Here is a 72089-nt window from a genome sequence, read left to right on the forward strand (position 1 = left end):
TTATTTTTACTTTCTTTCACACACATGGTATATATATATATATATATATATATATATATATATATATATATATATATATATATATATCCTTTTTCCACACATGCCCTAGTTAGATGTATATTCTCATGTACATAGTATACAAAAATATTTACACAACACACACACACACGCACACACACACACACACTCACACACCAAATTACTTACACTGTGATCGAAGTGTCATAATATTAGTCTGCAGACACTCTCTCTCTGTCTCATTCTCTCTCCCTCTCACTTAATCAGAATCCCCCACCCCCTCTCTTGCTACAAGTGAGTAGTGTGAGTATAGGTGAGTTTCAGTACCGCCATCACAACTGACCCTTTTATCGTCATGAGGCGACAGGCCGATTTTAGTATGGAGCACAGTGTTCACCTCGTGCCCTCTCTATCGAATACTGGTCTGCCATACCATGTGCAGCGGCTGCAGTGTAGCACTGCAAACACCGCCATACAGGCACTGCAAATAGTCTTCGATAGGCAGAGCTCTCAATGCCATATGGTGCACACCCTTAGCCTGCCTCTGGCTGGCACCTTCGAAAGTGCGATATACATACTTATTTGAACGTAGACCTACAAACTCCACAGTTGGCAATATATTCGATTTGTCCTTGATAAGACCAATAACCTTCTAGTTCTGTGAAATTATAAAATGTTCAGATGTGTGTGAAATCATATGGGACTTAACTGCTAAGGTCATCAGTCCCTAAGCTTACAGACTACTTCACCTAAATTATCCTAATGACAAACACATGCACCCATGCCCGAGGGAGGACTCGAACCTCCGCCAGGACCTGCCGCAGAGTCCATGACTGCAGTGCCTTAGACCACTCGGCTAATCTCGTGCAGCGTGGAATTATATCACAAGTATTATCGGCCATGTATGACGATGTGTCGAAGTTACTACTGTGGTACCTCATTACTTCATATGGATCGAAGTTCTTCACCCAATATATGAAGCTATCTGTATCCATATAACGTAATTTAGGATCTGAGAAATGAGTTTTCGCAAACTCATAATGAACCCAATACATGTGAAGTTTGGATAGGTCTAGTATACACATCCCCACATAAATAGGTTTCGTAACTCTACTGCAGTCTTCGCCATCTCCACAGCAAAAAAGTTCTTATTGAATATAGTGACCTGCTTAAAATTGGGTCTGGCAATGCATTTTATTACGCCATAATGCCGATACCATTCAGTTCTAATCAAAATTTCACGTTGTTCCCCCAAATTCTCCATTGTTTTACCAAAAATTGAATTATTGATTAATTTTTAAAAATCTTTCTCAAAGTCACACATCGTGGAATCTCTCTGTCTCGTCTTCAGGTCAATATAGCCCCTCAACTAGGGGGAGTGCTTGAAGGAGATAGCTCAGGTGATTCTAACCAGCTCCATACCCAAACTGAGATACTGCTGGAGACCATGATAATGAATAATGTATCTTCGATTATCCCCCAGCGTTATTATCGGTTTTGGTGTGGAGTCACCTCACAGAACTAGTTGCTCTGGACACAGCGGCAAATTTCCGTGCGCACCATGCACACTAATGGGGTATGTGAGTTCTGCCTCCACCACATACCATACATCATATTCAGCTGACATATCCCTCATGATTTTTCCACCAAATCCCTTGAATTCGTTTTTGGCCACCCATCGAAACTCACCCATCGGCAGTGATTGCTGCATGGCATGCCCGTATACGTTATTTACGTCCAGGTACATTATGTAACTCGAATCAAGGGGTGCGTTGAACCTGTCCCGCATCCATGGGTGATTTGCCTTCACATGCCTATGGACACATTAGAAAAGTCCCCCATAGGTCCCTTGCTCAAAGAAAGGAAGCATGTCAACATCGGTCAGTAATCAATGCTGCATTTCGTTTTCTTGAGCACTGCATCCGAAGACAACCCAGTAGCCGTGTAATAAAAGGCAGGTTCTAGAGAATATGTGGCCATAGACTCCAGAATTTCTCTAAAACTTCCACAACAAAGTGCACGTCTGTGTCCATGTAGAGCTGTGCATACTCTCCTAAAGTGGACATGTTGAATTCCCACCAGACAATCATGGCATGCTCATACTCTGCATCCATTATGGCATTGCCTGTAATGTTGCAGGAGAACGGGTAGCCTGGTTTCTTTGAGTTTCACCATACTATCAACATACGCATATGGGAAAAATCCCCTTCCTAGTCACGAGATGAAGCTTTTCTTCATAAGGAAATGCAGCTCGAGTGATATGCATATCCTCCTAATGTAGAGTTTCAACGAGTTTCTTGAGTGTCGCCTAAATAAAACAATGCGTATCAAGGAAGAGGAGCGTAATTCTTGGCGTCATTCATTTGGAGAATGAAATGTATTTCTCTATGTTCTCAAGTAGGACACTGAGCTGATCTTTCACCGACCTGAAATGAGCCAAGTGCTCAACTAGAAAGTGAGTATCATACCCGCTTAAATTATGAAAGAAAACAGGTATTTGCCTTTGTAGGTGGTACTTCAAATTGCACGCATTGTAAGCTGCACCACGAACTTCCCCGTAAGATGACAGTGGTCCCTACGAGGAGTTTCCACTTTTCTGTCTAACGGCAGCCCACATATAGGACAGTCAATGGCATTATTGTACAGATCTTGATTCTCCTTCGATTTGGTCATGGGAACGTAATGGCTGTAAAGGTTATCAACCTCCTGTGAAAATTTTTCGAGCTCAGTGAGCAGCAAAACTGCAGGATTATGCCCGACATAAGATTTGTAGCAGTCAAGACTGGAACTGCTGCATGGTGCATATGTTTAACTGTAAAGGTGCTGTGTGAGGCTGTGGGTCACCTTCACAGTGGGTCACAGAAACGAGAAGGCATTCAAAGTCGGCGTAAACTACAAACGGGCATTGCTCCTGGTAGTGAACATTCTTAAACTTTATTAATTTGCTTTCCTCAGTAGGCACAATAACGTGTACCAGGTCCTTGGAAGCGCAATATACTTGATGCACCACTAATAACTTGTCTGAGGACAAAAAATTAAGGCACCTTAAGCAAATATGCTGCTTATTTTCATGTTTATTAATCTAGGCAGGAAGGAGTTGTGGCATGTCTTTGATCCAAACATAGACAACGCACCCACACATTGAGCTAACGTTACGCAACAGTTTCTTCGTGATAACAACTTTGAAGTGATTCCTCATGCTCCCTACTCACCTGACCTGGCTCCTCGTGACTTTTGGCTTTTTCCAACAATGAAAGACACTCTCCGTGGCCGCACATTCACCAGCCGTGCTGCTATTGCCTCAGCGATTTTCCAGTGGTCAAAACAGACTCCTAAAGAAGCCTTCGCCGCTGCCATGGAATCATGGCGTCAGCGTTGTGAAAAATGTGTGCGTCTGAAGGGCGATTACGTCGAGAAGTAGCGCCAGTTTCATCGATTTCGGGTGAGTAGTTAATTAGAAAAAAAATCGGAGGCCTTAGAACTTGAATGCACCTCGTATTCTCCGTTAAAAAGAAAATACGTGGAAGTCAAGACATGCCTAAAAAGTTCAGTGGTCTTCTCGTCAAACTTCTGACTAATCAATTCCAGTGACTCTCGCAGGGGTACCCTCGTAAACAAGGAAACGTCGCCAAAACTCACCATGATATCTGGCTCATCCAGCCTGAAGCTATCAAGGCGTTTAACAAAATCAACGGAATTACGGATATGATGAGGGCATTTACCCACATAAGGACTTAATATTCCCGTCAGGCATTTGGCCAACAAATATGTAGGTGCCCTGATGTTGCTGACAATGGGGCGTAATGGTACCCCCTCTTTGTGAACCTTCGGGAGTCCATATAGTCTAGGCGGTACCGGACTTTGGGGTAACAATTTCTTAGCGTCACCCTCCGGTAAATCTGCGTCCTTGAGAAGCGACCTCGTCTTGCTCTCCACCTTCTTTGTAGGGTCAACGCTAATCTTCTGGCAGGAATCGTCATTTAGCAGGCTCTGCATCTTATCAGTGTTGTCCTTTTGGGAGACAACAACTGTAGCATTGCCTTTGTCAGCCGGGTTGTCTCCCATAAGGACCTCGGTTTGAGGAAGGCCGGCGTGTACCAGATTCCGTGTCAATGTGGCAAGTCGTATATTGGTCAGACGATGCGTACCGTCGAGGATCGATGCCGTGAACACCAGAGGCACTGATGTATCCGAGCAAGTCGGCGGTCGCTGAACATTGTTTGTCGGAAAATCACGCTATGGAGTATGAACGCATGATGATTCTGGTACAGACGTCGAGATACTGGGACAGCGTTGTTAGAGAGGCCATCGAAATTCGCACCAATGACGACCTCATAAACCGTGACTGTGACTATAATCTTAGCAAAGCTTGGGAACCAGCGATTGGGTTAATCAAGAGTAAATCGAGCAAACGTATAGTTGTGACGACCACGGCGGACAGAGTCATCACACCGACGTCATCTCAGACGCCGTCGCAATCTGTCCCACAGCGCGACCGTGGCGCGGGGCGCGGACGGCGGAGGGAGTGCGCCGCGGGCGGAGGGTATTTAAGTCGGCCGCCGCCGCGACCGAACCCAGTTCCCCCTGAGCAGCCATAGCGTACGGATCTCCGTGCCGGCACGTTCACAGGAGCTCAGTCCGTCAGTTCACCTGATGATGGCGACATGTATGATCGCCGAAATATTGTGCCCGTTGGACACTGTAGACCGGCAGTACACCCGTGGATATTTTGATTATCAAATACGCCGGGAGAAACTCAAGAATCACATATCCTACATAGTTTGTTTTGGGACGCTCAGGATGATCTCTGTCATTGTAATTTCTTTAGCAATCCAGGAATGACCAAGCAAAACAAGTGTGATCGTTTCTATTTTCGACATTAATGCATGCCCTCTTGTTAGCTATATCTTTACGGAGCTTGATATAGCTTGACCCTCCATTTACCAGATCGTAGACATGTGAATGATGTTCAGGTATCATATTTGGTTGAATGCTTTAGCTGACCCTCTGACCTCATCTAGGAAAACTGGGCCAGCATAGCACTCAAGCTAGATTTACAAAACCAATCGGCGATTGACATGGTCCATGTCATCATGCCATTTTACCCCGAAAGATAGTGAGGAGTTGTTTCTTCAGCATCAACTCTGGGGGGGGGGGGGGCGCGATAATTCGATGCAGAGCTCCTACATTTAATGCATGTAATGGGAGGATACTGTGGATCATTGACTGCTTTGAGAAGCTCAATTTACACGACAGGAGGCATGTCCTTAGAAAACCAACAGAGTTGCGGTACCCTCCTGCCGGTTTCTTGATCGTCATGAACGAGAATCGCTCCTCAAAGGCGTCTGAAGTCACCGAATATTCTAACTGGAGTATGGTATCACTGACCTGATGTCCTTCACTGAAAGTACGGGAGAGAGAATTGTCACTAGCCACAGGATCATCTCTGTTACTGTTAAAGCTATTCTGAGTCCACCCTGTTGATTAGGGTGTTGGGGAGGGTGAAGTCAGTATGCATCAAGGCATACATACCTTGCGTTTACACTGATTATATCAAGGCTGATGACGATGATGGATGAGGATACTGTGGAGCTACCCTGTTAGACCAATGGGAACAGCCAGGCTGCAGTGCTAGTTCCCGATGCTGTTGTTGCTGCTGCTGCAGACCTGACACAGTAACTTGAGAGGTGGTGGTTCGTTGCTCGGTCCACAGACGCCAGACCAGTGGTGATGGGGCGGCGGTGGTGGCGGCTTCCCGCGCAAAACTAGTGGCGCCCTTATAGGCAATGCGTGCCTTGCCAGGAGCTGCTTTGGGGAGGAAGAAGGTTTAACTCAAATGATTCAAATGGCTCTGAGCACTATGGGACTTAACATCAAGTCATCATTCCCCTAGAAACTACTTAAACCTAACTAACCTAAGGACATCACATACATCCATGCCCGAGGCAGGATTCGAACCTGCGACCGGAGAGGTCGCGCAGTTCCAGACTGAAGTGCCTAGGACCGCTCGGCCACACCGGCCGGCGAAGGTTTAGCCGCCACCAGTATGTGGCCACACTGTGATGCAGCTGTGGAGACGCGACCGCTGTAGAGGAAGAGATAAAAAAGTAGTAGTTAAGTACATTGTTTGCCACCGCTGGCGTGGCGAAAGAAAGGATTCTGACGATCATAAGGTTATAAGCAGAATGAGTAATTACCTTTTGCCCTGGCTCCAAGGCGTTAACACCTCATTGGGCGACTCCACCACACCCTCAAAGAAGTCATCATCATTATCATCAACATCTAATAGCGCCAGATCACAGCGCCTTTCCTCCTCTAGTTCAGTAGCCCTTTGTCTGACCCATTCAAGCATGTCATCGTCACCATCAGAATCGACATCTGACAATTGGTCTGTCTTGCCTACAACAATAACAGAAAACAAATCATATAAACCGAAAAACAAGTATGAAATAAGAAAGTTTTAAATCGCTACAGTACAAGAACAAATTACAATGAAAATTATAATCACATGCCAATCCTGATTTTGAACCCACCACAGGAGGCTTGACTTTGAGAGTCTGTCACGGTCCAGTACTCTCCTATCTCTCCTCACACTCCAAGTTAAAATCCTGGAGTTGTATTATAACAATGCGACAGAATTAACAAGGCGAATTTAACTTACACACGAAAATTTACACTCAAAATATAAATTATTTACTTACTTCGTAATCCTGTTTCCAGAACTCTACACTTCTTGCCACTGCACTGCTACTGCTACTGCTACCTCTCTTCGTCTTGGGGAGAAAAAAACACATACATGGAGAGATGACAGCATGCACAACAAGGCTGACAGCAGTGGACTGAGGACAATGGAGGTTGGCTGTTGGCTTATATATAGACCGAGGTGACCAATGAGAAAGCTTCATTTGAATTAAAAACCAATGAGAACCTTTTATGGAAAGTCACTATTTCTGGGAGGGCTTGATGCGACCATCGTCTCTCTCTCTCCAAATAACAAGAATGCTTTTATGATTGACAGTGTTTTTGCAAGTGTGCACATACAAATGGTTCAAATAGCTCTGAGCACTATGGGACTTAACAGCTGAGGTCATCAGTCCCCTAGAACTTAGAACTACTTAAACCTAACTAACTTAAGGACATCACACACATCCATGCCCGAGGCAGGATTCGAACCTGGGACCGTAGCTGTCGCGGGGTTCCAGACTGAAGCGCCTAGAACCGCTCAGCCACACCGGCCGGCGTGCACATACATGATGAAGGCTTTTAGTGGTGAGAAGTTTACCGTTTCTGTGATGTACGTTGAAAGCAGGACATTACGATTTCTGGGAAGGATAACACGTGATGACTCGTTAGGACCATCAGGGAGAATGGAATCGGTGTTATTCTGGGCTATTTTCGCGAACAGGACATGAATTTCCATACATACAAGTTGAAACACCATGCAAGCTCCTACAGGAGTGACGGTTAACTATTTCTGTGACACTATACCAATTCTGAGAAGGGACTGATAAGTAATGGACGGGCTGTCCCGTTAGGATTGTGAGGAAGAATGCAGTCAGTGTTATTCTGAGCTATTTTCGTGAACAGGTCTTCTTAGGACCAGAATTTCCATGCAGACAAGCTGAGACATCACGAAAGCTCCTAGAAAAGCGATCATTAACTATTTCTGTGACACTTTACTCTTTCCGAGAGGGAGACTTGGTTCTTATTTACATAGACAAGTGCTGCCAGTTTAAGACTGAGAACCTTTGAGCTGCACCTGCACTATGCAAACATCTGGAAGCATTGCAATAGATTTTTATACCACCTCTAGAGAGAGACTTGGCTGCTATTTAAATAGACATGTGATGTCAGTACAAGACTGAGAACCTGTTAGCTGTGTCTGTGAGGGTGAGCCGCTATGTAAACATCTCTCTCGGCGCTAGACCCACAGCTATGCCTCAACCATTGTGGTTAGGTGAACACGTGCGTGTCCAGAGGGAGACTTGGCTCTTATTTGCATAGACATGTGACACTAATATAACACTCTAAGAATTGTATGCATGAAAACAGACGCAACTTTCGCCTGCTGGCTGCAGGTGGCAGTGGCCTGAGAGCAATGGCTTGCACCCCTGCATTCGTCTCTCCAGCGGTGGCTCGCGTCTGGAGTCGGTGGCGTCGGCCCATGCGCGAGCTGGAACCTTTGTATGAAGCAATTCGCAGATATGTCGCGTTCGAATTTCTTAACGATAGTTCGAAAGCGTTTTTTATGTGCACTGAGTGTTTGTGCACTGCATTATTTTCGGCTGTTTAAGCTTTGTAAGTGTGTTGGCAGACCATTAAATATGCATTATTTTTTGACAGTTTCACGAGTAGTGGACTTGTCTGCTCCATTATTTTCTGAATGCATTATTTCGACAGTTTATAATTAGTAAGCGTGTTTGCATGGAGTTTGACAAGCGTTATTTTGACAATTTACGACTTGTTTGCCTGTCTGTACATCAGTGCACTGCATTATTTCGATAATTTACGAATAGCTTGCAGGTCTGTAGGCTGAGTGTTGTGACCCCAAGCACATCAAAGTGGGTGTTTTGTATCATTGTAATAAATAAACTACCTGAAATCCTTCCCTAAATAAATTGTTCCAAAATAAATAAAGTACACTCCTTCCTCTCCAGCAGCCCAGCACCAGCTGAGTCCTTTTCCCGCCAATTCCAAGGAAGAGGTGATGGTCGAATGACATGGGTTAGTGAAGGTAACCCAAGTGACCTTTTTCTCGCCATTTTCTTAGTTTAGTGCCCTTGTATCCTGCCAAAATTTGAACTTCCCACCATTTTCTTGGGGTGGTGGGAGGGGAGGGGGAAGGGGAGGGGATTAGGTTAGTGGGGGTGCCCAATTGACCTATCTTCCTGCCAAAATTTAATCTTTCCGCCATGGCGTCATCGCGACATTGCACTTCTATAGTTGCCTTCTTGGATCCGCCATCTTGAATAAATTTAGCAACAATGCAGAGTGGGGTGACGCCAGCCTTGTCCCACTACTGACACATCCAACTTACACAAGAAAGTCTTTGTACAATGCTCTGTTTATAGACAGCATTGTCGCTTTCTTTATTTGTATGTCACATATTTCTGGGTTAACTCGATGACTACCATAATATAATTAAATCCACGTGACATGCATGGAAGGGTATCCATCAGATGGGATGTGGCTCTGTCCCTTAATTCGGTTGTCACAATCAGATACAATGGCGCCTGCGTTCACATTGTGGTTGTCTGGCAGTCTCTGTAGATTGACAGAACCTTTTGAACCCGCCTCTCCATATTCTTGAAGTGGTACAGACATTTCAGTTTCAGGAAATACTTCTTGGCACAAAAATTTTCAAAGCTGAGATGTGTGTACTAAATTACTTTATTTATTAGGTCATGCAGTACACACACTACCTACAGGGTACTGTCCACATTACCTCTGAAAAGTAGCACACCTTCTCTCAAACGACCTTGCTCACCAGTTTGCTCTTGGTTCTTGTCTTTCCATTTCGTTTTAACTCTAAGGAGATGTGGATCTTTATCTGGTTCTTCATTTCATTTTTCATTGAGGTCCTTAGAGAATTTTCAAATTCCATCCTTTTAATATAACAAACTGAGAGTAGCTCATCCTCAACCACCTTTTCCCCACAGATCGTGGCTCCTTCTGGTGAAAATGACAAAGTGTCAGTGATGATATTGTGGTAAAGTTATCCCCTTGGAGTATAGAAATGCAACACCTCATTCCCCCATACGTGAGTTTCACTGTAATCAGAAACTCCAATGCCTTGTGATGTGTATATATGTATGTGTAGTTTTTCGTGCATACAGAAAATACCGAGATTTCTGAACACTCGAGACGACTGCCAGTACTTCAGATTCAGTAACTGCAAAATTTCGTTCACTGTTTTTCCCGAATGCAATGGTATTGTGAGACAGTTTACTATTTTCTTCATAATCTTGGAGTATTAAAACACCAACATTTGTCTTCGAGCTGTCTCTGACGATAGATAAATATTGAGAAAGGTTTGGGTGTGACAGAATCGGGGACGTGAATAGTGCTGCCTTCAAACTGCAGAATTTCCTGTCTATGATCTTATCCCACACAAATGGTGCTTTCTATCCTGTCATCCGCCCTATCACTTGTACTACTATCCATTTTTTCATTGTACCTCGGGTGTAACTCAGTTGTGTCACCAACTGAGGATTCTACTTGTAACTTTAGACAGGTACAGAGAATCTGTGCACTGGGAGCTTGTTGGTTTCTCCTTTTTCTAGCAGCGTGACATTCCCTCTAATCATGTCCTGAAGTGTCTTATGCCCACCCAGGAAATCCATCCTGATTAGAATTTCTGTGTCTAAATTAGGCACCACCAATAAATTTTCCACAATCTTGTACACTTGGCATAGAAATTCCAACCTGACTTGTCTGTTTGTTTTTGTACATTTTCCCTTGTATCGCCCCAAGTATTTTTGTTTCCTGAACTTTTAACATTGGGGTATTTACGTATTTCACACACATATTGTACAATTGCTCCGAGATTACTGAAAATTGACTGTCCCCGTCTAGAGTAGCTTCTACCACGGTCTCACCTACTGAAATTTGGGCTATTGGATAAAAATCATACTTCTGTCTTGTGTCAGTTTCTTCAGTTAGCAGTTCTCCTACGTCACTCAAATCTAATAATTTTACGTGACAGCTTCCTATTCCAGGTGCGGATTTCCTTGCAGTCTTTCCCACTCTCGTTGCTAGTCAATTTTTCACAACTTCTTCCTCTCTGGAAGGACCTGAGATCAGTGGACAGACTTCAACAATCGGAACTCCCGGCTGTGTCTCGTTTCATACATCTGCATACCGCTAAAAGTATGGAACGTTACTCCTGTGGTCACCATACCAGTTTCTCCCATTATTGTTTTGAATTCGGAATTGTTGACCGTTATTCTGTGGCTTGCTTCTGTTACCATTCAGTTATTCGGCTTCTTGAAATTCCCATCGTTATTATTAACAATAATACTATTATTACGGGGCTGCTCAGAGTTTCCGTCACGTCAACGTTTCGTATTTCTGGCTTCTTCTTTATTCATCTTCCCGGAAGATGCCTCAAATGTTTCAGCGCCATCTCCGAACCTGCCTATCAGCACTACTGATGCAACAGCGGTAATTTCACAAAATACATGCGAGTTTTTTAATTTTCGCTACACGATACTTTGAGGTATTGGTTTTTCTGTTACATGGTCGAAGAATTTCGTCGATGTCTTAAAACCTGACTAGTCCATATCTCTATCCATCAATAATTCATATTTCTTCCGATATTGCGTGATCAGCGACGAGTAGCGACTCAGGAACACGTTTTTAAATTCCTCAAACGTCCTAAAAGATCTTTTCATCTTACGCAATGTTTCTGCAACAACCTTCTGCAGCAATCTTCTTGCATTCTGGCCAATACGGAGGCAAATCTGGCATTTGCTCGATAAAATTAGGAAGATTTAACGCGTTCCCATATTCTTTATAATATTCCCTGATTCAGAGATACCGTTGGTGGTCAAATGCCACTTCTGATTTTCTTCAATCGTGCTCCATCGTATCATTTCTTTCCAAGTATGGCCGCTTTCACTTACTGAGGTGACCCGCCCACATTCATGATACGCGGATCGCTTCTCCTTGACCGAATGTAGTCATTGAGCTGCTCCGATTCGTGATTAGAACTGATTTCACGCACTGGTTCCGTTTTTTGCCGACAGAGTGAAATCGGTAATGCGCTTTCCGTACGTGGTTCAGGCCAGTCCTGCGTCGCTGACTGTCGAACAGTGCTGCATCACGCACAGCTGTTGCATTATGTACACCATTTTGTACATCTTCGCTCTGTCACGAGGTTACGCTCGTCGTCTCTGCACTCGTGACATCGCGCTCGCAGATGTCCGTTGCCTGCGAACTCGACACTGATTCGTCTGAGGACCACTTCTCACGATAAGTTGCATGCTCTAAGGCTTTTTGTAAGTCTTTCAATTTCATGTCGTTCACGTCATCCATTAAATGGACTGAATGTGGCACTTTTTCCTATTCTAACTTCTTTATTTTACTGTGAATTTTGCTTAGAATAGATTTTCCAGCTTTTGCGATACTTCGTGTTTCCGCCTGTGTTTCCGGTGCAATATGTTTTGCACCTCTTGCGATTGTTGCCGCCTCTTTCGCCCGTTTCTTCTCATATGAAATGTCTTGTTTTAATTCTGCACTACCTCATGCAGATGCACAGGAAGGTTGCCTCTAAAATGCTTTCTCTGTACTTTCGGGCTGTTTAATTTGTCTTCTGGATACTTTCGAACTAGTAACTCAGCTTCTACTTGCCAAATAGTCTGTTCTTGATTATCTAACTGATCTACCGTTACCTGATTATTGCTGGGATCATCAAGATAATGTAAATCATTGTCTGGATTCTACTGTCCAGCTTGAATGATGCCATCCACGTCATCCGAGATACTTTGTATAATTTCCACACAATTTCTTAACCTACTCTATTCTCTCACTTTATGTGCTACATGTTACTATGAGCAGTACAATCTGTTCTAAATGAAAAATAAATACACAAATCATATGAAAATTTCTTTACACTAATTGAATTTGATGCATATTGCATCTTGCCTATCGGTTCCAGATATTGTACAGTATCCTAACATTTTGTATAGAATTCTTTCTAATCACACATAATCACAGATACAACACAAAAACAACAAAGCACAAAGAACGAGAAAACAACAATAGCTTGTGGGGCAAGAACCCACAAAAAAATTCTAAAAGGGAGAATGTGTTTGGTACACAGTGGAACACATATATACAACTTATTGTACCATACGAATTTAAAATTACTAATTGCAAATTTCAGCAAGCTAGTTAAAGTTTCATATAATTTAAATCTAAGCATTTCTTAGCCAGTTGGTGTAAATACTCTTATCAACCAAATCTCCAACAAAATATTTCTCATAAGGTTCTATTTATGCAAGATCCTGGTACAGTAGCCATATCCGATGCCATCTGCAACTGCATGTGTGAGCGAGATGAATATCATTGTCGTGTTTTCAATGGTGCGGTCCCACTTAAAAGGTGATTTAATCAATCCTGCTACTGACAGTCTGCAACTGGGAATAAGATGTGGTTTCGTCCCCCAAGTTCTGATAATACTCCACTATAACTTAATTAGGATCAGTACTTAGTGTCTAATCCTAGAAAAATATAAGAACTGGGTCCTGGTAAGATAATTATTATAAAAGCACAGCTTAAAAAATGTGGAAACTGAACAAGTACAGACATAGAAAGTTAACTCCTACTTATTAATCCAAACACGAGATTGGCAAAACATCTATGAGCTGACTCCAAGTCCCACCCCATTTTATATGATGGATAAATCAAGTGGCTGACACTGATTACCATTGAAGTTAATAAAGCCTCCACCCAGATTGGCACTGACAGTAAAGAGCTCTGCTGTCAAACAAACGAAACTTTACACCTCGTTAAATATTCCCTATTTGCCGAGTCATGGTGCGTATGTCACCGAATTCAGAGCTGGAAACAGCACTTCTTTAGCGCCAATCTGATTGGTGCTGCCCGTGATCGTGACGAAGTGTGCTGCATAGCTAAAAATCCTGAATTCACACAACACAAAACTTTGTCCGCAAACTCCTACAGCTGAAGCTACTTCCGTACAATGCCGGACACGAGTTCTACTTGCCTATACGCCAGGAGCAGAGACATGACTCAAGTGTGCAGTTGTAAAGAAGCACTTCGTAATGGCACAGTCACCCCAATGAAGCCTAGGCTCGTTTCTGAGCTCACAGATAAAGGAATGATGCACTTCCTAGTGGCGAAATCGCACTTTCAAATCTAATGGTGAGATTGTTCAATGACGGCTGGCCAAAACTATCTGAAGACACCACCCAGGTGAATGTGTCCTATCGACACCCGCCATCGAGTTCACTCACCATACAGTGCTCTATTTAGAGGAAATCTCACCTTCTTAGCATGAACTCTCCTTGTGGCCAATCACCACACCCATACAAATGTAATACTTCCCACACTATTAGCATGAAGTTGTTAGACAACAGCCTTCAGCCCATGCTCAGCTTGGTGAAAACTTCAGAACTAATTGTGGGATTCCTCCACCTACAGCTCAGCCAGCTAGATGTGTTTCTGTGCCTTTCGGCAGGAATATCCCTTGGTGTCTGGTGTGAGAACTTCTGCGACTGTCAGCTCGCATCAGTGGCAGGCATTTCTTATGCATTCCTCTGTACTAAGCGGGCTGATAGCAGTGTTTCTATGATACTGTCTATGATCCTATGCCTTTGGCATCATCTCGCCTCCGCTTCCTTTGCAATGGCAAGATCATTACGATGTGCATAAGATGCGCAAATTTTCTCGTAGAAAATCAAATAGAACATGGGTATATCAGTAACATAACCATATATATATATATATATATATATATATATATATATATATATATACAGGGTGTTTCAAAAATGACCGGTATATTTGAAACGGCAATAAAAACTAAACGAGCAGCGATAGAAATACACCGTTTGTTGCAATATGCTTGGGACAACAGTACATTTTCAGGCGGACAAACTTTCGAAATTACAGTAGTTACAATTTTCAACAACAGATGGCGCTGCAAGTGATGTGAAAGATATAGAAGACAACGCAGTCTGTGGGTGCGCCATTCTGTACGTCGTCTTTCTGCTGTAAGCGTGTGCTGTTCACAACGTGCAAGTGTGCTGTAGACAACATGGTTTATTCCTTAGAACAGAGGATTTTTCTGGTGTTGGAATTCCACCGCCTAGAACACAGTGTTGTTGCAACAAGACGAAGTTTTCAACGGAGGTTTAATGTAACCAAAGCACCGAAAAGCGATACAATAAAGGATCTGTTTGAAAAATTTCAACGGACTGGGAACGTGACGGATGAACGTGCTGGAAAGGTAGGGCGACCACGTACGGCAACCACAGAGGGCAACGCGCAGCTAGTGCAGCAGGTGATCCAACAGCGGCCTCGGGTTTCCGTTCGCCGTGTTGCAGCTGCGGTCCAAATGACGCCAACGTCCACGTATCGTCTCATGCGCCAGAGTTTACACCTCTATCCATACAAAATTCAAATGCGGCAACCCCTCAGCGCCGCTACCATTGCTGCACGAGAGACATTCGCTAACGATATAGTGCACAGGATTGATGACGGCGATATGCATGTGGGCAGCATTTGGTTTACTGACGAAGCGTATTTTTACCTGGACGTCTTCGTCAATAAACAGAACTGGCGCATATGGGGAACCGAAAAGCCCCATGTTGCAGTCCCATCGTCCCTGCATCCTCAAAAAGTACTGGTCTGGGCCGCCATTTCTTCCAAAGGAATCATTGGCCCATTTTTCAGATCCAAAACGATTACTGCATCACGCTATCTGGACATTCTTCGTGAATTTGTGGCGGTACAAACTGCCTTAGACGACACTGCGAACACCTCGTGGTTTATGCAAGATGGTGCCCGGCCACATCACACGGCCGACGTCTTTAATTTCCTGAATGAATATTTCGATGATCGTGTGATTGCTTTGGGCTATCCGAAACATACAGGAGGCGGCGTGGATTGGCCTCCCTATTCGCCAGACATGAACCCCTGTGACTTCTTTCTGTGGGGACACTTGAAAGACCAGGTGTACCGCCAGAATCCAGAAACAACTGAACAGCTGAAGCAGTACATCTCATCTGCATGTGAAGCCATTACGCTAGACACATTGTCAAAGGTTTCGGGTAATTTCATTCAGAGACTACGCCATATTATTGCTACGCATGGTGGATATGTGGAAAATATCGTACTATAGAGTTTCCCAGACCGCAGGGCCATCTGTTGTTGAAAATTGTAACTACTGTAATTTCGAAAGTTTGTCTGCCTGAAAATGTACTGTTGTCCCAAGCATATTGCAACAAACGGTGTATTTCTATCGCTGCTCGTTTAGTTTTTATTGCCGTTTCAAATATACCGGTCATTTTTGAAACACCCTGTATATATATATATATATATATATATATATATATATATATATATATATATATATATATATATATATGGAAAATTGTCGAAAAATATGACAAGACATTAAATCGTTAAAATTCAAGGAAAATCCGGTATAATCGCGAAAAATTGATGTGAAATAAGTAAAAATGGCGGAAACCTAGTAAAATTACAGCAACTGACTAAGAATACGTACAACCAATGAAAAATACCATGAAATGAAAAGTGAGCAATATCAATAAAACTGCGCGCTCTGGAGGAGGGGAGTAGGCTGATGCTATATACACACACCATAATAGCGGAAAGAGGAGGTTTCTAGAGACGTGGCGAAACGGAAATATTATCCCACACATGAGCAATACCTAGCAACGCATCATGAGTTCTGGGCGCCTGAGGAACGTTACCAGGGGCGGTGGTATAAGACTGCTATATCTCCTGTGGCTACTGATCATGGTGTTTATTTCCTCGTAAGATGTCACTGTTTCTTCGTATTCATTTTCGTCTGCCGACGATTATTTTATAGGATAGTTGTGAACGTATCATAATTTCTGAACAATAATCGGACTTGAAATTCAGCAGGCGTTGTACACCTCTGTAAATCTTCGTAGTATTTGTGTTACAAAGAATCGATCTTTTCTTTTTGTGCAAGGTAGTTATTTTATCGCCTTACAGTTTGTCACCATAGTTTATCGTAGAGGAACTTGAAGGAAGAATGTATATCTTGCGCTGCATATATTTATTGGATTGGAATATTAACAGCGTTGCATTAAACGCGTCTAATAGTTCCCAAAGCGCATCACTCTAGAGCATGATAGGACGTTTATGTGCAGAAACTTGTAGCCTTTAGAATGTGTTTGTGTTCCACGAACTTTCTCTCTTTCCAGTATCTTCTTGGTTGGACACCAAACTCTGGAGAAATACTTCAGAATTTATAAGACAGCCGAATTACGTAAAATGTTTCAAACTTCATCCGTCAGGAGCTCCATCATGCATGAACCACATGTTTCTTCTTCACTGTCTCTCATTTCATCACAACACTATACATCGATAAGGGGTGCTAACATCCTCGGGTGTATCTGGAGAGATTCTTTGCGCATGGATGGGTGCCGTAAGTTAGACGTGTAGGACAGTCTTCGCTGAACAGCAGTTAAGGACTGAGCTCGCTCTGTTCCTTAATGAGACTTGAAACGTTGTGGGTATAGTACCTTCTTACTTCTGGCCAGCTGATAATAAAACCGGCAACAGTGTTGTAGGGACAGCTGGTTAAAGACAATGTGGGGAGATCTGTCAATCTCCAACTTTATCCTAAGAATGCAAGAATACCCTGTGACTTCCATTCACATAGGGAAAGATAGTCAATCTTAGCTGTTACTTACGCACTATGATTGAATTGCTAGAAATATGTAGATAACCTAACTACATCAGTGTAGGACGCTGTCTATTATACTTTGGTGTAAATGTTCGAGAATTAACAATGAGTGGACATAGTGCATAGTCGTCTTATCTACATTCACAGTCTAGTATACGTACACGCAAAGTAGTGGATGGATAATTTAGTGATGAAATTGAGAAGCACATTGCCATGTCATTGGTCGGCATTGAAATTATTGAAAACCTGGTAAGAAATTGCTGAAATTGATCACAATATCAACTGTGATACTTATTACAATACATTGACAGTGTCTTTTCAATTCCATCCATCCACTAGTGCACGTAATGATCGACTGACACCACTTGTTTTTAAGATGGAGAGATTCTTAATGGGAGAAACACATTCTGGGGATGGCCAGTACTGAAACATAAATCGTGTATAGGGACGCAATTTAAAGAACCAATTGTCTTAGTCTCTTGAAAACGAAACACCTACACATCTGCTATGCCATCACTGTAGAGGTCACCTTCAGGCAGCTGTTTGGAAACGCCCCACAATTCTGCCAACTCTTCCAATTTCCATAAATTTCGAATTTCGAGTCGTCCAGTGTTTTTTATGTCAGTCATCCTGTGTGTTGTTGGAGCAGCATAGTATACACCATGCAATATCCACCTTTCTATGAGAGACAATGGATCAAAACTTGTTAATGTAGGTTTAGCACCTGACGAATACGTCGAAGTTGTGGTGGAAAATCAAAGTGCATTGTAGTGTAGAAAGTAGTAGTGGTATACTGCTTGGATGTGTTACAGCAGAAAAAAAATCAATGTGTCAAACTGCTTAGGAAAGAACAATACAGGGATCCTATCTCATTAATGATAGCCTGTGGGATATGGACATCGTACAATATAGGGGACGAAACTTTACACTGGTCTGTACAAGCGACTTTGGGCACTGGCCACTTACTCCAATGAATCAATACCTGTATAATACGATCACAACAAATGCTTGATGCCAGCATGCAGACGGTTTTTGTTTCTGATATATTAAAAGAGAGGGATGCGCTAAGCTCTTATCGAGTTCTCTAGAGGGTGATGTTAGCAGCGTTTTAATAGTTCGAAGCTTTTCTCTTTTGGATAGCACAAAATAACAGGAACAGAGAAAATGTATTGATGACAGACATGCATGTACCCTGAGGGATGCCGATCTGCTTCAGACTGCAGTATCTGTATGTAGTTTGGCGAAACACAGCAATGCAACAGCAAAATCCTCATCATCATCTAGCTCCCATGCGATGTGGAGGCTTTTTAATTTTTCTCCATAAGAAAATCCACTGTAACTGCTTATACTCTCTTTTCTACTATCTCCTGTTGCAGGAGAAAACTTCGTTTGGCGCTGGTCTTACACGATGTACACAGCTGGCGGAGCTATTACAACACATTCTCATTTCCATCAACTGGTCAAAACACAGTTCTGTAACTTTAGCTCATCCTGTTTCTCTACAGGATGCAGACTGTCTTTGATATAGCGCTCTCTGACTTCCGCTGAGTTGCGATTTAAATTCTATCGATCAATGGACAAAGGTGCAGGGAGGGCAGGGAAGAGACTGAGGAACATCTACAAGGACAGTTTCGAAAATTGTGACTCATTCCGAAATATGACAGTGCCATTAATATGACTCACCAGTAACTGTAATGGTTAAAAGACACATCCATAGGATCCAATGGAAGTATGAGGTTGAACAGAGAGACTTGATTCCAAATTGCGGATAGCATTTCTACAAGGAAGTTTGACACTATATATCCAAAAAGCCAGTGTGCTGGTCGTAGGACTATGTTCATTTTTATGACACAATCTAGCGTAGTAGTTTTTAAGTGATTCCTCACATAGCACACCATCTACTGTATGTGATCATTCTCAGTCAACCATCTTTGTTCCTCATCTATAGCTCCTTGGGCTATATCGCAGAACCTCTGTTACACTGTCTACATGGTATCAAGATAGAATGTGTTACAAAAAATGGCTCTGAGCACTATGGGACTTAACATCTTAGGTCGTCAGTCCCCTAGAACTTATAACTACTTAAACCTAACCAACCTAAGGACATCACACACATCCATGCCCGAGGCAGGATTCGAACCTGCGACCGTAGCAGTCCCGCGGTTCCGGACTGCAGTGCCTAGAACCGCACGGCCACCGCAGCCGGCTACTGTGTTACAAATACTGTTTTTTAGCAATGGAAGTATCTAGCAGCGGCAAGAAGGAGTTGCAAATATCGGTTTAATGCCACGTTCCTTAGCAGAAGCACTTTCTAAATTCGGTGATCATGGTTATTTTATTATGAGCTTGCACCACTGGCGATGTGCACTCACACTTTGCCTCTGTTAATACACAGCGTCTGTAGTCACTGTCATGGTATTTGTGGGGAAGACAACCTCATTCGGAAGCAATAGCAGACCTCGATCTATAAAACATGTATAGTTTTTAATATGGATGTCATTAGTGGCACTTGTGAGTGTCTATAGAGCCAACCAGCCTTTTGTGCATGGTGTAGTAACATGAGTGTTGTGGTTGTGTTTTTATCACCTGGTAGATAATAAGTCGATTACGTCTCTCCACGCTGGTAACACTCGCAAAAGAAACACGTGAGCATGTCCATCCATCGCGGATTTTCGCTCAGTATTGTTTAATATCACCAGCATTCAGTTATTAGTCTAGCATTATACCCAGTAGGGCTATGTGATATATTCGCTGTGATCTGAAGCTTATAAAGTTTATGTTGGGTTGTACTGTGTCCAGTTCACGAGGGGGGGGGGGGGGGGGTGAGGGGGGTGGGAATCTCAATATTTAATTGTAATTACAGTGATAAATAGATGGCCGGTTTCCTAGGACGATACCATTTGGTATGCAGGATATGTGGCGGATATAGTCTGTGGCTGAAAGAAATGGGCATTTCCAGCTTAAAGCCCTTGTGAGCTGTGATTACAAAAAAGGTTGCAGCCGGCTGGCAAGTCGGCTCTTACCCACTGCTGTAGGGGCAAGTACTGCCTCCGGCGCTCTCTCGATAGCAGAATAGTGAACTAATACTCGGTATGGATTGGGCTGTCTCTGCAACAGCATATGTTGATTTTATTCTCTGTGAAAACTAAGTGATTCACTATTAAACACGGCCAAGTGTTGGCGCTGGACCTATTGATAACATCCGAATTATTACCACTCTAATCATCCCCAGATGACCTCCATGGCGGTGGATGCTGCATTCTGGCATACACTATGGCAACTAGTTCTGCGTGACTTTCTGGATGGGGTTGTTGCCTGTGGACATTGGGACACGAGAGAGCAGGGCATACGAATGTTTTAGCGATTTCTGACATCTAGCCACGACAGCTACTGTTATGGACTGGATCGTGGTTTGAGTGTGCCATGTTTAGTGCTTCTCAACACATGTCAGTGCACTTTGTCTTGCAGCGGTATTTGCTGTTGTCTCTATTCTGTCATGCAGCAGACCGTTCTTCCTCCGTCTCCTCTTCCGAATATAGTGTAGAGAACCAATTTAGGAAATCTGTGGAGCTTTCAGAAACCCAATATCGACGTCAGGTTTCTGATTGGTAGCGATCTCCGACAGTTAGCCACGGCAGATACTACTACTACTAATACTACGGTTTGGATCATCGTTTGTGTCATGTTCAGTGCTTTCTCAACTCATTGCAGTGGACCCTGACTTGCAGGGGTATTTGCTGTTGTTGTCTCTATCTCTTCGCGCAGTAGGCCCTTCGTCCCCCTCGACGTCGTCCTCCTCCTCTTCCACTTCCTCTTCCACCTGTTCGTTCTCCACCCTGGTGAGCCGAGAGAATCAACTTACGGATTCTATAGTGCTTTAAAAAACCCATCGCAACATCAAATTCTCGAGTGGTCACTTTATTGCTTCCGATCGTGGTACTGCGAGGACACACACCAGTGCAGCCCCTCCACAGATTGTTTAAGAACGCAGCAAGCAGTAGGACATAGTAGCTGAAATTTGAAATTTTGAGCTACCTCCAGTGTAATGGGCTTCCTATCAAATGACCTAACTGTGCCACTATACACTGATAGAAGGCTAGGGGAAAACGTCCAATACAGGTTGGAAACCGGGTGATTGCAGGATCAAATTCCATCAAATATTCCAATCCTAGTATCCATCAATAAGATGCAAAGAAAGGTTCTGGCACACAGAGGGTATTGATTTAATTAGTCAATAAATTTGATAGAGTGGGGGAACATTTGCAAGACATCCACAGCTGTGGGTTCACCTGGTAAACGCTGCTTTGTTTGAAGTTCGGTCTGACCGCAACTGACGCCACGCACAGGCCTGGCAATGGCACGCTATGCGACGTGGTCACATGAGAGAGAGCGGAGGTGGTTTCCTAGGTATCACTATCACAGGGCTGCCACCACCTGACGACGTATTTTTGTGGGATTAGCACCGTCCAGCTGCTGCTGCTGTGGGGAGTTGGTACGCTTGCATGGCGTGACATTTGCATGAAGTGACGCTTGCACGGAGCCTGGGACTCTTGCCGTGCTAACTGGCTTTTTACCGGTACAGCCATGCTAAGAAGTCTAGCAGTTCACCACAGCTTCTCGTGAAAACAGAGTCACACTCACACCACTGCAATGAGCAACCACGTATCGCTTGAGTGTGGCTCATTAACGGGTTTCGTGGTGAATTTACTTTTAAGGCTGTTACATTAATGAGAACTGACAGTGAAATTCAACGTCTCTTTTTAATATCTTGATGATGAAAAGAACTGGGGGCATCTAAGTAAGAAACATATTTCTTATGATTGTTGCAGCCTTATGATGAATACCACTTTAGGACACAATTTAAATCGACAAATTTATATTTTTTTGCATCTTTATTTAAATGTTAAAGACAAAAACGCAGAATGTCAGTGAATGTTACTTATTTTGCTCTTAGCTATTGGATCAATGTCTGTTACTGCTTTTGGTATCTCTTAAGTTGAAGTCTTTGAGTGAGCTTCTGTGAGTGGACTTCGTTCTCTTTATTGAGTAAGAAAGCAGCATGTATGTATAATTCTAAACATCGACATAATCGTAGATAGAAACTTGTAAAGTCGCGAAAATTTACTTTGGGTAAACAGAAATCTGGAAGACTGAAACTTAGTGGCAGATTAAAACTGTGTGCCCAACTGAGACTCGAACTCGGGACCTTTGCCTTTCGCAGGCAAGTGCTCTACCAACTGAGCTACCGAAGCACGACTCACGCCCGGTACTCACAGCTTTACTTCTGCCAGTATCTCGTCTCCTACCTTCCAAACTCCTGCGAACCTTGCAGAACTAGCACTCCTGAAAGAAAGGATATAGCGGCTAAGCCATGTCTCCGCTATATCCTTTCTTTCAGGAGTGCTAGTTCTGCAAGGTTCGCAGGAGAGCTTCTGTAAAGTTTGGAAGGTAGGAGACGAGGTACTGGCAGAAGTAAAGCTGTGAGTACCGGGCGTGAGTCGTGCTTCGGTAGCTCAGTTGGTAGAGCACTTGCCCGCGAAATGCAAAGGTCCCGAGTTCGAGTCTCGGTCGGGCACAGAGTTTTAATCTGCCAGGAAGTTTCATATCAGAGCACACTCCGCTGCAGAGTGAAAATCTCATTCTGGAAACATCCTCCAGGCTGTGGCTAAGCCATGTCTCCGCTATATCCTTTCTTTCATGAGTGCTAGTTCTGCAAGGTTCGCAGGAGAGCTTCTGTAAAGTTTGGAAGGTAGGAGACGAGATACTGGCAGAAGTAAAGCTGTGAGTACCGGGCGTAAGTCGTGCTTCGGTAGCTCAGTTGGTAGAGCACTTGCCCGCGAAAGGCAAAGGTCCCGAGTTCGAGTCTCGGTCGGGCACACAGTTTTAATCTGCCAGGAAGTTTCATATCAGCGCACACTCTGCTGCAGAGTGAAAATCTCATTCTGGATCTGGAAGACTCATATTGCTATGAAACTAAGCATACAAATGTCCCGCTGTAGGTGTATAGCTTGGAGCTGTAGCAGAGTTTCCACACTCTCAAAAATGGCTCTGAGCACTATAGGACTTAACATCTTAGGTCATCAGTCCCCTAGAACTTAGAACTACTTAAACCTAACTAACCTAAGGACAACACACACATCCATGCCCGAGGCAGGATTCGAACCTGCGACCGTAGCAGTCCCGCGGTTCCGGACTGCAGCGCCTAGAACCGCACGGCCACCGCGGCCGGCCACACACTCTCAACATAACCCGAAAATCAGTGAAACAGCGCAACCTTTTGCAACCTGAAAAGTAGTACGGTGAATTGATCTAACTGTAGATTTATTCGTTGAATGTTCCTTCTGAAAACAAAAGCATATTTCCACAGTGAAAATGTTGGGAATATTATTGAGGCGTTTGTTTCTCTGTTCGTGTATGATGAATATTTCCTTCAGTCATATTACTTAAGAGTTGAGTTTCAGCTTCTCGCTGTTTGTCTTCTAAGCGTCCGCAATCTTTTGAATGGAAATCTATTGTAATTTTGATGTAAATTCAATGTGTTCGTTATGTATAAAGTTTTGAAGCACATTAATAGAAAACTAAGCACATCAAGACACCATCGCACACAATAAACATTTAGACTAGGCAGCTTACACTGATACTTAGATGTTGATGCACCTTGATCTTCCTAAACCGACCATCAAGATACTTTTCATCCCTTTAAAAACAGGTAGTCTCCATTTTAAGGGGAGACTTCACCCTAAAACTTCACTTTTTTCAAAGAAATTTAATGGCTATTTCAAATCGTTAGAGTGTTTATTGTTAGATCCCAAAGTGGCTTGGCTGTATTAGAATTAAAAGTACATCTAAGAAATGTTTGAAATACTGACTCCGTAATGAGCTATGACACACGCAAAGATTCCAAAGATAAACTTTTCTGTCACCATAAGACACAACCATCTATACTGCCACCTTGGCAAAAGTTTAAGCTGGGAAAAACAAGTTGCAAGATTACCAGGAAAACTGAAGCAAAACAATTGGCACCCTGTTGTTAGAAATCAATTACTTTAACTGTGTAAATATAAATTTGTGGAATACACTGAAGTCGTGTTCAGTACAACCAACAACCTTCAAGGAAATAGGCAGTGGCTTACAATAAGATAACTCTACCACTGCACCTCCTCAGGAAGAACGTGAGTAAATTTTTATTCAAAAAATTCAAGAAAGAAGCTACCCTGATCTTGACACTACAAGAAGGAGCCTCATATAAGCAGGAAGGGAAAACGTATGGTGCTCCTAAATCTTAATGGGTATTTGTCTTGTAGTAGCATTCATTTTTTGATGAAATGTTGAAATCCATTTTACCATAAGTTTGTTTTTATCATAATTATTAAACAACCAGAATGAAATTTTTCTAGGAAGTAGTCTTCATGAGTTCACATACTTCTATGTACCAATATATTCGAAAATGTAATTCTTTTATTCTATCATCAGATTTATGCGTCGATAATTAAAGAAAATTTAAGGCTGAAATTGGAAATAAACACAAAAAACAGATTATTAATATTTCTCATAAAATGAATGCACAGAACCATTGAAATTGTGTTTTGTAAGTGTACTATAAAATACGGCATGTGAAGATTGTGTTTGTGAGTACAAAAAGTTGGTTTTCAAGAATACCATAAAAAATCACATTAAAAATTCAAACGTCGATAACCAATGAAGCTATGAACTTCTAAACTTGGTTATTGCTACATCTTTACATAACAAATACGATCTTAAGATTTGGTTGCTATCAGCAAAGTACGAGAAAAGTTAAATTTTTGGGTGGAGTCTTATCTTTAGCATTGCGCGGTATAAACTGTATGTTTGTACCTAAGGCTATGCCGAACCTAATTATAGTTATTCCTCTGAGGAGAGCATTTTGTTTGCACTTCTCCTGCGCTACCAGTCGGTCGTGATGCGCTGCGTGCCCGCATCTCGTGGTCGTGCGGTAGCGTTCTCGCTTCCCACGCCCGGGTTCCCGGGTTCGATTCCCGGCGGGGTCAGGGATTTTCTCTGCCTCGTGATGGCTGGGTGTTGCGTGCTGTCCTTAGGTTAGTTAGGTTTAAGTAGTTCTCAGTTCTAGGGAACTGATGACTATAGATGTTAAGTCCCATAGTGCTCAGAGCCATTTGGACCATTGCCATGCGCTGCGTAACGACGGCTGAATGTTCCATTTTACCGCAAGCGCTCACAACCAAGGCGACGAACGGGCGTGTCGGTTTTTCTCGCCTAGTCACATCCTCAACAGGTATGCTGTAGTCATGTGTTACTGTAGTTTTAACATATGTTGAAAGGTTGGAAAACTGCAAGCAGTCACTTATTAAAATAATTTATTTTGTCTTTAACAGTTTCATGCTGGTTTGCTCGTCTTCTAACGGAGGGAGAATGTGTCGATTTAGCTGCTTGTCATTTGCCTGGGTTTCCGCTCCAAAAATTTTGTATTTGGTGTCTGTCCAGATAGGCGATTGTAAGATCCTCTCATTGTGAATGCGCCGATTATTTCCTAGTAAAGCATTACTCTTTGAGATAGTCTTGTCAGTCTTCATTAGAGAATATTCTACAAATTTCGAATGACATTTATCCCACTCTGTGTCGTTTCCAGGAAGCACCATCAAAGATAGTCTCTTTTAACCGCCAACCCCGCCCGCCCCCATTAAATCCATTTACAATATTTACAAGTTTGCCAATGATTACATGTAACTGATTTCCAATATTCACCAATTTTTCAATGATTCTGACGTTTCAGTCGTCATTGTAACAGTGCATAGGCCACACTAGTGAGGGCCGGCCGGTGTGGTCGAGCGGTTTAGGCGCTTCTGTCTGGAACCGCGCGACCACTACGGCCGCAGGTTCGAATCCTGCCTCGGGCATGGTTGCGTGTGATGTCCTTAGGTTAGTTAGGTTTAAGTAGTTCTAAGTTCTAGGGGACTGATGACCTCAGTGCTCCCATAGTGCTCAGAGCCATTTGGACCATTTTTGGCACACTAGTGAGAAATGATTTTAAGATCCCATCAGTTCGAAGTTATTTTAAAGCTTATTCATCTGTTTCGTCAGTCTTCATCGCTGACTTTTTACCTCTTTTCCCATGTTGTTGTTGTTGTGGTCTTCAGTCCTGAGACTGGTTTGATGCAGCTCTCCATGCTACTCTATCCTGTGCAAGCTTTTTCATCTCCCAGTACCTACTGCAACCTACATCCTTCTGAATCTGCTTAGTGTATTCATCTCTTGGTCTCCCTCTACGATTTTTACCCTCCACGCTGCCCTCCAATACTAAGTTGGTGATCCCTTGATGCCTCAGAACATGTCCTACCAACCGATCCCTTCTTCTGGTCAAGTTGTGCCACAAACTTCTCTTCTCCCCAATCCTATTCAATACTTCCTCATTAGTTATGTGATCTACCCATCTAATCTTCAGCATTCTTCTGTAGCACCACATTTCGAAAGCTTCTATTCTCTTCTTGTCCAAACTATTTATCGTCCATGTTTCACTTCCATACATGGCTACACTCCATACGAATACTTTCAGAAATGACTTCCTCACACTTAAATCAATACTGGATGTTAACAAATTTCTCTTCTTCAGAAACGCTTTCCTTGCCATTGCCAGCCTACATTTTATATCCTCTCTACTTCGACCATCATCAGTTATTTTGCTCCCCAAATAGCAAAACTCCTTTACTACTTTAAGTGCCTCATTTCCTAATCTAATTCCCTCAGCATCACCCGACTTAATTAGACTACATTCCATTATCCTTGTTTTTCTTTTATTGATGTTCATCTTATATCCTCCTTTCAAGACACTGTCCATTCCATTCAACTGCTCTTCCAAGTCCTTTGCAGTCTCTGACAGAATTACAATGTCATCGGCGAACCTCAAAGTTTTTATTTCTTCTCCATGAATTTTAATACCTACCCCGAATTTTTCTTTTGTTTCCTTTACTGCTTGCTCAATATACAGATTGAACAACATCGGGGAGAGGCTACAACCCTGTCTTACTCCCTTCCCAACCACTGCTTCCCTTTCATGTCCCTCGACTCTTATAACTGCCATCTGGTTTCTGTACAAATTGTAAATAGCCTTTCGCTCCCTGTATTTTACCCCTGCCACCTTTAGAATTTGAAAGAGAGTATTCCAGTCAACATTGTCAAAAGCTTTCTCTAAGTCTACAAAATCTAGAAACGTAGGTTTGCCTTTCCTTAATCTTTCTTCTAAGATAAGTCGTAAGGTCAGTATTGCCTCACGTGTTCCAGTGTTTCTACGGAATCCAAACTGATCTTCCCCGAGGTTGGCTTCTACTAGTTTTTCCATTCGTCTGTAAAGAATTCGTGTTAGTATTTTGCAGCTGTGACTTATTAAGCTGATAGTTCGGTAATTTTCACATCTGTCAACACCTGCTTTCTTCGGGATTGGAATTATTATATTCTTCTTGAAGTCTGAGGGTATTTCGCCTGTTTCATACATCTTGCTCACCAGATGGTAGAGTTTTGTCAGGACTGGCTCTCCCACGGCCGTCAGTAGTTCCAATGGAATATTGTCTACTCCGGGGGCCTTGTTTCGACTCAGGTCTTTCAGTGCTCTGTCAAACTCTTCACGCAGTATCGTATCTCCCATTTCATCTTCATCTACATCCTCTTCCATTTCCATAATATTGTCCTCAAGTACATCGCCCTTGTATAGACCCTCTATATACTCCTTCCACCTTTCTGCTTTCCCTTCTTTGCTTAGAACTGGGTTTCCATCTGAGCTCTTGATATTCATACAAGTCGTTCTCTGATCTCCAAAGGTCTCTTTAATTTTCCTGTAGGCGGTATCTATCTTACCCCTAGTGAGATAGGCCTCTACATCCTTACATTTGTCCTCTAGCCATCCCTGCTTAGCCATTTTGCACTTCCTGTCGATCTCATTTTTGAGACGTTTGTATTCCTTTTTGCCTGTTTCACTTACTGCATTTTTATATTTTCTCCTTTCATCAATTAAATTCAATATTTCTTCTGTTACCCAAGGATTTCTACTAGCCCTCGTCTTTTTACCTACTTGATCCTCTGCTGCCTTCACTACTTCATCCCTCAAAGCTACCCATTCTTCTTCTACTGTATTTATTTCCCCCATTCCTGTCAATTGCTCCCTTATGCTCTCCCTGAATCTCTGTACAACCTCCGGTTCTTTCAGTTTATCCAGGTCCCATCTCCTTAAATTCCCACCTTTTTGCAGTTTCTTCAGTTTTAATCTACAGGTCATAACCAATAGATTGTGGTCAGAGTCCACATCTGCCCCTGGAAATGTCTTACAATTTAAAACTTGGTTCCTAAATCTCTGTCTTACCATTATATAATCTATCTGATACCTTTTAGTATCTCCAGGGTTCTTCCATGTATACAACCTTCTTTCATGATTCTTAAACCAAGTGTTAGTTATGATTAAGTTATGCTCTGTGCAAAATTCTACCAGGCGGCTTCCTCTTTCATTTCTGTCCCCCAATCCATATTCACCTACTATGTTTCCTTCTCTCCCTTTTCCTACACTCGAATTCCAGTCACCCATGACTATGAAATTTTCGTCTCCCTTCACAATCTGAATAATTTCTTTTATTTCATCATACATTCCTTCAATTTCTTCGTCATCTGCAGAGCTAGTTGGCATATAAACTTGTACTACTGTAGTAGGTGTGGGCTTCGTATCTATCTTGGCCACAATAATGCGTTCACTATGCTGTTTGTAGTAGCTTACCCGCATTCCTATTTTCCTATTCATTATTAAACCTACTCCTGCATTACCCCTATTTGATTTTGTGTTTATAACCCTGTAGTCACCTGACCAGAAGTCTTGTTCCTCCTGCCACCGAACTTCCCTAATTCCCACTATATCTAACTTCAACCTATCCATTTCCCTTTTTAAATTTTCTAACCTACCTGCCCGATTAAGGGATCTGACATTCCACGCTCCGATCCGTAGAACGCCAGTTTTCTTTCTCCTGATAACGACATCCTCTTGAGTAGTCCCCGCCCGGAGATCCGAATGGGGGACTATTTTACCTCCGGAATATTTTACCCAAGAGGACGCCATCATCATGTAATCATACAGTAAAGCTGCATGCCCTCGGGAAAAATTACGGCTGTAGTTTCCCCTTGCTTTCAGCCGTTCGCAGTACCAGCACAGCAAGGCCGTTTTGGTTATTGTTACAAGGCCAGATCAGTCAATCATCCAGACTGTTGCCCTTGCAACTACTGAAAAGGCTGCTGCCCCTCTTCAGGAACCACACGTTTGTCTGGCCTCTCAACAGATAACCCTCCGTTGTGGTTGCACCTACGGTACGGCTATCTGTATCGCTGAGGCACGCAAGCCTCCCCACCAACGGCAAGGTCCATGGTTCATGGGGGGGTCTTTTCCCATAAGAGTTTAAAATCAGTCTGTCAAACTAGTGTCCATGGTACTCTACATCTTCTCGAAGTCTTTTCACTCGTTAGCAAACATTCGGATGAACTTTTGATATTAACATATTTATTCTTCGGTTCCATCCTTTAGAGACCTTATTAATGCCGTGGCACCTTCGACTGCAATTCCACATCTGTCTTGGCATGTGTTAGTTATCGAACCAATAGTTCTCTAAATAGCCATAAAGTACTGAAGCTTTTGGTTCCCAGGCGTGCTCTCCTAACTACAGCTTTCTCTCCTGAGTACACGGCCGACCATCAGCCAACATTTCCAAGGAAAGATGTGCTAGAGCAGAACACATTCTTATGTGACAGCGTATTTCCTCGTTTTCCTTATAGACTGGAAAGAAACCGCAACAGTGAAGTTTCTTCCACAAACACTGATTAAAAAGATAATAGCAAATAGTAACATCTGTTCCAGGAAAGAAACTGTTACCAGATTGGACGATGGCAGTTTCGAAAGCCATCATCAAGGATACAGGGTTCCGTCCAGGGATATTGTTTTAATAGCTCTAAAAACAGCGATTCTCAGTTTTTATTCGGCCACAAAGCGTAAACAAAAAGAACTATTAAGGTTGGCGTGGAGCACAAACAATCATGCAAACTGCTTGCTCAAACTCTGGAACGTTCCACCCACAGAAAATGATTCGCTGTTTGAGAAAGTAGTCAGAGAATGGAACACAAATATTAAGAGTGGTATAAGACTGGGTTGCAAAAAGACGAACCTTAAAGTAAATTGCATTGCTTTTGCAGATGATATGGCCCTGTTTGCTGAAACAATGGACGAAGCACCGGAGCAAATCATTGAACTAAAGAAACAAGCAGCCAAAATTGGTCTTCACATCTTCTTTGAAAAAAACTAAGATATTGACAAACATCAAGCACTCATGTAAATACCTAAGTTCAAGAACAAAAGACTGAAATAGTAAAAGAATCCAAATATCTCGGAGAAGGGATTAGTTGGAATTCCGAGGAAGGCAAAGCAATGGAATCCAGAAAAAATAAACTTGAATTGGCCTTCCAACTAACAAAAAATACATAAAACAAAAAATCCCTTTCATGGGGGTCCAAAATTACACATTACAAGACAGTGATTAAGCCAGAATCACTGTATGCAGCAGAAACACTAAACATGAATTTCAAAGGCCAAATGGAGAAACTTGAGCTAAAGGAACGAAAAATTTTATGAAAAATCGTAGGACCAAAATTTAAAGACAATAAGATTATATACATCAAAAATGAAACTCTCTAAAAGAAAAATTTTAAGAAAAATCATAGGACCAAAATTTCAAGAGAATAAGATTATATACATCAAGAATGAAATTCTCTACAAGAACACTGAAAAACTTTCAGATACTATGCGAAAAATGAGGATACATTTTTTGGTCATCTTCTCAGAATGAATTCCAACGGATTAACCAAACAAATCTTTGACTTCTTTCGTAACCGCAAAACGAAACCCAATTGGTTTAAAGAAACTGAGAAAGATCTAGTAGAATTAAAGATTTCAGAAAATTCGCTTATCGATCAAACAGCTAAATTAATTACTAAAGATGAAAACATAAGGTTCCATGACAAATCTACACAAAAGTCCAAACCCTTCACCTAGAAAGAAGAGAGGAAAATGTCAGAAAGAATGAAGAAATACTGAGCCCTAGGAAAAGAACAACGCACAAAGAAATGATTGATCCAGCGTACCCCAAAGAGGGTGAAACGAAAGAAGAAGAAGAAACATGCATTTCCCTTTTCGCTGGCAACACCAGTATTCTGTCATTCGGTCTCTTGCTAATAACTGCAAGTAAACAATTGCTACCGTCATTCTTCAGTAAATTATATTCTTCCAAGAATATTCATCCAGAATGGGTGCGATCTTTTGTAGTTCCCATATATTTTCGCCTAATGAGATGGTACTACCTCGAGGGAAGAGACGCCCTACTTCAACGTTAAGTGATGAAAGTCTAGCGTCTGCTACTTTTATCCTCTTCTTTGCACTGACAAAATGTTTTAACACTTCATATGCTGCTTCATCGGGAATACAAACTGGCTACCTTCCTCTAAACTGTGTTACTTTTTGTGGATAATGTTCCTTTGCATTTACTGTTTCCAATGTTTACACAACGCCAGTAAGTCACTTGTTGTTTGTTATTACACTACTGGCCATAAAAATTGCTACACCACGAAGATGAAGTGCTACAAACGCGAAATTTAACCGACAGGAAGAAGATGCTGTGATGTGCAAATGATTAGCTTTTCAGAGCATTCACACAAGTTTGGCGCCGGTGGCGACACCTACAACGTGCTGACATGAGGAAAGTTTCCAACCGATTTCCCATACACAAATAGCAGTTGACCGGCGTTGCCTGGTGAAACGTTCTTGCGATACCTCGTGTAAGGAGGAGAAATGCGTACCATCACGTTTCCGATTGTAGCCCATCGCGATTGCGGTTTATCGTATAGCGACATTGCTGCTCGCGTTGGTCGAGATCCAATGACTGTTAGCAGAATATGGAATCGGTGGGTTCAGGAGGGTAATACGGAACGCCGTGCTGGATACCAACGGCCTCGTATCACTAGCAGTCGAGATGACAGGCATCTTATCCGCACGGCTGTAACGGATCGTGCAGGCACGTCTCGATCCCTGAGTCAACAGATGGGGACGTTTGCAAGACAACAACCATCTGCACGAACAGTTCGACGACGTTTGCAGCAGAATGGACTATCAGCTCGGAGACCATGGCTGCATTTACCCTTGACGCTGCATCACAGATAGGAGCGCCTGCGATGGTGTACTCAACGACGAACCTGGGTGCACGAATGGCAAAACGTCATCTTTTCGGATGAATACAGGTTCTGTGTACGGCATCATGATGGTCGCATCAGTGTTTGGCGACATCGCGGTGAACGCACATTGGAAGCGTTTATTCGTCATCGCCATACTGGCATATCACCCTGCGTGATGGTAAGGGGTGCCATTGGTTACACGTCTCGGTCACCTCTTGTTCGCATTGACAGCACTTTGAACAGTGGACGTTACGTTTCAGATGTGTTTCGACCCGTGGGTCTACCCTTCATTCGATCCCTGCAAAACCCTACATTTCAGCAGGATAATGCACGACCGGATGTTGCAGGTCCTGTACGGGCCTTTCTGGATACAGAAAATGTTGGACTGCTGCCCTGGTCAGCACATTCTGCAGGTCTCTCACCAACTGAAAAGGTCTGGTTAGTGGTGGCCGAGCAACTGGCTCGTCACAATACGCCAGTCACTACTCTTGATGAACTATGGTATCGTGTTGAAGCTGCATGGGCAGCTGTACCTGTATACACCATCCAAGCTCTATTTGACTCAATGCCCAGGTGTATCAAGGCCGTTATTACGGCCAGAGGTGGTTGTTCTGGGTACCGGTTTCTCAGGATCTATGCACCCAAATTGCGTGAAAATGTAACCACATGTCAGTTCCAGAATAATATATTTGTCCAATGAATACCCGTTTATCATCTGCATTTCTTCTTGGTGTAGCAATTTTAATGGCCAGTAGTGCGTAACCCACTACACTACAACGACCGTCGTAAATTAATAAAGGCTTCCCTTTGGTAGTCTTGGTGAACTTCATTATCTCACTACTCAAACAAGGAAAACCACTTGCCAGTCAAGGGTCCGCTGTAGCGCTGGGGTAAAGCCACGGACACTACGAACTTGAGCGGGGCAGGGAACTTAGTGCAGGAAATGGGCTTTGGCCTTCCCCAGAATACGTCGCAGGTAGCGGCGACAGGCCGCTGTATCCTACTTCTGGAATACCCCGTCCACTACCTACAATGTCCTCGGCTCCATGCAAATGTCGACACCTCCCCTTTCAATACAACAGTCACTCCATTCAACTGTCACAAACTCCTGCAGCGGTGGGGGCCAGTGGACGGCGCGTGCTTCAATATCAAAACACTTTTAACAGTGTAATGAAGTGCGGTGAGTTATGTTGGTGATATTCTTTGCGTGATTGAATAAAAGATACACCGCTGTAGTTCAAGTATTCATACTGCTTTGTCATCCTAAAAATGTTTAATTAAACATTATTTCATACACTGCACAAAATTTCATAACAAATTCTTTAAATAAATAAACAAAATATAGTCCAAACGCTGCCTTGTATCCCATAAATTGTTTAAATAAACAATATTCCACACATTACCTTGTTTACCAGAAATTGTTTAAACAATATTCCATACACTACAGTCGATTCCCCGCCAAAAAGGCCAATCAACTATTCTCTTTCCCGCCAATTTGCAAGTGGGGAAGGGGATGGGGAGGTCTGGGGGGGGGAGGGTTTACAGAGGATTAGGGTTTAATTAATTGATCAATATAATTAATTATTCAATTAATTAAACTGGCAGAAGTAAAGCTGTGAGTACCGGCCGTGAGTCGTGCTTCGGTAGCTCAGATGGTAGAGCACTTGCCCGCGAAAGGCAAAGGTCCCGAGTTCGAGTCTCGGTCGGGCACACAGTTTTAATCTGCCAGGAAGTTTCATATCAGCGCACACTCCGCTGCAGAGTGAAAATCTCATTCTGCAGTCAATTAATTTGTTGTCAAAAGCGTGTTTGTACCAGCGAGGCGAGATCTCAGATGGGTGAAGAGAGGAGGAGGAGGGGGATGGGTGATGTTTCTCCGGAAGGATGGATTTTTCCCAGGGAATTATAACCCAATAGGTGGAGGTTACACAGAGGTGCTGAAACATGTTTGGCTCACATGAAAAAACGGTGTTATATATTATAGATGGAGAACATATCCAATAATTGTAACTGCAAACATGAAAAATGTAAGAGCAGCAAGTCCAAATGATAAATAAATTGTTATATTTATATGTTAATAACACTGACAAGGTACTAAAGTGTACTGTAAAGACTTACAGGAGAAAATAATGTGAAAATTTTGGGGAAATTTTTTTGTCCCCCCCACTAACATTAAAACATGCATGCGCCCTTGCCGCTTGCAGTCTGGAGTCAGTCAATTCGTACGAACAGCTGATAGCGACGCTGTGTGGAGATATGAGATGTAGTGATCACACCGGTTCAGCTGCAGTTTAAATAAATGAAAAGATTTTAATTATGGGTTGTGTAGTATAAAACTGCTGATGGTTGATAAGGAAATAACTTACGAAGCATCTACTTGATCTGGACTGAAATACTGTTGGTGGGATAGATGCAACTGCGGAAGAACAATAAATGGCAAGGTTATACAAAGAAAGCTGGGGCAAGTAGTTCAAGCTTTCCAGTTGATGGAAGAGTGAAATAGAAATGGTGCAAAATCCTAATTCGCAGGCACTTGTTTAAAAACGCTCCATATCTTACAAAAACCTTCTTATAAATCCCAAGGAGCAGTTTTTATAGTAGAATTTAAAAATATTTTACGGCCCACTACATATGGCTCCTGTAGAAGCAGCAAAGACAAGATTGGACTAACAAAAGCAACTGCAGAAAACAGACATTCGAACAGCGCTTCATGCGTGCTTGGAGGAATCACCATCGTTGTCAGCGTCATCCATCGTCATCATCAGCGGTTTATCGTCGTCCGCTGGAGAGAAGTCTCCTACCAATTTCCGCACATTACGAAATTCAGCTTCTCCCTTCCACTATAGCCCTACATGTTCTTTACGTCGTCAGTCGATCTTTCGTTAGGTAGTTCTCTATGTCACTTGAAAGTCTCTTCGGGTTTGCTGAAATTTGATGAAACTGTGGTAGTTGCCAACATTTCCGGTTTTTGGAACAGTGTCTATAAAGAGGCGATTGAAATTAGGTTGGTGGATAATTTAATCAACAGAGACAATGGGTTTCCTCTTAGCAAGACGTGGATTCCTGTATTGTATCTCATCAAAACTGAACGTTCCTCGGTGCGGCCCTGAGTGCGATATATCGTTGCCAGCAGTGTTTCACTAAGGGCGGCGCCACCTCCCTGTCTTGGAGGGTAGCAGCCGTGATAGGCGGCGCATGCGCTGTGTACTGAACGGTGGCCTATATAGGACGTCGATTTGCAGCCTGGGGTCAGTTCTCAGCGGGACTCATCAGCAGAAGCATCATTCTCCTGAAAATGGTGACCAGCTGGATCGCCGAAATATCGAGTCAAGTTGATTTTAGAATCCGGCAGCAAACCGGAAGACGCTTTCAAGACTTATTACGCCGGGAAAGCCTATGTAATCACTCTATGTCACTTCTTACCACGAAAAATCGAATCCAGATCTTTCGTAATTGATCACCCATCATTTTAGATCACTGCAAGCGCAACAATCTCCATTTAAGGTATATTAAGATAGTAGCTGCTCTCGAAAGAACAGATACCACTGGTGACCGTCCAACTTCTCTAGAATAAATGATGATTAATTGAAACCCGCTGCTGATAGGTGTTGTGATATACCTCGATGGGGACAGCTAAAAGTGTGTGCCCCGACCGGGACTCGAACCCGGGATCTCCTGCTTACAGGGCAGACGCTCTATCCATCTGAGCCACCGAGGACATAGATGAACAACGCGACTGCAGGGACTTATACCTTGCACACTTCCCCTGACACCCACATTCCCAACTGTCCACAATCTACATACGTAATGTTCCTAATAAATATTTGCCCATCCATTCATTACTCGCGCCAACTAAGGTGACGATTCCCGTAAGAGTTCGGGCAACCTGTGCGCATTCGCACAGACGAAGGTCAATGGCCTGGTAGCCTTTAACTATATAGGAAGATAGTAACTGCTCTCGAAAGAACAGATACCATGGATGACCGTGCTGTTTCTCTAGAATATATGATTGTGCACAGTTCGGAATGTGGGTCTCACGGGAAGCGTGCAAGAGAAGTCCGTGCAGTCGCCCTATTTATCTGTGTCCTAGATGGCACAGATGGATAAAACGTCTGCCATCTAAGCAGGAGATCCCGGTTCGAGTCTCGGTCAGGGCACACATTTTCAGCTGTCCCCATCGAGGTATATCAACAACACCTGTCGGCAGCTGAGGGTTTCAATTAATTTTCGTTTAAGTCTCTACTTAAGTTTCGTAAAAGTCACTATTATAGCCTTAACTGCAGCGTTTTTTCTTCTTACACATTTTTTGTTTTGTTTTTCTGTTCCCTCTTGTTAAGCGCAACATGTACCTTTTCGTTGTACGTTGGACAGCCGATAAGTTTTTAGTTGTTGGCGTGTATAAAGGAGGAACTGAACCGCTCTCAGAGTACTGATGAAGTTGTAGATGATATGATCCACACCTCTCGTCACTAATATGGTCAGCTCTGCCCCTCTTCCGATGGATCTGCATACTGGTATGCCCAACGCTAGTTTTTTACTAAAACTACGGAATTATAACTTCAAAAACTGCACGCTGTCGACTGTTGAATATTAACTCCACTGCTCGTCCAATCAATTCTCTAGACTGGCGCTCTCACTCGCGAAACTTGTTACTGACGCGTTCCCAACCAGCCCTCATTAGTCTCGCGCCGCACACAAAACAACACAACATGACTCAGGGTGCTCTGCTAATGGGCAATCCGCCATTGGCTGTCCAAGTCGAACGCAGGTTCTTTATTTTTCACCTTCTTTTCTGATGTCCTTTCGCAGTCTTTCCGGGAGCTACTTTCGCATCTAGTACGTGATTAGCCAGTCGCTGATTGGCCGGTAACTCTGCGGTGGGCGGGGATTGTGAGGTCTATGAAGCCGGTAGCTGGCGAGCAGGTTTGTGTCGTGCAAAGTGAGGGAAATAAGATGTGCGATTGAGCGACTTAGAGGCGGCGCCGTCTTGAGACGCGAAAACACATGTATTGGAGGGAAAGCAGTCTCTCCGTAACAAAAAAATAAAAAATAAATAAAATGGTAACAACAATCTGTCTCTAATCACTACATGTTTAACGTATGTTCGATGGCCGACGCACTTTGGAGCTATAGACTAGTCTCCTTGTGTCAGTCAGCTATTATCAGTTTACTTTTACAATATTCATAAAGTAAAAACGAATGATAACAACTTCACTCAGGAATTTTTTTTCTGAAACCAAAATATAGTGTTTTAGGACTCCTCACGTATAGGTTTGGGTTGAGACTCTTCCAGGAAGACCGAATCATTTGCCACCTTGTTACTCAGATAACTGTAATGTCTGCCGCTGGTATGTTTTCCTCATTACAGAAGTGCTAGAAGTTAAATGAAACAAAGACGGTCAACACCTCCCTCCATCAACGACTGTTCCCTGCCTTGACAAATATGAATCGAATAGGAAGGCTGCAGGTTTGTTCACATTGGCTCGTTTGACTGTTGGGAACTTAGTAGCCTCAGGGACAATATGACAGCCATGAAAGCTTACAGTGGATAAGGAGAGGAAAGTCATGATGTATGTGCGGGTGTAGCGCCAGTACGACTTTGAGCAGGATAGAAGGAAAGCAGTTCAGAGACAAGACACATTACCTTTTTTGGCAGGTCTCCAATGGGCAAATATTAAGAGATAATGGTGAGTTTGTCTGTAACAAAGCTTTGGAGGAGAGAGTAAATTTGTAGCACAGATGGCAGAATTCCAGTGTAACACTCAGCTGACGAAATATTGTAAAAGAAAGATCTGAGAAAACTCAGTACAGTGTGGAGGTTTGTATCTTCCTCTAAAAATACAAACACTATGAATGAAGAAACTTACCTGATAAATTTAAAATACCCTTAAAACGTATGGCAAAAACAAAACGGCCATAAGATCGACATTCAGCGTCTACCAGTACATTAAATACGAAACACAATATATGTACCTCAATCCCCCCCCCCCCCCAAAAAAAGGTAGGTAAAAGTGGAGGGAGGAATAAGAAATAGGAAGGGACAATAGCTCAGTAATCTGCTTAAATGCTCTGGAAAACTAACTGAAATATGCGGAAATGTTATAATCAGAAAGTGGTACAAAACAAGAAGATAATAAGCATTTCTGCTTCAATAAGGCAGCATTTCGTTTGCTCCTGCCAAAGGCATTACCGTTAACCCAATTCAATTGCTAGATTATGGTTACCTTTGGTTATTTCTTTATTTTTTAATCATTATTACTCAGTGATATATGTGTAATGAGTACAGAACTATAATAAAAATCAGAAAAATTGTTCAGTCCCATGTAGATGAATGTGAAAGATTTTATGTAAAGGTCATCACTCTAGGAGAGATTCGACGTCAAACTCAGACTCAGTAAAACTGGATTATCTAGGGCCTTACTCCCATTGTTTAGCGGTATCCTTGCTTCACGTTTGTCCTGGTGTTTTGGAATGCATAATAGCTGTCGATTGTACGAGACTAACGGGTGAGTTGAAACTTGCCTATGAATAGCAATCAGTAACTGAATAGTAGCTATCCGCACGAATAAGAATCCTAAGCAATTGCATATTAATTAGACATATGCTATCAGCGCTGCAGATCTCAAATGACAGGTCCAGACTTCGTAATCAAGAAGGTATTGACCGATTTATGTAAAAAGTTACATTTCTTATACGCCAACGAACTAAAGTCACAGTTAATAATATAAATAACGGTTTGTCTGTACAATGACCGTTTTGAAGAATCAGTTTTTCGAAAATATTCATTCTAAATCAGAAACATTTTTCACTCTGGGGGTTCTTTGGTGCCTGAAGGCATTTACAATGAAACAATGGTGGAAATGCATCAGGGAAATGAGCGAAGCATGTTCATTACGAATCAGTAAGAGAGACATTTGCTACTGTCCGTTATGGATCAGTTAACACTATCACGGGGAATCTACAACAATGGCTTTTGCAGAGGCGAATAATCTGAAAGAAACAAATGCAAGAAGTAGGAGATGGGTTGATCTTCAAGGGCTGTCTGCTGCTCTGTCATTTTCAGAAAGTGATCTGCCAAAGTATGAACACTAGTTACACCAAAGCACTTTGGAGAAAGAAATTTTTCATCGCACAAAATATGTCAAGACGAATATCTTCCGCGATCAGCCTGTAAGATTTTATGTTAAGAGTTAGGCATTCATGCTACACAGAAGCAAATAAGGAAGATTAGTTTTTACGCTCCAGCTCACGCACGAAGAATGAGGTAGGAGCAGCGTCCTCTTCAACGGAAACATTTGCCTTAATAAACTTAAGGAAGACACACAAAACATACATCTTGTGAACGGAAGAGTAAATCATACGCAGGTCCATCCGAATTGCGCATCCAGTGTCTTACCACTGCGCAATATCGCTCGACAGCGCCAAAAATCTTTCTGCAAGCCTATTGTGGACCCAGCTAGACGGTAGCATCATTGTGTTTACGCCAGAGAAAAAGAGAGAGGAGGTAGCAACAATGAACGCGCAGGTAGTTTTCCAAGTGGAGATCCGTCGCACACTAAACTTTTGTGTCATCCAGAAAATTTGTGTGATAATACTGCTCGCTGAAAATCATATTGGCAGCATTTAGTCACGCTATAACGTCTGCTTGGACTTTTTTAATGAAAATCTTATGTCCCATTTGCAACTATTCCTTGTCTCTTGGTTAAAACAATAAAATTTAAGACTGAGCCTTATAGATAGATTAGTTTTCGGTGACCTTCACTGCTGACTTTGAAGATCACTAAGCGGTGTCTTAGTTTCCCGGAACTGATAGTTCCTAGTAATACAAAACTATTTTGTCTAATGGCTGATTGAGGCATTTCCCAAGTGGAACACACACAGTGAGCTGCCGCATAGACTGTTAAAAATTATAAATTTAAATTGAAGAGATATCAGTTATCCTGTACAACAACAGAAAAACAAGAAAACTCATGACTAACAACTTATGAAAATAGAAGTACTATGCATCTTCATATGAATAAAACAGACATACTCGATTAAAATGTAAAGCTATCATGCGTAACATAATACTATTTCATCAGTAGTAATATATAGTCTGGAAATATAATTATATTCATGATATCTTTCGAAAAAGAGGAAAATAAAAACCAAGACAGAAAGTCATCAGAAATTGACCCTCAAAACTTTTTTTCCTGCTGCTTCTCAATATAAACCCATAAAAATACGTATCAGTATTAAAAGTGCTTTTAATCTTGGTAAGTGTAATTAGGACATTTGAAATCACCCGAAGTTACTGAATTACATTAGATGAGTCGACATATACACAGAGCACAATAAACGAAATACAATATTTCTAATGATCTCAGTGACATATACATAACTTGTGCACATTAATTTTAAAGGAAGTTAACTGCGATAGTCATTATGCGACGCTATTCGATTTCGTGATACTTTAACGTTACACTATGCGATACTTGTATTTTCGAGGCATATCATACATATCTCCACAAACTCACATGAGAGATCAAAGTGTGTAATTGCTGTGATACTAATATGATGTCTGTCTCCAGGTTAATAATGGGGCCAATTAATAGCAGATCCATTACTAAAACCAAGAATAAGCTTCTGTGGGTCGAGACAAAAGCAATTTTTTTTGCTACCTGCAATTTTTGTAGGTGAATAAGATGCTCTCGGAACAATAAAAAATTCCTGTCACTTTCACAGACAACAAATTTTATTCCAAGAACACAAACGAGTATACGCTGGTCGCATTTAGTTACATATTTAAATTTGTTGTTTACATTATGGCTAACGTATTTAATTTCAGCTTTGCGCCAAGAGCCTGCTTCTAAATTTAATGTCTTTAATAGCAAGCCATCGTAACTGATCGCCAAGGAACTTTCCAGAGACTTCTCACGATTGCATTGCAAGGCAACAACAGCGACTAGTCTGAATTGGAATGTGGCTGCACGTAACCTCCTGAAGAAGCAAGTTCTCGCTTCGTCCAGGACTAGGTTACGAAACCACGCCAATTATTACATAAAAGTTCTGAACTTTAAAACATGATCGACAATATACGATCCATACCTTGCTGTGACTAATAACGTACTAAACGATACCGTCTTCAGTGCATTCTGCAATTTGTACTTTAGTTCAATGTACTTGACGTGGTTCAAACTTTACGATAGTTGTCGACAGTCTCACTGGTAGAATTTTATTTTGGTGAGACGATAATGAAATATCTCCTGCAGATTAATAAAAATACAAATTGCTTTAAGTATCGTGAATGCTCTTTTCGTGGCTTCTTACTAGGCATTCTCTGTTTTAGTTCTAACAAGGTATATCGTAGTCGAAATCCAATTAAAATTCGCCTTTTCTCATGCTTTTGCTTGGCAGACATGTTGTTTGCATTGTAATTTACTTCTTGATTCGTTATTAATTTGTAAATTTTTTTTAGGTATGTTGTGACACTTTTTGACGAAGGTTTCATTTATGTGTTGCTAACGTGAGGGAAATATCACCAATGAGCATGAGAACTGCGTAGAGTAGACGCTTCCCAGATATGTAGCCTTCACCAAGATTGCGAAAGGATTTCGCTACACGCAAGTTTCGTCCCGAGGGAATGTGTTCGATACGTTATCAACGGGGAACTAGCATCAGCGTAACCTGTACTTGGTTCAATATTACGTTACCAATTCTCTTCAGATGCAAATGCCTATGTGTTACGAACAATGTACGCAGAAGAAATTTCGTTTTTTTTTTAATTATCTGTCTTTCGGCTGATTCGGTGATGTCATTCATCTTTCACTATCATGAACACGGTTTTTCTTGTCTACGTAATTATAGCATGCAGTAACCTCCACAAACTGTTTCGCATATTCTAGTCAAGTTCTGCAACCATTTATCCCCCCTATTGGTCCCGCCAATGCCACATTAACTGCTCCTCATTCACTGGGCCATAATAACTGCGGGCACCGCAACTGTTATGAACAAATTATTTGGTATTTTTTCTGGTACCAGTCGTATTGCTTATTCATTATTTAATTTAACACATTGCTACGCCTTTCGAGCCTGTTTTACTCAATACGACGTGATTTTTCTTGCATTCCTATGAAAACAAAAGTAGTGATACAACCAAAATTTATCCATCGAATGAAAACAACACACCTGCTACTACCAGTCATTGTTTCTTATTTCCACATTAAACCTGCAATACCAAGTGGATTTGCGTGAACTGGTATGTGCGGGTCACGATACTTACGACTTTGGAGTAATCTGTGATACTGTCTCCAGTGCGTGTCGGAATAAATCACATTCACTGTCACATCAAGCAAGGTCCGTCAGTGTCGCGGGGTCTTTTGAACTTCAGCCGCAATAGCGATCCGACGGCGGCCATTTCGGAGTACGCAGGGTTGGAATATTAGACAGTGTGCTTTTCTTTTCGAACTGAAATTGGTTTTGTTATGGCTTTACTGCTCGCCACATGCTGGTGCGTGTGCTGAGAGACGGCTTTCCGGCCGATATGAAATATTTATCATCAGCTTTTTCGAAAAATATTAGTTGAAAAAATTTATTTTTGTTCATTTTACAATCATCTGTATTCGGTAAAAAACTGAATTTCATTTCATACATAGCGCGCTGCATCAAATTGAATAAAACATAGTAAGTCCGCCCGAACATGCCACGAAAACCCAACGGTACCGACCGGCGTCACTGGATGCGGATATGGAGGGCCATGTGGTCAGCACACCGCTTTCCCTGCCGTATGTCAGCTTCCGAGACCGGAGCCGCTACTTCTCGATCAAGTAGCTCTCCGTTTGCTTCACAAGGACAGTGCACTCCGCTTACCAACAGCGCTGGGCAGACCAGACTGTCACCCATCCAAGTGCAGCACAGCCCGACAGCGCTTAACTTCCGTGATCTCACGGGAACTAATGTTACCACTGCGTCACGGCGGTAATACATTGCGCTAAATCTTAAAGAGTTCAAAGAGGTAAAACGCATTGCGTAAACTTGGTACAATGGTTGCCTTTAGCTCATATATTGCATTGAATGTAGATAACATATCGAAATTTTATTTAAAATTGAGTTATTGGCTTTTACATCCGAAAGACGGTCGAGCGTGTCGCACCCAATCACATCCTTAATCATCGCGTACCATCTGGTCATAACAATCGTCATATCTCATTAACGATTGAGATAATGAAACACGGTTTTTCTGCAGCTGGTAGCACGTAATAAGGCGCATATGCTGTATGATAAATAATACTTCTTTATTCACCGACATTTGAAAGTAACTCGTCCGCAGCTCAGGGCGCTTTCAGACATGGTTAGCAATGTACGGAAATCCAAACGGCAGGCGTATACACTTCCCATATGAACTGGGAAACGGCGTAGCAGGACATGTATATACGCACATAGCAACGAAAGGATTAACGTGTGATATCCGTTCGCAGATTGTGAGAACTTTAGCAGTCGTGGGGTGTCATACAGTTAATTGAGGTGAAACGCTACGTTTGGCAGGTTGGCTCAAAATCTGCAGTGAACCAAAATACGCTTAAATTAATTTCTCAGGAGCTAGAAGTGCTGATGAGAAACTAAATACAAATTGATTAAATTCGAATGGTTGTGGTTCACGGTCACGTACAACCATTATCAAGTGGAGTACTGAAAGAGTCTGTGCATTACCACATGTCAAACTTCAGAAATGAAAACAGTGCACACGAAAAGTGGTTTACTGAGATTTATGTTAAGATTGTTAAAAGTCTCAGATACGACGATGTCATACATACATAACAGAAGATTTTTAAAGTATAACATGAGCTGACTCAATCCCTTCCAGTATGCCACTTACACTAGCGAAAATAAATATTGTCTGCAGTCACTGACGTCTACGACATGTCTGAAATAAATATTATTTAATAGTGCTATTACCGCTTGTCCGTGACTACCTAATTACCTAATAGCTTTAAAAGCCAATTTTCTGGAAGTTATGGAGCATTCGGACTTGGTAATTAAGCATGCACATGCTAAGGATGCTTGATATAGGACCTATGTTTTTATTGTACTCCGAGGCCACCGTACGCATGTGATTTCAGTTTTATGTAATAAAGAAGCTGCAACAAAAAATACCTATTGTTACCAATTGCTTATCTACCCAAATTCAGAAACTTTAATTGAAAATGGAGCGGTATATTACAGTTTTCGCTAGTTGCTAGAATGCTCAGAAAAAATATCTTCCAGTTCTACAGCAAAGTTCGCCAAAGTGTTCCAAATGGAGCAATGTGCAACTATCTATTAGATATGTGTTGGAACAAAAAGTTCTACTATGTTGCACATTTACCTAACGCGCCGCTATTTCGACTGTTACAGTCACAGTAAAGCCTAATCAAAAATCTTCGCACTTTGAGAAAGTTATGTATTTGGTGTAGAATGTAGATTATAAAATAGTTAATTTTTGATTAATTCAGGAAACTTAATTTTCCTATGCGCACAATGAAAATGTCACATTATGAGCAAAAAATGCTAGAAATGTGTACCAATTTTTTTAAACTATACCTGGGTCCCGAAACACATGTCCCTACATCTGTGAACATTAATTTTGTACTTTTGCCTGTCGTCTTAATTTTTGACGCCATTCACTAGGAGCACACCCCGGATTTCCGAAGATAAAAATTCCTGCCAATACAATGCTATGCTCTGTGTGCACACTTTCATGAAATTTTTCCTCATTTCACGACTACTATCATTAAAACAATAAAGCTTTCTCGTACTATTCCAATCTAGTTCTTATGTCGTACTTGCTTCACCCATACTGATGAAAAAAAAATCTCTCACTTCTTCTCCATTACTGTGTTGCTATAGATTCTGATCCTAAGAAAATGGTTTTTCTCTTTTCTACTACTCTTAGTCACTTATTTTATCTATAAGATACATCATGTGCTAAATACGAGTATTCTGTTCATTCCTTTCAGCCGGTCGAAGTCCTCCCCTCATTTGACCAAAGGGGTATATCTTTCAATAAACACGTCCTACGTACGCACTACGTCTATAATGCTTCGATGAACAATACGTAGCATATCATATTTCTCCCATCCCGCTATGCACTCTCTTTTCCTATCCTATCCGCTTCCAGTAGCTATAAACTTTATAGTAGTGAGTCATTCAGTATGCTGCAAGAACCAGAGGATTTACTTGTATTGCTACGACGTATTCCTTCACACATAATGGAATGTGTACATCGCTGAATGTGAATTACATGAGAAGCCGTTTGGATGTGTCAAGCAATCTATTTGATGCGCCTATTAAAGATAGCAACGGATGCCTGTAAGGCGCCTAGCGACCCGATCGTCCAGACAATTGAAAATCATGGAGTAGACCATAACCAGAATCGTGACAGAGCCGCTGGACCGTGCCCTGAATACGAATCTGCCAGGGTTCTCTCTAGCTCCGCCATATTCGGTACCAGATTGCGTCGACAACATTGCAGCCGGCACCACTGTCGAGATATTCATTTCCAGGAGCCGGCCGACTCGTATCGGGAGCACAAAACGAGCAGCCGTGTCCGTACTCTCTACGAACTGTTCTGCATACTAATTATCAAATGATTCCACTCTAAATCCGAATAATAATGACTACATTCAGAACGACATCTATTGAATGCACCAGAGAAGGCAGCATGGACCTGCGAATCGTGATCAAGACATTGATTTCTATAATTTAATATTTGTTGAAGGAGAAAGGCTGCTCACGTATTGAGAAGTACTCCTCAGTTTATTAGCAAAACGGATATTCTTGTAACGGACAGTACATGCAACGAATACGCTCTTAGTGTATCTGCTATACTTTCACATATTATTTACACCTCACATAAGACACCAACGACACAAATCGATCCGCAAGCTGTTTACGAAAATTTCTCTCTGTTGGTACTTGCTGCAACATAATGGTTAAGAGATGCTACGGTTTCATTGAGAATTTATAATTTTTGCGACCAAGTACTCTGGTTGTTAGTCAATTGTCTAGCGTTACAGACTGAGACTTTATTGAGAATACTGGTTCAAAAATTTAAAAAAAAGCAAAGGACATACATCCATCAAAGTAATTAGCTCCTAAGACTGAAATAAAAATTATTACACACAAGATCGAAGAATGCTAAAATAAGTATCGAGAACATCCGTTTAGAAGGGGGATCAGCTTAACAAACAGGGAATAGGTGGTAAGGCAGGTTCTTTTCTAGGTGTTTTGGGAGCATTAAGGAGTGGAGAGTAACTGTAGCGTCTTCGTTCACTCAGTAGATGTTCACAGTTTCTGCCTGTTGCGGCCGTAGTGCTCTATTTCTAGGACTATTATATGACTGTGCCCGTTTTCCAGGTAAGGCTGTGATAATGTGAAGTGTATTTTTTCTGTAGCATTCAGCTGCTATGGAATTCTTTGATTTAGATCTAACTGTTTCTTGTTCTTTGAGCCACTCCCTTCAAACTGGCATTATAGACTTCCCATTTTATCTATATTTTCAGGCCGTCGTTTTCAGATGAACATATGCTATCATCGAGTAGTAGTATTCAGGCTGAGTCAGTAACTACTGCCACCAAGAATAACTCCGAAAGTATGATAGGAGCTGAAAAAATTGTAGGACAAAAGTTGCAAGGGACAATGGGGACCATAATATGACGTTGGTGTTTCATTGCCAGCTCAGGTCGTATCAGAGATATGAAAGTCAACTTTGTTTTCTTTAAATGAGATGCTATTGTTTGGTACTTATTTTCTAATGGTGGTTATCGAAACGAATCCAATGAAGTGTAACAGTAAGGTCTTTGAAGGTCAACGAAGGTCACAAAGGTGGAATGAGCGTTCATTTACAGAAGATGTTCGAAGTGATGACCATTGGTATCAATCTTCTTATCATGGACTGAGTGGTATTTCTTAACACATCGGCACTTATCGAAGGACATGCTCTAAATTCTCTCTCGCATATCTTCAAGTGCAGTTGGAAAGTCTTTATAAACAATGTCTTATACGAATCTCCACAAGAAAAAATCCAAAGACGTCAAGTCTAGCGAACGAGCCGGCCACGACACATCTCCTCCGCTTCCAGTCCAACGATTTGGGTATTGTCTCTGCAACTCGTTTCTAGCCATCAGCAAAAAATGTGCCAGATAACCACCGCGTTAATACCACATTCTGTTCATTGTTCCTAAAAGTATTTCTTCCAATAGGAGACCTAATGTTTCTTACAGGAACGTGGTGTACTTCCCACCATTAAGATTTCCTTGGATGAAATAGGGGCCTATAATTCTGTCCTCCAGGATCGCACATCATACATTTACCGACCACGGTTTTTGGTGTGCCACTTGCCGCAGCCAACATGGATTTTCAGTTGCCCAATAATGCATCTTATGCTTATTAACATTTCCATGGTTCGTGAACGTAGCCTCGTCAGCAAATAAAATCAAATTAATAAGTGTGTCATCCCTCTGAATCTGAAGTTGAGCCCATCGGCAGAATTCAATGCGACGCTTACAATCCGTACCAGTTAATTCTTGGCGGAGTCTGATATGGTAAGGATGATATTTATGGCGATGAAGAACACGAACAACACTATTCTGGCTCATGACAGATTCCCTTGCGATTTGATGCGAACTAACACAAGGATCTCGAACCACAGTGGCAAGAGTAACAAGTTCGTTTCCTCGTTAATAACTTTCCTTTGCCGGATTCGTTTCTGATGCGTTACAGATCGAGTTGTTCTCAATTTATCATACACATATTGAAATGTACGACATGTAGGGTGAGTACGTTGAGGATATCTTTCGGCGTGTAAGCCTGTAGTTCTCGCTGAGTTTCGGTGGCATTCTCCGTAAATGAGAAGCACATCGACTTGTTCTTCGAAGGAATACATCATTCACTTTAGCTTGATTCGACGGTACTAGTCTTACAGTTCCTATCAATGTTGTATTTCGAAACCGTCGAACGGTGCTTACACGTCGTGCCACGTTGGATGGATACGCCATAGTAGGCGAATATTTACTATTTGCACGATATACGAGAGAGAATTGTCGGAGTGTATGCTTCGATAAATGCCGAACTGATAAGGATTACCACTCAATCCATGATAAGAAGGCCGGCCGGAGTGGCCGAGCGGCTCTAGGCGCTACAGTCTGGAACCGCGCGACCGCTACGGTCGCAGGTTCGAATCCTGCCTCGGGCATGGATGTGTGTGATGTCCTTAGGTTAGTTAGGTTTAAGTAGCTCTAAGCTCTAGGGGACTGATGACCTCAGAAGTTAAGTCTCATAGTGCTCAGAGCCAGAAGATTGCAGCACTGCGTTGATACCAGTGGTCATCACTTCGAACACCTTCTGTAAATGGACGTTCATGCCAACGTTTTGACCTTCGTTGATCTTCAAAGACCTTACTGTTAGACATCAATGGATTCGTCTCGATAGCCTCTGTCAGAAAATAAGTACCAAACTGCAGCATCCCATTTAAAAAAAACAAAGTTGATCTTCATATCTCTGACGCAACCCCACCCAGCAACAAAAAACCAACGTCATATTATGGCCCCCGTTATCGCATGCAACATTTTTCCCACAAAATTTTCAGCTACTGACATACTTTCGGAGTTATTCTAGGTGGCAATAGGTAGTGACTCATCCTGTATATACATACATTCAACAGATGGACTGGCAGCACACGTCAACACTACCAAATTTGTCTAGTACCAGACCGCCTCGTAGCCGGGTGGTAGACGGCACAGTAGCTCACAGAATTAGGTCAACGAACTTACCACCCGCTGAAAAAAAAAAAGAAAAAAATGAATGTAGCTGTTATCACTGAAAGGTCTAATGCGACTTCTGCACAGCATTATTGAGGAACAAACGACGAAGAAAGGAATTGAAAACTGGTTGATATCGTTATCTTTGGTGAAACAGAACCCGTGTTCGAATCCCAATAGCTCCTCATATGGTTTTTTATATTAAGTGGGGAGGCCTGCTGCGTAGTCGACTCAGCCCTTGCGATGCCAAATGTTGAGCTACTTGAATAAAAAAGCAGTGCCATCATCATTTGCTAGCAACAAGGGCTGAAGGAACTGGCGACATACTGATCACATCTCCCACGATCGTAGACCGCTCTTCTGCGGTCTGTAGACAGTTGTCGACCAGTCGGAACAGCCCTGAGGCCGATCCGTGAGTGATGTTTACGTTTCACTTACCTCGTAAGTTCGGACAGCTGAAAAACGTAGTAGGGTAAGTCCTACCTCTTCATCAATGAAGGTCTTGCGTTTGACGCTATAGAACAATCAGTAAACGTTGGAGAGCAACTTTCTCCACTGTGGGTCGTGACAGAGTGATTATGTAAGGTGCTGGATATCTCAGAACTGCAAAACACTGACTTACAGCAATATGTTTCTCAGCCATCCTCATATAGCCATACAATCACACGACTCAGCCCAACGACGTTATATCGTCACTAGTGCCTCGGTATTAATCAACGCAAGCACTGTTACTGGTATGATAAGTATAAATGGACTTTTGTGGTACGAAATGAAACTTTTCCTACTTTGACGAAGTCTGATTTGCAGCCTCAGCAGCACAACTTAGCTACATTTCTGTTACTAGTAGATAAATGTCTGAAAACAGGTAAACATAAAAGTTTTGATCTTAGTGCAAAATATTAACATAGCGTCATACAAACGTCACATGACTATTTGAATTTCATGTTGGCTACATGCGCAGCAATACTACGATCATTTCCAAGTCTGCATTTTTGTCAGTCGGATTTCGCATGCACTCATGCCCGTCTGTAGCTGCGTTTCTGATCTTAATTAAAAATAGACAATTTTGATAGTGTAAAGTGATTGTGTGAAGCACATTTTGTACGTATGTCCGTTCCTTATATCTCCTTCATCTGAGCAACCGAATATTTCGTGATCTGAGGTTTTGCGAGTAAATTACCACGTAAAGTCATATCACGCACAGTAGAGCGTATTCTGCTGAAAGTAAATGTTGTCTGATATCAGGTAATACACGAGATAACTAGTGATTAAAGATTAGATTGCTTCGTGAAAAAGTTGGTTAATAGGTACTGCAGTAAAGTGATTTTTACATTGTATCATACACCCAAAGCGCACATCTGGAGGCCTTGTTTTTGTGGCTCGTAAATAAGGAAAATTCGTGTGTTGTAAAAGCTGTTAAGTGATTCAAGCACTTAGTCTGTGTTGCAATTAGAGTGGATAATGCCGTAGGGTACTCCGAGAGGGAGTTTTTAGATTGTAACTCCATTAGTGAGTCTGTAGGTAGGAACTGAATGCTGTAATTAGTTAGGTTCCCCGTAGGCTCTGTAAAAAAGACAAGAGAATCGCTAAACAGTGAGTCAGTGATCTGTTTCCTTCAGGCTCCATTAGATTACGTGAAATTTGAGTTAGGTGGTTTGAATAGAGAAATAGGTCTGGGGAACTAGGTAATGGGAACAAGTTTTGGGCAAAAGGTATACAGCTCTCGAATTTCTTCATCTACATTTGAGCATATAGTAGTTAATAAGTCTTACGTCTTACCTTTAAGTAGTAGTCGAAGAGCTTTGGGTCACCATAAAGAGGTAAAAGAAATATTCTGGCTGCTACGTAGTAGCCACGACCGGAGCGTAGGCCGCAAGGTGCAGAACAAATTAGGAACAGAGTACCAGGTCACAAGTATAGTGCAGGCAAGTGATAGCTGTAGCCAGGTGACCGAGAGTGCCGTGAATTTGTGTAAAAATTTTGAAGAAGATGATCATGTTATCATAGTTGGTGGCACAGGGAACAGCCTGAATAAAGAAAGATATTTGCAGCATTAGGGTTGACCTCGATGAAATAGGAGCAGCAGCTACGCACACAATTTTGAGGTTTCTGGAGGTCCTACGATGCCATAACCAGACCTGGCGTAACACTGCTGTGAGCCACTCGATCACTGTGTTAGGAAAGCTGATACTCCCTGAAATGAAATCTCATATGAGTGAATTGCCTCTTTTTACAACTGGGAGTTGTGCTAAACATGGTCTACACTTGAATTAAAGCGAGAACGAAAGGCTGTAGGAAGGGCGTGAGATGTACTACCATACAAAGCAAGGTCGATGTACTACCATACAAAGCAAGGTCTCTATGGTTGGTTACTGATGTCGGAGATGTATCTTTTCAGGTTAAACCAGAATTAAAGCTCCTCGTTCCGAAGGGAGTTCAGATAATAGAACACCACAAAACGCAGTGCTCAAGAATGCACAGAAACGCAAAGTTACCATGCTTCAACAGAATGTTAGAGGACTGAATAATAAGGTAGAAGAGCTTCTTGCCCGTTTGGAAAAAATGAGACACTAGGACTCTATCTGATATTGGTTAGCCGGCCGTAGTAGCCGAGCGGTTCTAGGCGCTTCAGCCCGGAACCGCTCTGCTGCTACGGTCGCAGGTTCGAATGCTGCCTCGGGCATGGATGTGTGTGATGTCCTTAGGTTTCTTAAGTTTATGTAGTTCTAAGTCTATGGGACTGATGACCTAAGATGTTAAGTCCCATTGTTGTCAGAGCCATTTGAACCAGTTTTGATATTGGATCTTTTCTTTTAAGAAGCTCAAAGCGATAAAATAATTATATACCCAGTAACAAACGCTCTTTCTGACCATGATGCACAATGAGGTTAAATGAGAGAGCGTTACGGCATTGATACTGGTCAGCGGATATCACGTATAGCAATTAAAGGCCCAAGAAGCAATGTTTCTCACATCAATTTAAAGAGGTGACCTACTATGAAATTCATAGCAGTGGAAAAAATGCTGACGTAGAATTTAATATATTCCATGATAAGTTCATATTATATTTGAAAATAGGTTTCTGGATAAAGTAACCAGAAGGAATTTTGTGGTCCACATCTTCGTCCTCAGCGCTGAATATTTGATGCTGATTATTCAGATACTCTGGAGATTCTACCCTGTCACTCCAGTTAAGCAAAATTATTTACCCTCATTCTTAACATTCCTTGTAAAACCCTTAGCCATAGCTGCTATCACAGCCTTAGGAAAAAGTAAGGTCTGTTTGTTGCTAGGTCTAAGACGTTACTTTCACGAGTTGGTCCTTTAATTAGCTTCTCGAAGTACTATTCGTACGTATCATTCAGAATAATGTCAGACGAATCCCTACCTCTGGCACCAGTTTTGAGAGCATGACTTCCCCAAACTGTTCATGGCAACTTGGAGTCCACTCCTATTACAACGCCATGATCAGGAAAATTATTACTGACATTCTGCAAGTTCTCTCTGAAGCGCTACCACCTCATGACCCAGACACTCTATAAAAGCATCGGATCGATATTTTTGTTGGTGCTTAACTTCATCCCGATTAATTCATATTCGAAATCCTTAGTAACCTCTCTGCGTATTATCGAGTTCCTAACTGCATCAAATAGTCTGACACGATTTTGACGAACCTATCCTTCCGAAAACTATTCCAATGTGAACTTAGGTTTTTGTTGCGATTCACTTTCGGTTTCAACCAACTTTCTTTTTCTGGTACCATCTGGGCATTATAACCTTCAACAGCCAATAACAGTTATGGGACATTTCCTTCGGTGCTCCTGCAGTTTACTAATATTATATGAATCTTTTTTTATACACAGTCCTCGAGGACGACCATTTTCTAGGAACACTGTGGCAAATGGAACTTCGATTTATGCAGGAAATTCGTCTCTGATTCCAAGGGCGGGGTTCTTCTAAGGCAAAAAATCACATGTGCACACTACCCGCACCCCGGTCACCCTAGCAGCCGTTTCCTGCTTGTAGTGCTCGCCTGACCTATGAAGAACGACGCTTCAATTTTCCATGCGATAGCGGAGGTTGAGAAAAATGCGCATTCGATACCGAGGCAGGGTGATCTGGGCCTCTGGTTTAGTCCTTCCACGCTGTTCAGAACTAGAGAACCGCTATCGACTCTGGGCAGAGTGCTACAAATAGTCAGCTTAGCCTGCACCCAACATGCGATGCTAATTGCCTGCACTAAAACGGCCATGCGCCGAAAGGAACCAAGGACGGTCTCAGAACCCAAGTGGTAGACGTCATCTGTCAGGAATGAGAAGGAAAATCGGCGGTTGGACCGTGCTGGTTCACAAGTATTACTACCATGTACCTGTTGGTAAGGCGTTTGTGGCCAGCCGCGTGGCTCGTTCCGTCTTTCATCTTATGCCCAGTGACACGCGCATCCATCACTGTTTACCACACTCTCTAGTGAGGACGGAAAGTTCTGATGTTGCGTACCGAAAGACGCAGCAACAACTAAGTCACCAGGAGGTCCCAGCAGCATGAAAGATACCTCAGGTCTCGTCATTAGCGCCCAGATGTCGGCGCAGCTTTGAACAGTAGCCAAAAACATGTTGATCATGGCCAACACAGCTTACAGCTGTTTATAGACAGTTGCCAATTCTCCTTACATACTCTCACAACAAGCACACACAGTCCCCAGCTACATAGTACACCGTATATAACGAGATGTGCTGACAGACCGCTGCCAAGAGAAAATTGCCCGACTATGTATGCAAAATATAGCGAGGAGAGTAAGACAACGTTAAAACCTGCTCTGTAGATTTTTCACCTTGGTCTGAGACCACAAGATCAGAAAACTCTTAATGATGATAAATGTCACCGCTGAAAATAGATGTATCTGCAGCTACTTTTTACTAGAAACTCTGCTTACATAAAAGCTACTGCAGAAAATAAATATGCAAACTCTATAGCACTGGTCTATATTATACGTTGTGTACTAATGAGACTTAGACGTAGTCACGTGACGAATCATGTAGCGATTGAGGGGGCGCAAAATTACAGTAGGAAGCCGCCTCGCGCATGGATTCGCACTAAGATTTATGCAGAAACAAAAACTTGCAGTACGTTGGTAAACAGAAGCTACACAGTAAAACACAAGGGTGCTGTCCATTTCTTTGCAGAATAAGTAAAAAAAAACAGCAAATAAACTAAATTGCTAAGCGTCTGATAAGTGTTTCAGCTGCTACCGTTACAGTGCTTTAAAAAAAAATTAAAAAAACACGTCGTGCACAATACTCCAACCAAAATGTTTTGTAACTTGTCTGACAGACAACATAGTAAAAGTTGAAAACAACCTGGGCAAGTCTCTCCTACAGAATTCCTTTACCGTAGAAGAACTTGTGTTACTGAAAGTAACTCGTATCTACGCATGCAATACTGATAAAATGCTACTAATTTAAATTTCAGTGAATATCCAAGAAAGCTGCAGTTGTCGGATAGAAATATTTTCATTTTACTAGAAAAGATGGAACTACTATGTTTGTCACGGCATAGCTTGCTTCTTTTTCAGCTGAAGTTAAGCTTTAATGCGTCACTGAAATGTAGAGGATCCGTTATTTTTATGTTACATCTCGAAGTCGAGGGAAAATTAAACTTCCTCTGTGGCCTTCTTATCGTGAACCCCCACACGCTATATCCAGTTTCAACTGTGAGTGAGAGAAAAAAACAAATAAATGGATTAGGGAAAAGGGTGGGGTAAAATATGTAATGACGACTGTAATTAAAAGTAAAATGATTTGCGCGGTTTATGTTTCCCCCTAGGGTGGACTGCAAAAGGCCCATTGATGTACTGTGCACTATTCTTAGAAACAGGAACAGATTGAGGCGACGGCTTATCGGACGGTGGGTTGATGACACTAGGAAAAGCATATATTCATCAAAATCGTTATTTTTATGATGATGATGATGATTCATTGTGAACAGATAGTTTAAATTTTGAGCTCTTTGATGACCTACCCGTATAAAGGTCGGGATGAGTACCCTGCACTGTTCCTACAACGTTCTTTCGGGCAATGTAAAACTACTGTGCAAACAACGATTTACCCAAGAATATTATGCCACAGACTTATTTTCCATCGAAAATATCTCAATGCAGTAACTTGTAAATTAGTGTATCTTAAAAAGTTGATGCTTCCAATTCCTTAAAATTTCGGAAATGTGTTTTCACTTCAAATTCACTTACCGGGAATTACAGAAATACTACATTATGCCTAACATCATTTAAAGTACTTCGTTTTCGAATAATCATACGATTCCTCAAAATACTACGAAATGCGTAAGGATAGAGCTATATGCGAACATTTGCGAAAATTATTACTTTAAAAAATAAAGAAACAATGATGTATTTGAGAAAAAAGGACATCATTTTAAAGATAAGTGTTTATTTGCGGCCTTCAAGCGATTTATATAAGTAAAGGTCTTCTCTCTCTCTCTCTCTCTCTCTCTCTCTCTCTCTCTCTCTCTCTCTCTGGTTCTCTTCCGAAGCGTTGTTACGTATACTGCTTATCCAAGTCTGTAATGTAGTGTAATTTACTGAGATGATGTCAAGTACATATTAATCTTATTTATAGAAGTGTAAAAACTATGTCAAATAATCCCAGTTTTCAGAATTATAACATTGTCGGCAGCTGAGCGAAAACAACATCGCTAGGGGATTGCAGTCCGCTCCCGATTACGGGGCACATTTAGAATTCGCATTATCGTTTCAGAGGCGCGTTACCCTCAGCGCAGACTATTTAATAATTTTTTTTCTAGAAAAGCTGCAGACTCTTAGCAAGCAGTTTAATGACGAATTTGTCAGTCATTTTAAGCTATTCAGTCGACTGACATTGACCTGTACTACATCTAAAGGAGAACGGTTTTCATCGCAAAGACTCAACATTATATTTGATCTAGCACGTTGGAAAGAGAGGGGGCAGCTAACAGAATAATAATATACACGAATAATTAACGAGATGCATTTGGCTGTGTTTTAATGTGTTCGTCAGATATCGATAGTATGTGGCTTAGAATTTGCACAGCGTTGCTAGATTGTCTTTATTGTTTTAGTAATTGTAGCAATATTACGCCACCTGGAGACAATTTCACTGAAATAATAATAGAAATATTCAGTTAACGTAAGAATAACATTTTCAAGGAAATATAAAACATAATTCAGTCGTGGTACAGGCACAATAAAATTTGGTGCCTAATAAAGGAGGGCTTGAATAAATTATACACATAAATTTCAGTATCGTACTTGTATTTATATGTAGTGAATATTAATTATGTTGTACACTTTTTTAAATGCAAATCACGTGGGGATAAATATGCAAAGCAGAAAATGGTACAAGGTACGCACGAAAATGAAAAGAAAAAGATCTCACTGTTGGAAAGGAAGAGAAAAATCTGAATCTCACATATAAGATATGGATGGAAGAGCCTGTACCCCTACTTTCATGTGGTTTTAGTAGTGACTGTACAGGAGATCACGTGTTGTCTGTTATAAGACAGAAAGCTTTCACTTGGCACAAAGGAAAAGTTATTTATTTATGTGTGTATTGTGTTACTGTACGTTACCGAGCGAAGAATATTGTGTCCAATTACTGATCAGACATATAATTATATACTGTTAGGTGTGGTCAAGCTGGCAAACAAGTAGAACAACGAACTATCCAAGGCATGTCTGAATAAAGCACTTTTTATAATTTAGAAGAAGATAGGCAGTTAGCACTCACTGCAGCCAATACAACACTGGAATACGGAAAGCTCTACTTCAGCAGAAGCTATATCGTTTGCTGATAGTCATATGACGGAGGAATAAAACGTAGTTATACCTACAAAACAGTACTCTGGAAACAGACAAGCTTGAAAGAGCACCAGTTTGTTCTCCGATTCCGGAAGCCTTTGTAGAATTGTTAAGAAAGTTAGAAGAGGGCGATGGCGAACGTGATTTGGAACAAGCTGGACGTGACAAAGTTTTGGTCACTAAGTTGCAAACACACATTGAGACAAAGTTGAATGAATGTTAGAGAAAACGGAATGAACATGACAAAAAATTAGAACAGAGTCTAAAAGAAATAAAAATTGAATTTACTCAGCTTAATGAAGCATGTAAACACTTACCTGAATTAGTCAATACGTTAACAAGCCAGCTGCAGTATTTCCACACAGAGCATAATGTAGTGAAAGGAGATAGAAGATGTACAGAAAATAACGGAACGCTTTAGAAGTCCTAGAAGTCGAAACGAGGAAGAGTGTTTAACAGTATTTGGCTGAACAGACAAGGAAAGCTGTAGAGGAGGTGAGTTAGTGTTTAGAAGTTAAAGATTGCGAATAAGTACCCAGCTCCAGTATAGAAATGTCGTTAACATGGAGCGTACTACATCTGAGCTAATCTGCTCGGTCAGTAAAGAAAAATCTAGCATACCACTGAGGCGTGGCGCCTTTGTATCACTCATGTCTGGAGCCTCTGTATCGAGAGAATGACTCATGCGAGCACAGTGACAGATGGTCTGAAACAGGTTCAGACGAGTACGTAGTCCTAATTTTCAACCACCAGAGTACAGTAGCGAACAGAGACATTCAAGAAAAAGGTCAAGAGAATGTTTTTTGTGAATTGTTCTGTTTATTTCTTGAAGGCTTTTTGGTTTATTTATGTTTGTATAGATTTGTACATGGTTTTAGTAGTGTGAATGTGGTCTAAAGTGAATATGTAGATCATTGTTATACTGACAAACGCTGTCCGAACTACAGCGAGAAATTTTTAAGACAGTTTGAATGCAGATGACGGGAAATTTTGTGTCACAATACATACTTCAAGTCCGCAGCTCGTGGTCGTGTGGTAGCGTTCTCGCTAACGCGCCCAGGTCCCCGGGTTCGATTCCCGGCGGGGTCAGGGATTTTCTCTGCCTTGTGATGACTGGGTGTTGTGTGCTGTCCTTAGGTTAATTAGGTTTAAGTAGTTCTAAGTTCTACGGGACTGATGACCATAGATGTTAAGTCCCATAGTGCTCAGAGCCATTTGAACCATTTGAACATCAAAAAAAGTTTTGCATCACCTCATTTCCGAGAGTTCCAGAACCTGTACAGAAATTTGGAATAGAGATCAACGTAAGCACCATTTCCGACCTTTTTATTGCCCATAAAAACCACACATTGCATCTTGTACCAGCATACAGCGAGATCTTGAGGTGGTGGTCTAGATTGCTGTACACACCGGTACTTCTAACACCCCTAGCACGTTCTCTTGCACTGATGCATGTCTGTATTCGTTGTGGTATACTATCCACAAGTTCATCAAAGCACTGTTGGTCCAGATTGTCCCACTCCACAACGGCGATTCGGTGTGGATCCCTCAGAGTGGTTGACGGGTCACGTCGTCCATAAACAGCCCTTTTTAATCTATCCCAGGCATGTTGGATAGGGTTCATGTCTGGAGAACATGCTGGCATCTCTAGTCGAGCGATGTCGTTATCTTGTAGGAAGTCATTCACAAGACGCGAATTGTCCTCCGTGAAGACGAATGCCTTGCCAATATGTTACCGACATGATTGCACTATCGGGCAGATGATAGTGTTCACGTATCGTACAGCCGTTACGGCGCCTTCCATGACCACCAGTGGCGAACGTCATCCCCACATAATGCCACACCAAAACAGCACGGAACCTACACCTTGCTGCACTCGCTGGACAATGTGTCTAAGGCGTTCAGCCTGACCTGATTGCATCCAAACACGTCTCTGTCGATTGTCTGGTTGAAGGCATATGCGAGACTCATCGGTGAAGAGGACGTGATGCCAATCCTGAGCAGTCCATTCGGCATGTTGTTGGGCTCATCTGCACCGCGCTGCATCGTGTCGTGGTTGCAAAGATGGACCTCGCCTTGGACGTCGGGAGTGAAGTTGCGCATCATGCAGTCTACCCCGCACAGTTTGAGTCGCAACACCACGTCCTGTGGCTGCACGAAAAGCATTATTCAACTTGGTGACGTTGCTGTCAGGGTTTCTCCGAGCAATAAACCATAGGTAGCGGCATCCGCTGCAGTCGGGGGCCTGAGCGAGGCATATCATCAACACTTCCTGTGTCTCTGTATCTCCTCCGTGTCCGATCAACACCGCTTTGGTTCACTCCGAGACGCCTGGAAACTTATCTTGTTGAGAGCCCTTCCTGGCACAAAGTAACAATGCGGACGCCATCGAACCGCGGTATTGATCGTCTAGGCATGGTTCAATTACAGACAACGCGAGCCGTGAATGACTGGAACTGATCGGCTGTCGGACCCCCTCCGTCTAAAAGACACTGCTCATGCATGGTTGTTTACATCTCTGGTCGGGTTTAGTGACATCTCTGAACACTCAAACGGACAGTGTCTGCGATACAATATGCACAGTCAACGTCTATCTTCAGGAGTTCTGGGAACTGGGATGATACAAAACTTTTTTTTTATGTGTGTATGTTAAGTAAGATTTTGGTAAAAGGAAAGCTAATTCGAATACAAATGAAAAGTATAAATAAAATATCAGAATTTTAAATATATATTTCAGAAAGAAGTACAGTTTGAAATTGTGTTATTTGTTGATTTGTTACTCATGAAGAGCGCGAACTAACGCGGGAGAACAATATTTTTCTATTGGCCTTAAAGAAAACTGACCAATCAGAACGGCGTATTCTTCGCGCGTCTTTTCTCTTGGAGATAGAGAATTCTTACAACAGTCTTAAGTATACGGAGAGCAGCCTTTCAATGGTACAGTGTAATATGAGTTCCGAAGGAACTTATAATTTGCCGGTTTTAGTGGTGCCACATGCCTTAAAAGTACCTTAAGGTAAAGGCTTATTTATTACGGCGTGTTTTTTTCTTTTTTAGAAAGTATGGATTTTTTTAAGTAATTTTGTGTACGAGAAAAGACAATAATTCCGCATGGCATATTGAGCAGATCGGTGATCAAAAACTTGAGTGCATTAGACACTGAGCATTTTCATTTAAGAACAATCCGTGTTTAGTAGCTGGTGGGATTTCGGGAAATGCGTTACCATAAACTTGCTAACGTGGATGAAATGATTTGTGCATGACTGTGTTCGGATTAGCACGGGCTTGGCAGTGAACGTCTGATTCTCGACTTCAGAATATACCGAAGATTCGCCAGTATTTTCACATTTCATTCAAAATTAAAACCTTTTCCCGCTTCTTAGAATAGTTACGTTTTATGCAGCCTGGTGCGAATAGCAGTACGGTAGGTTTCTGCTCGGCTTTCCTACCGGCAATCTGCCAGGTAGGCGCTGGTTTAATCACAGATTGGAACCGCGTCGCCAGACATGAGGCATCTGTGCCGGGAAAACAGTTAAAAAGCCATAGTGCATTGAATCCGTAGCTGAGAGAAATTTTGTGAAAGACGTTACAGTGAACGAGAATGAAAAACCTAGTAAATCGGTACACGCGTAATTTTGAACGGAACCCGTTTCGAGTCGCCGGAGAGACTTACAAGAAAGAAGTATATGTTCGTCAGCACATTAAGAACGAGAGCGCATCGACGCAGCAGACGGCGTCATAGCGGTATCAAAGAGCAGTAGTACGCAGGGCACCACTGCCAACTTACACGACGAGCGTGGACCCTGAAACTGGTACAGCAGTCGAAGGAGGTCGGACTCGCAGTTTCAGCACGGCGAGGCTGCAGCATTCAACGAAAGATAAGTTGGTTACATTTCTTGTGTGTGTGTGTGTGCTGAAAGACTAACATGGAAAGTGAAAAAGATTTTCTAAAAGCGAAAAATGAGGAAGGGTTCTCATTCAGTGTAAGTCCTTCACAAACTAGTATGCCTGAACAGAGAGGAGGAGTAGACCTTCCACCATCCTCCACACCTACAAATCCCTCATCCGTCCTACGCTCTGTTACGCCAGCGTTGCTTGGATCTCTGCACCCACTCGCTTTTACAAGGCCCTCCAAATCCTCGAATGCCATGTGCTCCACCTTGCCTCCCGTATCCGCCATCCTTCCCCCATACGGCTCCTGTACGACCTCATCCCCTTCCCCCACCTCATCCGTTTCCTCCGCATCCTTCACACTGTCCGCAGGCTTGATCCCTCCCACCCCCTGGTTTCCTTCTTCCTCTCCACCCCTGCCTGTTGCCGCGCTTCTATCGCTGCATACCTCCCTCTCTCCAACTCCACACCCTCCATCTCCTTCATCAGGGCAATTTCCAGCACCTCCCCCTCCTGGATGATGAATTTCGCCATGACATATACCCTTCCTCCCGACTGTAACCTGGCCTTGTTCCTCCCTCCCCTCCCCCTCCAGGGCCAACTTTTCCTTTCCCCTCTTTTTCCCAGAGCGGATTTTTCTCCCCCCCCCCCCCCCTGAGTCCCTGTACCCCATCCTCAAAACTTTCCCTCCCATGTCCTTCCCTCCCCGGCCCCTCCACCCGTCTCCCTAGAGATTCACGATAAATGCAGGCAACGTAAGGAGCCAATGCCGTAGAGTATTCTTTGTGAAATCGAACTGGAATTACATTAGAACCTGGTGATTTATTTACTTTCAAATCTTTCATGAGTTTCTCTATGTCAGGGATGTTTATTACTATATCATCCATACCGGACTCTGTCCGATGGTCAGATGTCGGTGTCTTTGTAAGATACTCCTGCGTGAACGATTTCTTGAACGTGAAATTTAAAACTTTGGTTTTCGTTTTGCTATCTTCAAGTGCCACACCAGACTGGTCAACAAGGAAATCAATGAAAGCCGTAGACCATTTCAGCGAATGTGCATAAGATTGAAACTTACTCGAGCATTCTGGCAGATCCTTTGCTACGGCGTGACGGTGGTAGTTGCTGCACGCGCATGGATCTTTTCACAGACGAGCGAATCTCTACTAACCTTCGCTTGCCGTCATTTAGCATGATTTTCTGCGTGTACCACCCCGCAGTGAATCCATAGACATCCCAGTCTACACTCGGTGGGCTAAAGTCGCCTACTTCTATTATTGTATGACCTGGGTATTTACGCGCTATTGACCAAAAACTTTCTTTTAATGACTCTATAGCTGTCATAGCAGAATAGGGTGGTCGGCAAAAACACCCAACAATCTACTTGTTTCACCAACATCTGTTATACGCGACAGGTAAATGCACTGTCACACTCAACTTCAACGTCAATAGAGACAATATTTTTGTCAACAGCAACGAGCACTACTCCTCCTATGGCCTTTAATCTATCTTACATTCCACGACTCGCTAAATATCTTAGAACTTCCCGCTTCGGGTTTTAGCCTGTTCTCGGTCATAAGAATAATTTGAGCGCGACTACATTCCTGGAAGGCCGTAACTTCGGGAACTTTATTACGAATACTTCGACAGTTTGCTGATAAAATTATGAATGTTGAAATGTCTTTATTCTGACGCCATGTGACTTCCCTTACTGCATATCGTCTGGTGAGCGTTCATCAGAGCACCTAGAATAAACAGCCCTCATATGTACTTCACAAGCACTATGGTACCCAAGTAGCTGCTACCTTTGTGAAGTGCACCCCTGACCTATCAAACGAAGTCCCGCAAATCCCCACACGATAACACAGGTCTAATGCCAAGGCCGACATAGGATCGACGAAGCCTTTGGCTGAGACCCTGTACTCATCTCCAAACCAAAGGACCCCGATCAATGCTGCAAACTGAGCTCTGCTTGCAAGTCGCGCGCGAGGGCAGCAGTCTTAACCATCTCTGCCAGCCGGGGATCGCCTCAGAAACCATGCAACTGGCGTCGTTTGTGCCGACGTGAGTCACAACTTGCAGAGGACTGCACCCTGCACGCTGATAACCACAGGCAACGCCACTTCCACATCTCGCTTGAGATGTACCGAGTGCTTATTATCTTTCTTTCCAGTCCTGAACGTCCCCTGAATGAGGGGCTCTATGACGCGCCTAAGATTTCCAAACTCAACAAAGGAACAATACATAGTAAATCATCACCAACTTAAAAAGATCCACAGGGATATCAACACAGTCATCCTTACAGTCACTTTACTGCTGGACATGAGGTTTAAGTCCATGCTGGGTGCTACTATCAATTAAAATAGGACCTCCTGGTTTGCCGGCCGGTGTGGCCGAGCGGTTCTAGACACTACAGTCTGGAACCGCGTGACCGCTACGGTCGCAGGTTCGAATCTTGCCTCGGGCATGGATGTGTGTGATGATGTCCTTAGGTTAGTTCTAAGTTCTAGGGGACTGATGACCTCAGAAGTCCCATAGTGCTCAGAGCCAACCTCCGGGTTTCTGCAGTCATCCCAGACACATATTTAGACAACTGAGACCGAATAAAATATGCCCAGCACAACAACATTCTCATTTCTTTACTGAGGCTACAGTTAAAAATACTAAAGGCAGTCGAGAACATGTATTGGAAACTCCATACCTCTTGAACAATGGTTTCCCTGAACATACGCCAAAATGTACAAAAATGGTTAATTGGACAGAAAGTCCACACTGTCTAATCCTACCAATAGTACATGATTAATTATGCAGTCACTCAAGCATTCATACATGCAAAAGATGTGTTATATGTCTCATAAATGAGAAGTGACATGTGCAAAACCAATAAAATGAAAGTGGACAGATGTGAACGAAAACGTGTTAACAAGCGAGTAAATTGCTGCAAACAAAAAATGGAGGCGTTATGTGTGTGAATGAAAATTTTGTTAAGAAATTAGAAGAATAATTTTCCTGTCTAACGACTGTGGCATGTCATGAAACTCATTACAGCGTTTGTCTTCAAAGATTAACATTATACCATGGGAGCACAAAACAGCTTATCGTAAGGTTGTCATGTATATAAAATCCATGGTTACCAGTTGGGCATATAATAATACAATGAATCGGATGTGTTACTGAATACTAAAAATCTAAAATAATGCATATTGAAAGAAGTACCATATAAAATTGCATTGTTCCATTCACTTCCGCTTAGCAGGGGCAATTTAATAACCACTGCACAGGGTGGATTTCGAACGCGCCGTGCCGGCTGGAGTGGCGGAGCGGCCGTGCGGTTCTAGGCGCTACAGTCTGGAACCGAGCGATCGCTACGGTCGCAGGCTCGAATCCTGCCTCGGACATGGATGTGTGTGATGTCCTTAGGTTAGTTAGGTTTAATTAGTTCTAAGTTCTAGGCGACTGATGACCTCAGAACTTAAGCCGCATTGTGCTCAGAGCCATTTGAACCATTTTTGAACGCGCCTTTGTGCAGTTGTGCATCTCGTCACTTAGTCTACCCATGCCATTAATGGTTTTCTGCGGAAATCCCAGACTGTGGCCGTATTTTTGGATTTGGATAAAGCCTACGACATCAGCTGGAGGACTGGTATCCTCTGTACAGTCTACACGTGATGCGTCCACGGCCCTGGGCCCCATTTCTTTCATTAATTTTTAGAAGACCGAGTTTTCAAGGTAAGTGTGGATTCTGCCTTGTTGGACACCTTTATCCTCAAGGTTCCGTCCTAAACGTCGTCTTCTTTGCTATCCCCATTAACCCTATATTGGCCTGTCGCCGGCCGGGCATCTCCAGCCCCCTTTTCATTGACGATTTTGCCATCTATTGCATTTCTCCGTGGCATTGTCTCATTGAGCGGCGAATTCAACGATATCTCAATCGTCTTCACTGATGGAGAATGACAATAACTTTCGTTTTTCCACTGAAAAAACTGTTTATACGAATCTCTGACGGCGCACTTTGTTTCTCCCACTGTCTTTACATCTTGCGCCTGTTGCTCGTCTTTAAGTTGAAACTACGAAATTACTGAGGCTCATGCCTGATAGTAAATTTTCTTGGTCCTCCCACGTGTCTTACCTGGCAGCCCACTGAATGTGGTAATCAGTGTCCTACGTGTCCTAAGTGGTAGTTCCTGGGGAGTAGATCCAACCACTCTCTTCCATTTGTACCAGTCCCTGGTCTGCAGCACAGAGGAATTGTTTCATTGAAGTAATTAATTAATAGAGGGTGTTACAAAAAGGTACGGCCAAACTTTCAGGAAACATTCCTCACACACAAAGAAAGAAAATATGTTATGTGGACATGTGTCCGGAAACGCTTACTTTCCATGTTAGAGCTCATTTTATTACTTCTCTTCAAATCACATTAATCATGGAATGGAAACACACAGCAACAGAACATTTGCACTGAAATGAGGATTGACATATTGTTGGATGAACCATTCGCAGAAGTGTACCCGTGGAGGCCAATCAGCTGCTGATAGTGCCTGCATACGCTGTACATGGTACGGAAACAACTGGTTCTCCCGTAGCACTCCATACAGTGACGTGGTCAACGTTACCTTGTACAGCAGCAACTTCTCTGACGCTGACATTAGGGTTATCGTCAACTGCACGAAGAATTGCCTCGTCCATTGCACGTGTCCTCGTCGTTCTAGGTCTTCCTCAGTCGCGAGTCATAGGCTGTCGGGACACCTTCGTTCTGGAAATTTGTCTCGATACAAACGTACCGCGCCACGGCTATTGCCCCGTGCTAATCCATACATCAAATGGGCATCTGCCAACACCGCATTTGTAAACATTGCAGTGACTGCAAAACCACGTACTGACGAGCTTGATGCTAGTACTGTAGAGCAATGAGTCGCATGTCAGCACAAGCGCCGAAGTCAACATTAGCTTCCTTCAATTGGGCCAACTGGCGGTGAATCGAGGAAGTACAGTACGTACTGACGAAACTAAAATGAGCTCTAACATGCAAATTAAGCGTTTTCGGACACATGTCCACATAACATATTTTCTTTATTTGTGTGTGAGGAATGTTTCCTGAAAGTTTGACCGTACCTTTTTGTAACACCCTGTATATACAAATAGTACCCGTAAATGGCCAGAGTATAGCAATATATATTTTTTCTTCGTTTTTGAAACTGGATAGTCTGCAGGATTGTTTGCTTTACCATCAGCCACAGCAAACGTTGAAATATTCATTTTGTAAATAAAAACCCTGTTCTCTTGCTGCAGGAAAAAGCTTCTTTTATTTGCAAAACGAATAGGTATTCTACATCTGTTCAACTGATACGTTATACATCATAATGTTTAAAGTGAATGAAATCTGTAAGACACGCAACTAGCTAACTAATTATGAACGTCGCATGTGAAACGGGCGTCAATGATGTGAGAAACATGTGGGTTGACTCGAGCTGTTTTTAATATGCAAGTGATGGTTCACGGCAGGTGGATGTGTGGGCATTCTTATTCAGTGCTGTTGTCCGTGCAAGTTATGAGTCAGTAAAATGGTAGGATGTCAAACTGGACAGACTACTGTGAAATGTTGCACGGAGGGGACGGTGCAGTACCCACCGTCATACCAACTGCGAACGCCGTCCGTCAGAGTGATGCCAGACCGGATGGCGGCTGCTGGGGTGTGCAGAACACAGAGGAGCGATCATCTCGTCAGAGCCGCCCCGCAGTCGACAGGCCGCGCGCCATCTAGGGTCTGTGGACGGCCGCACCGGCACCGGGTGGTGCCGCCTCAGATGCGGGCCGAGCGCCGCGGCGGCACCGGCCGACGGCTCGCCATCAAAGACACCGGCCGTCGCTCCAATCAGTCCAGCTGGACGGCCGGCTGTAATTGAGAAGTCCACGTTCGCGTCTCGGTTCACTCAGACGCTCGCTCGCCCATAGGCGGCCGCTTTTCTTTTTTGTCGGCATACACAATCGATCTAGACCGGCTGCTCTGCTGCATGAACCAGCATGAACCCGAGACTGCATTTAGACGAACCCTGTTAACTGTCCCTTCACGTAGGAAGTGAACAAAGACTCGCAAAACATGTGGAATGATATTACAAAGCAATTCTAATTTCAATAAGATGCACCTAAGATGTACACGTTTCTAAGACATTGCTCTAGCCCTCTCAGACCCCCACCCAAACTTGAAATGAAAATTTTGAAATAAATACATTTTTGTAACTAAAAAAAGAAATAGAATCGTGGACCAGTTGCTTAGAAAATTTTATTTTTTAATTTTGATAAAAACTTTGAACCCACACGATTGTGTAGGTCGGGATTATCTTACATATTTATGTCATTTCTTGCAGTGATATTCACGAAAGCAATTACTGTCTTTTGACAAAGACAAATAAATATTACACTTCAGACATCTTGTTCTCGTCCTCTTCTTGCATTTTTTTTTTGCCTGCAGCAACGAGCTGAGGGCAAATCATCAACAGTTGGCCAGTGATGATATCCGTCAAGCCGCTTCTCATCACATGGTGTGTTTGCTGGTTTGTACATTTTGTTTGAAGGCTCTTCATCGGATTCACTTTCATATTCCTGTCCTGAAGAAAAAGAAATTAGCGCTTCCCCAGGCACTTGTCGGAATCCAAGAAGATCTAAAGTGTTTTTCTTTTGTTCTTTATTGGCTTCGCATTCAACTTGGCATTTTAATCAGGAATTGACGCAAGCCAAATCACGTAAATGAATCAAAACTTTTAAAGTCCACTTTTTTGTCTTCAAGAAAGTCCTGTAGGTCATTCGATCACAGAGGTCCACTCCTGCCATACACAGGTTGTACTTCACTAAGACTGCAGATATACTTCTCTTCTGGTTTGCTCCATCTCTCACCATTGCTTACAGGTTCACGTCTGTACAAGTAGAGGCAAGGGTCACAGCTTTTGAGTCTTTCCACTGGACAATGACTATTTTATCATCGTCCCTGCAGAATTATTCCATATCTCCTCTCTTCAGTCTCTTTTCTTCTGTCAGGTGAACTGGTTTCACTCTGTTCTTCATAATGGTTCCTTTTCCTTCCAGCCCTAGGTCAAGTAACAGTTACAATAATGGCAAAGCTGTAAAATATCTATCAAAATATAGTCTCACACCTTGAGGTAATGTTTGAGCAAGGCGAAGTTTTACAGATGGCACAAGACCAAGGCCAACATCTGGCAGAGGAGTTGATTTACCTTGATGAAATTCAAAATCAAGCACTAAACCTTTCGTTGTTGCCAAAACAAAGTTTTTAATTCCCAAAGGACGCGGTTTGTTTGGAACATACTGAGACAACGTGCAGCGTCCAGTAAATGGTACCATTTGCTCATCAATGGAATAATCATTTTCAGAGGGGCGTGGAAGTCTCAAACAAGCACTGCGTACAACATTAATAGCAGGTTGTACTTTCCACAATCTATTAGTTTCTGATTCACGTAGAATGTTGTTAGCGTCCACAACATGCAGTGCTGTTCTGAGACTGAAGAACGTGTCTATAGGCATACAATCTGCAATAGTTGGCATACGCAATGACTTCTGCCAGTACATACGTGTATGAGGATATCTAATGCATCCCATAAGTACATGCATGCCATACAGCATTTTTATTTCTTGAGGATTTGTATGAAGCAACTTCCCTTTCTTCGAAAAGTAGTAACTGTTAGTGCAGTCAGATGCTAGCTGAAAAAAATCTTCTGGGTAGTACTCGCTGAAATAGCTCATTGGAGTTTTAATTTCCTGTCCTAGCTCACTCTCTGAGTGCGCAAAAATTTTGGAGGTGACTGGTCTTTTTCTCTAAGTGGACAAACGACGATGTGTTTCCACTGTTTTTTAGAATTATTTCTACTGTGTTGACTGGGAAAATTGTTCTGAACTTCTGGAGCAACTGGTAGTATTGTTGCAGAAGCATTGTCACAATTTTCCTCCTCGTCAGAAGATTCAGAGCTTTCTCCAAGTCTAGGTTTGATTATTGGAAGAGTCCAATTGTATCTAAAAATTCGTCATCACTACTGAAGACTTCAGAGTCATCTAATATGGCTAGAATCCGTTCCGAATCGTGACCACAAACATCGACCGAAAACGACCATATGCCGGAAAAATAGTCCCAACACGCACAATTGTGCGTGTGGATGTTACAGTCATTGTAGCTATGAAAGTATTCAAATAATTGTGGCGGACATATTTTTATTTACTTCTGTACAGCTTTCGGCATTTCAAACACATTTTTCGAAATGTCAAAACGTAATAAATAAAGCACAATAAACATTTACCTCGACAGACATGCTTCCGACCCGCCATCTTGGAAATTACCAAAGTTTAAGACACAATATCTCTCGTCTGTAACGAGATATCGATATAAATCGAGTTGTATACGAAACAGCAATTACTGCACACTCGTGTGACTTGGGACTCAGCTGCATAGGGGAATAATATGATGCTGCAATTGTGCGTATCGGGTCTGAAAGGGCTAGAGTCTAGTAGGTACTAGTATATCGGAATATAAAGTAATTTCCGAGAACATTTCTCTTGGAACACAGCTGTTTATTACTTAAAAATGAACATGAACAGTCACAACCGTAAGGAACTTTATTTTTTAATGACGTTGCCGGTTTCGGTCTGTTTTAGATCATCTTCAGACTTCACACCATACCGGCAGACGGTGACTGAACGGCGAGGGCGCTGCGGCTCCATAAACGATAAGTGCTCAAACAAAAGTTAGCGTTCGTGGAGTAGTAGCGCCTGCTCCGTTCACATCCACCGTCTACCATCATGGTGTGAGGTCTGAAGATTGTTTAAAATAGATCGAAACAAGTGAATGAAAGTTTTTTGCGTTTTTCATGTCCATGTTCATTTTTATCGGAATATTAATGCATTTCCTACGCTTCTGGAACAACATGACGACCTACACACGCCTATAGAGTGCGCAAGAAACAACGTTGGCCTTGACTCCTCAAACGGCGTGGTGGGAAAGAGAACAACGTGAATGGTGAAGGCTCAGTTGTGAACGGCCACAACGCGATGTTGGAGATCAACTTCGATAGGTGAAACCTAGGCCAAAACATGTCTTTTGTATGTGAGGTACTGTCAGGGAGTTTTTAGAACGTTATTTCAGTATGACGAATAACTGGACAAATGCAGAAATTCAAAGTCAGTAGCATCCCAGACGGCCGAGCACTGAAGTGCCCCGCTTCCGGCATTTGAGGAGGCAAGCTTGTGGCTTGTCGCATCCCCTTGCAAGCTATCGACGAGGACTAATGAGTTTTCCTACCTGTATGTGTTTTTAGACCACATCGCTAAATCATTTCTTCGTACTAACATCTCGCATCAGATACCACAACCAAATCACTTGGACAACCTTATCACGCTATTATTTCCGTCATAATTGGCAAACGGAACCTAAAGAACAAAAACATTTTTGACGTATTTATGCTCAAAGCGCGTTTTGCGACCTAAACAATTAACACCATAGGTATTAAAAACTTTTTCGGAAAATGTAGTGTGGCAAGAAAAGCTGTTCTTCAACGCTGTAATAAACAACACAGTCTAAGAAAACGCCGGTAATTGCAAAACGCCTTTCTGGATGATACAACGGGTAGAACAAAAGTGGAAGTGCCGATAGGGCGCTGTGAAGCATACTCGCCGTGAATGCAAAGTCCGTGGCGAGTACAAATAATGGTTCAAATGGCTCTGAGCACTATGAGACTTAACATCTGAGGTCATCAGTCCCCTAGAAATTAGGACTACTTAAACCTAACTAGCTTAAGAACATCACACACATCCGTGCCCGAAGCAGTATTCGAACCTGCGACCGTAGCAGTCGCGCGGGTGCGGACTGAAGCGCCTAGAACCGCTCGGCCACCGTGGCCGACCCCTACAAGTAATCAAAAAGTTGATTTCACTAACTGCAATCACCGAAACGATGACGAAGTAAACATCTGCCGATATAACAGAGTCACATGTGGACCCAAGCCGTGGGATGGTCCACTTTTTAACGGGTCATGGGCCATATCCAGTACATTTAACACGTGTTGGATTAGCAGAGAATGACACGTGTGTCTGTGGGGACCTGGGGACCCCTGAACATGTCGCACTTACGTGTAACACCCTTACGCATGTACGGCAAGTTCTAGATGACACACATATAAAACAACAAATACGTAACCAAGACTCATGGAACACACTCAATGACATAACAGACAAGGTCTCTACAGAAATGTATGACCTTTTTAGAAGGCAGAATCCCAATGGTAGGAGACAGAGACATCATTGTACACAAGGCCTAAATTACACTACAGAAACAAGTACTGATACTAATTCTGAAAGTGATACACAAAGTGAAATGGACCTAGAATGAGACTAAATTGAAGCATCTAGCCTGGCACTAATTATGAAGGTTCGTCAGCCATAGGAAAACTCCACACTAGAAAGGACTGAATCAGACTCAAAACAAAGATCTGGAAATGTCTGAAGGCGTAAAAACCCACTACACCCTTAGTAATTGTACTATATCATAAAGTAGCTGTACTTGAAGGGCCTGTGCCTGCTGTGATGTGCATTAACCACAATTGTACTGCAGATAGCCTTTTATGTTTGTGTATCATTACTTTTCTTTGTACATCTTTTAAATGCAATTTGAACTAGATGGTGGCAGGACCCTACAGAAGGAAGATTGTATAAATATCAGTAAATTTGTTTTATTTTTGTAATGCCCAGAACAGGAACTATAATTTCCAAAGTAGCTACTTTTGAAGGGCCTGTGCCAGCTGTTATGGGTGTTGTAGATAAGTGTACTGCTTAGAACCTTAGTGTTTATATCATACGTATACTTGCAATACCCAGAGCCACATTCCCCCCTTTA

At 42.4% G+C, this 72089-nt stretch overlaps 1 non-coding gene across 1 annotated transcript; it reads right to left on the reverse strand.

Moving 5' to 3' along the window:
- Positions 1 to 36327: 36327 nt before the first annotated feature.
- Trnat-ugu (transfer RNA threonine (anticodon UGU)) lies at positions 36328 to 36401 on the reverse strand. Its single transcript has one exon. It is a non-coding gene; the product is annotated as a tRNA-Thr (tRNA).
- Between the last annotated feature and the right edge of the window lie 35688 nt (positions 36402 to 72089).

Source organism: Schistocerca serialis, chromosome 7 (assembly GCF_023864345.2).
Source record: "Schistocerca serialis cubense isolate TAMUIC-IGC-003099 chromosome 7, iqSchSeri2.2, whole genome shotgun sequence".
Taxonomy (NCBI): domain Eukaryota; kingdom Metazoa; phylum Arthropoda; class Insecta; order Orthoptera; family Acrididae; genus Schistocerca; species Schistocerca serialis.